Source organism: Neomonachus schauinslandi, chromosome 2, assembly GCF_002201575.2.
Source record: "Neomonachus schauinslandi chromosome 2, ASM220157v2, whole genome shotgun sequence".
In the NCBI taxonomy this organism is placed as follows: domain Eukaryota; kingdom Metazoa; phylum Chordata; class Mammalia; order Carnivora; family Phocidae; genus Neomonachus; species Neomonachus schauinslandi.
In genome coordinates, this window is record NC_058404.1 from 25,840,869 (window position 1) to 25,912,957 (window position 72,089).

General features: G+C 47.3%; 1 protein-coding gene across 1 annotated transcript; it reads right to left on the reverse strand.

Moving 5' to 3' along the window:
* Positions 1 to 6,193: 6,193 nt before the first annotated feature.
* PRAG1 (PEAK1 related, kinase-activating pseudokinase 1) lies at positions 6,194 to 55,318 on the reverse strand. Its single transcript, XM_021694197.2, is given in 7 exon segments — positions 6,194 to 7,557; positions 14,247 to 15,004; positions 26,629 to 26,786; positions 46,580 to 48,276; positions 48,278 to 48,412; positions 50,459 to 50,931; positions 55,132 to 55,318. Coding segments are annotated over 6 exon segments (4,251 nt in total). The 5' UTR covers positions 50,768 to 50,931; positions 55,132 to 55,318; the 3' UTR covers positions 6,194 to 6,363.
* Positions 55,319 to 72,089: the final 16,771 nt, after the last annotated feature.

Here is a 72,089-nt window from a genome sequence, read left to right on the forward strand (position 1 = left end):
CCAGCTGCAGGGTGCAGTCGGCACTGACCGAGGAAAGCCCTCTCTGCTCTGCACCCTTGTGTGCCTTCCGCACCCCCACGCCCCTCCCCCAACCCTTGACGTCCCAAGAAACCTTTCCACGGGACAAAACGCCCAGCAAGTTCCTTCATTCTACCCGTATTTAATCAGGTACTTGAAACAGCGCATGACTCATGTCGGCCTCTGCCAAGACCAACAGCATCAGGCTTCTTTTGTGTAAGAGTTAACTCCAAGTTCCAGAACCGATTTCTATGAGTGGAGTCCTTGTTGCTTACATTGTAGCGCTCTGAAGTCAGGGAAAGGGAGGACCACACTGGAGTCCCCGAAAAGCCAAGCCTCGGAGAGTCACATTATCTCTTTCTTTTTTAAACACTTTCTGGGAGATTACCCCGGAAGTATTTTCCTCAAAGACCTGGCCATCGTCTCTAGGTTGGGTTTGGCCTAAGGGATCAACGCAGAGTTATCAAAGAAGCGTTAGGTTCCCAGGGCAAGGACTAGCAGAGTCACTCCACAGAGGCATAAGCTGACTGCAGTTTGGGACAAGTCTCAGGGTTTCCATCTGGGAGGAAAAGTAGTCCGTATCTCCCAAGGAAAATAAAATGGGTTGTCCTAAGACAGCGGGCAATACCAGTAAGGGATCATTAAAAGGTTGGCGAATTAATGCTCTCCAAGCAGTGCAAATGACGCTTTTACCACCTCAGGGTGTGGTAAAACGGTGTTAATTCTCTGAGTCAAGCAAGAGATCGATCAAGTCACCTCCTTGCTTTAAGAAAATTTTTGTTGAGGGGTGCCTGGGTGGCTCAGTTGGTGAAGCCACCGGCTCTTGATTTCGGCTCAGGTCATGATCTCAGAGTCCTGGGATGGAGCCCTATGTTGGGCTCCATGCTCAGTGTGGAGTCTGCTTGAGGACTCGCCATCTCTCTCTCCAACTCCCTCTGCCCCTGCCCTCACCCTCTAAAATAAATTAATACATTTTTTTAAAAAGATGAAAGTTTTTGTTGACACACTGCTAAGAGAGAAAAGCTAAGTGCTCTTCTCTCTGGTATACCAACATTTGTGTAAGAAAGAAGAAATAGTCTTATATCTATTCATTTGTGCAAAAGAAACACAAGAAAGATAAAGAAGAAATTAGTGCGTTTGGTTACTACAGCTGATAGGCGGAGGCCAGGGAAAAGGATGGGAGAAGGGGACTGGGTTTGGGGGAGGGATATTTCTCTGGGTATATTTTTTTGCGTAGTTTGGATTTTAGTGCCTGTGATGTTTTAGGTACTCAAAAGAAATGAAACCAGTAAAAGGGAGGGGTAGGGGAGAGGAAACCTCTGTTACTTCTTTAGGAAAATAGAAAATTGTCTCCATCATCATGGTGATGGGAATGGTCAGTAAAGAAAGGACATAAATAAAAGGTACAGTTCTTAAAGTCTTTCTGACTTCTTAAGGAATCTGTTACAAACTGAAACTGAACTCTATACCACCTAGAGTTCTATAGAGCCTCCACATCCCTGGAGATCTTTAGGAATAGAATAGAATAGATCATGTCTGGATGATTCCAGGAGAGGGCTGCTAAGAGTGATACCCTAGACTGAAGGTTCATTCCCCCCAAATTCATACATTGAAATCTAATTCTCAAGGTGATGGATTAGGTGGTGGGGCCTTTGGGAGGTGCTTAGGTCATGAGGGTGAAAACCTCCCCATCAGTGGGATTGGTGCCCTTAAAAAAGAGACCCCTGTGAGCTCATTTGCCCTTTCCACCAAGCGAGGACACAGCAAGAATATGGCCATCTATGACTGGGAAGTGGATCCTCACCAGATCCAGATCTATTGGCACCTTGATCTTGATCTTCCCAGCTTCCAGAACTGTGACAAATAAATTTCTGTTGTTTATAAGCCACCAGTCTATGGTACTTTTTTGTAGCAGCTTGAGCAGGCTAAGGCTCATGAATCCCCTTCTGGGGTTGTGGGAAATTATCGGGGATCGTTCCAGGAAAGGAGTAAAGCAGGTGGTTTGTCTCTGAACCTTGCTTTCTCATTTCCTGTCTTCTCTTCCCTCCTTACATCTCCATGCTTCGTTCTGTCAATCTGTTTTCATGCCTAATTATCCCTGATAAGGCAGTAAGTCAGAAGTCTGAAGAATAACCTTTAAGAAGTCCTAATATGGAACATAAATGTTTTCATGGTCTAAGCACATCCAGTGTTCAGGACAGTGGTTTTTGTTGTTTTTTGTTTGTTTTTGAAATAGCTATACTCATTTCTGGTAAAGGATCTATAAAGATTTGAACCCAGCACTTTATAACGTATGATAAAACTGTATGTTCAAATTCCCACTGGTATAATTCAGTACCAAGCTAGTTTGTTGGCCTGCCGTAAGCTCCTGAGTAAGCTTGACTTTGCCTTCCCTACTCCAGAAAGCTGGAACAGGTGTCATCAAGCTCTGGGAGGAAAGATATGGATCAGAGAAGACTGAGCATCCAGGACTCAGGAAGGTTCCAAATGGATCATGGAAGTTCTGGCTGGACCCCAGTTCTCTCTAAATATATGACATCATTTTGGGGTTAATTTGGACTCCTTTCCTGAGGCTCTGGAACCCATCTGGCTACCTCCTAAATAACCTTCCAGAGTGCAGGTCCTTCCAGAACATCTTTAGTCTGGAGTAGGTCTCCTTGGCTGTCCCTTAACGCGCATTAATTAGCACTGGAAAAGAGAAGAGTAATTTGTTAAGATATTCACCCCATGGAACTTGCCCCAATCATTTTATTCTTGTCTTCTATTTTTAGCAATGACATCAGTCGGGTTAAATTTTGGTTTCTAATGAATCAATTCCATTCACATCGCCCTCTATTAAATATGCCAAGCAGATTTTACATGACAAATTTACTACTTTTAATGAGATTAATAAGCTTATCCTGAGATCTTCAAAGATTTATAGATAGTCAGCAGGGTGGGAAAGGCCTGCCTCATTTATTAGCTGTATATTTAAAGAATGGATTTCAGAGAAGTCATTAAAGTAACATGTGTCTTCCCTCTTCAAAATAGTTATAATTGTTTGTGTGCAAGTGTGTATCACAAAAGAATTTTCTCCAGCCCCGAGCTCTTGAAAACCAGGAAGTGTTACACAGACTGGTAACTACAGCTCCCCGGAGCCCTGTCTTTTTAGATCTGAGCCATGTGTTATGATAAATAAATAATCCCCTGAAGTGCATATCTTGCTGCTGGTAAGGATATAACAATTCAGAAGTACGGCTTCATAACGCCTACAGGAAAGAACTGAGGAGAAGAAAAAAGATTCCACATCTTGGCATGAAAACGGGAAAGGCCCCGTTAACAACAAAGATTACAAATGTGAAAAGGATATGGGGGCGACCTGACTCAGAGCTGGAGAGAAAAAAAAAATTTGGAGATTTAAATACCAGTAGTTGGGTCTCAAGCCAAGCAAAAAGGAGACGATGAGTCCACAGATGCCAGGAGTATTGAATAGCCAAGGGTTAGGAGCCCGGCATTATACCAAAGTCCCTGCTTGTTCTGAACCTCAGCCTGTGGAACAAAATAATGTTTCTGGATGTTATCTACTTAGTGCTTGAACTTTCTGGGAGATAAAGATGTACATTGCAGGTGTATTTTGAGGCAAAAAAAAAAAAAAAACCACAAAAAAAAAAAAAAACCACCAAATTATATTGAGCCCCTGAATTTAGAATGGCTAAAGCTATTTGCCCAACTGAAAATATGTATTCACCTGATTTACCATTTATGGAAAAGGCCAACAATCCATGGAGATGAATGCGTGGCAAGTATCCTGTATAATCACCTCGATGGAAATAGGCTTGAATGTTACCCACTTGGATTTAACCAATAGTGAATATAAGAAATTGCCCTATCTAGGAAAACGTCTTTAAAAAAAAAAACAACAACCAAAAAACAAACACTGCTATTGGGGACATTATCCAGTGTCTTTAAACAAGGAAATCCTTGACAAATTCCCTTCAGAAGCACACACTGGGAAAAGGCCTGTTCCTCACGACAAACTGAACTGTCCCCTGAAATTCCACAAAGAATTCTGCAAGCCCCTGTTTTCTGCTTTTTCTACGTTGGTGGACAACTCAGAAGTAAGTTTGGTGTTTGTTATCATTCTTCTCTTTTTGTTTTTTTTTTTTTTTTTTTAGATTTTTTTTTAATTTATTTATTTGAGAGAGAGAGAATGAGAGATAGAGAGCACGAGAGGGAAGAGGGTCAGAGGGAGAAGCAGACTCCCTGCTCAGCAGGGAGCCCGATGCGGGACTCGATCCTGGGACTCCAGGATCATGACCTGAGCCGAAGGCAGTCGCTTAACCAACTGAGCCACCCAGGCACCCAGTTATCATTCTTCTCAATTGGACTATTTTGCGATCATTTCTTCTCACCTTTACTTTTGGAATCATTTTGGTTTTAAAACCTTTTCTACAATCTCAATTATTTTTTTTCCCCCTGAAGTGGGTGGCATATATAAAAGGTGTCATTCATTCAGAGATTTTAAATGTGCCTCGAGACATGCGTTTCCAAGTGGCACTGCATTCCCTTGGCAGAATGTTTATTTCCTCCTTCCCCATTGTTTGCTTATTTACTTGAAGTGAGAAAAGACCAGAAAGCAAAGGACAGCAAATCGAGGGTAGAGGGTGTGCCCGGAAAATTCCCTGACAAAATATGGCCCCCGAAACAGACAGGTCCTATGAAGAATTATGATTTCCATGTTTGAAGGCTCTTTTCTCTGTCCAAATAGAGTTGGAAGCTGGCTTATTCAGTTCTTTCCTCAGTGCTCAAGCAGCAATTGACAAGGCAAGTGTGCTGCGCAGGCGCTCTCTTCACAGCTGTCGCAGGGAAATGGGGGCGTATTTACCTGTAGTCCGAAAGGAGTGAAATTAATATGCAGAAGGGGACCCGCGAGATTTCCCTGTCCTGGTTGCTACCCACATTCCCAGATTTCTAGGACATCCGTTAAGATCTTTGCATTTATTTTACAATTGTCCATAGTTATTAACAAGGTTTTAGAAATTAATTAGCTCACAAAGTGGAAGATTACCATTTAGGTAGAAATCCGAGGGTCTTGGGGCTGTCTCCCTTCAAATGAGTAATTAGTAACATTTTGTGTGTCTAGTTTGTAGAGAAAAGATCCGGTGCTTCCTAAGTCTCTCCACGTGCTTTAAAGGCATAGTGACAAATACTGACCGCGGTAGGTAGTAGGTGCCAGTAAGCGTGTTGAATACGTGTTTTACAAATGGAAACAGGAAGGAGCTTAGGACAGCAGGGAAACTACTGGTCTGGGAGCGGGAACACCTCTGTTTTATTCTGGTACTGCTGTTCTCTAGCACAGTCCGGGCAAGAGGTAGCATGCTGCCCGCCCCGCCCCAGCCCACCCCATCTTTCCCCATTCCCTGCCCCAAGGAGGAGGCCATTCCTGCGGACTCCATCCCCCGGCCCCTCTTGGGCTTGGCCTGGGGATGACAGGTGGGAGATGGAGGGTGAATATAGCTAGTTCTTCCACCTCAGCTCCATGCTTTTGCCTCATCATCTTTCCTATTTGCTCTTAACCCTGCCCACGCCTTTCTAAGTGGCCCGGTTAAATTTTCTTCATTTGAACCATCTGGTGTGGATTCCGCTTCGGCCAGGACTCTGACCCATACAAACGGCAACCAGCTTTAGCACACTGGAAACGGAACCTCTGCTGGGCTCACAGTTGGGTCCGGGTTCTTTCTAAGGGGCTGCTGGGTGGGAAGGGGAGCAGGGAAGGTTAAGTGGTGGCCACACGCCCGGGGCTGAGTGGCCTGCTGCTCTATCTCAGAAGTGTGAGATACAGACCCCTCAAGTGGTCTTGAAGCCACGGCTCAGAAGCTTAGATGCAATTTAACCCACCAAGATAGTAACACATCCGGGCACTTGGCAATAAAAGAGTTTTGCTAATGACTCAACCCCCCCCCATTTTTTTTAAATTCAGGTTTTTTGGTTTTTTTTTTTTTAAATAGCCATTTGACCAGATGGTGAAGTGATCCCATGAGAAGGCAGCGAAGCCAGAATGCAGGCTTCGCTCTGTTAGCAGAACTGTCCCCAGGCCCTGGCGCCGAGCCAGAAGTGGACATGATTGCAGGAGGAAACTGGGGGGACCTGGGGACGAGGGGAGGCCAGAGTGGGCAATGACAGCCGCAGTCTTTCATATTTAGATATTTTTTATATATATTACATCCAAATACGACAGTCGTTTGTACCATTTCCCAGGGGGAGGCGGGCGTGTCCAGGGCAAGGCTGGGCGCGGGGGGCGGGGGGGGGGGGGGCGGGGGTCAGGCAGGGAAGCGGGCCGCTCCAGGGCGGGGCCCGGGGCTGCGCTCACAGAAGCTGCAGGAGCTTCAGCGACTGTAAGAGGGCCCCCGGCTCCGCGGACGCCAGATACTGGCAGCACAGCCAGTCCTCCAGCTCCACCCCGCGCCTGCGGTCCACCGCCCTCTCGGCAAACTTCATCATCATCAGGGCGCGCTTCATGTCGATCCAGTTGTGCAGTGTGCCGCACAGCACCTCCTCCGACGTGCCCGGCGGCTCCACCAGCTCCCGCCGCGGCCCCCACAGCAGGCACTGCAGCACCCGCTTGGCCTCGCCGATGCGGATGCGCTTGATGGGGTCGGCCTCCAGCAGCAGGTGTGCGAGCTGCTGCAGGCCTGGCGAGTAGAGGGACAGGGCGGGCAGCGGGGGCAGGTCTTCCTGCCGGTAGTCCCGTTCCCGCAGCTGCGCGCGCACCTCGAAGGGGTTGGGCTGGTGGAGCAGCTCGTAAATGAGGATGCCCGTTTGGAATTCATCGAACTTGCGGTACTGGGAGGCAGACACGATCTCGGGTGCCAGCCGGGCCTGGCTCTTTTTCTGCTGCAGGTTGGCGGTGCCGCCTGGCTTCTGCTTGGCCTTCAGGAAGTTGCTGATGATGAGCCGGGGCAGGTACTTCTCCCTGGGCCCTTCCTGGCAGGCGGGGACAGCTGAGGGACCGGGAGTGACACTGGCGGGGGGAGCAGCAGCGGGGCAAGGCGAGGGAGCGGCAGCAGGGGAAGGGGATGCGGCAGGGGCGGGGGCACTGGAGGTGGCAGAGGAGACAGGGGGCGTGGGGGTGGCAGAGGCGGGGCCAGGGGAGGCCTGCGGGGAGCAATGCACCAGCAGCAGGTTCTCCAGGCACAGGTCCCGGTGGATGATGCCGTGCTCCTTCAGATGCTCTAGCCCGTTGCAGAGCTGCAGAAGCAGGAAGCACACGCGCCGCTCGTAAGCCTCCGGTTCGGACTGATGGCTGGTGGCTGAGTCCCGCACAAAGTCAGAGGCGGTCTGGTGGGGCACCTCCGGGGTGATGACCACCACGCAGTCCTGTTCCTGGGCAGGGGGGTGTGAGGGCAGTGCAGGCAGAGGGTCCTTGGGTGCGTCCGGAGAGGTGAGCATGCTGGAGGGCACCGAGGCAACAAAGTGGCCACAGTCCTGCTGGATGTTGAAATGCACGGGCACAGAAGGGCTGCAGTAGGAGGCTGTCTTGGGCTCAGGGGTTTTGCAGATCTGTGGGGAAAAGGCAAAGTCAGGTCAAGAGGGGACTCCATCATCCTGTTCAACAAACGGTGTTGGGACATTTGGGTATCCATTTGCAAAAAGGTGAACTGAAACCCTTACACCGTACACACAAATTACCTCAAAATGGATCACACTGACTTCAGTGTATGAGCCAAAAATGCACATTTTCCAAGAAAACACAGGAATCTTTGAGACTCTGGGTTGGGCAAAGAGTTGCCAGATACCATACCAGAAGCACGGTCCGCAGAAGAAAAAAGCAGATAATGGTCAAAATTCTGCTTTTGTGCTTCTAAAGATACCATTAAGAAAAGGAAAAGACAAGTCATAGGCTGGAGAAAACACAAAGTACATAGCTGATAAATGATTTTTTTAATAAAATTGAACAGAAAACTCTTACAACTCAATAATTAGGTGATAAGCTACCCAATCAAAAGTGAGCAAAAGATATTAATAGGCATTTTACCAAAGACATATATAAATGGCCATAGGCACCTGAAGAGATGCTCAATATCAGTAGCCATTAGGGAGATGCAAATCAAAACCACAGTGAGGTTCTAGTGGACGCCCACTAGGACATCTATAATAAGAATGACAGACAATAACAAGTGTCTGGAAGAATGTAGAGAAATGGGAACCCTCATACATTGCTGGTGGAGTGGAAAATGGTGCCATCACTTTGGAACACAGTTTGGCAATTTTTTTAAAAAGTTAAACATAGGGAGTGCCTGGGTGGCTCAATTGGTTAAGCGGCTGACTCTTGATTTCAGCTCAGGACGTGATCTCAGGGTCCTGGGATCGAGCCCCAAGTTGGGCTCCATGCTCAGCAGGGAGTCTGCTTGCAATTCTTTCTCTCCCTCTGCCCACCCTCCCCCTACCTCTCCCCGCCGCTTGCTCACTCTCTAAAATTATTAAATGAATCTTTTTTTAAAAAGTTAAACATAAAATTACTACATAACCCAGCAGGAGTGGGGTTCCTGTAGAACGACATGCAGGGTGGCACCTGGGTATCAGTAGGAAGACATCCGTCTGCCCACTGTGTGTACTGGACAAATTCTCAGGAAGCCAGACAGGAGTTTACACAGGCTGTCAGCCTGACTCCCCATCCCTTGCACTCGAAGGCAGCTACCTGACAGTGGAGATGGCTGACCACGGGGGTGCTCCCTTCTTAGGGAATCTGAGAGACAGAGGCAGGCCCCTCGAGGATGTGGCCAAGTTCCCTCAGGCTGCCCCAGTTTCTAGATGCCATGGCCTGCAGGGCCAGCCAATTTCATTGGCACTGCTAGAGGGAAGCCACATGCAATATCCTCCGAGGGTGAGTCACAGAGCCGAAAGACAACAGAAAGGTCTCCAGGGTTAGGGATGCCAAAGAGCCCAAGGCACCCTCGAAACTGAAGGTAGGAATAAACAAGCAGGGATCTCAAACTCCTCTGGGGAATCCCCACGACCACCTCCTTCCTGCCTCTCCAACATCGTCTTGTACTAATGATAGTGCCAGCCCCCCTCCCCCCCCCCGCCCCTGAGCATCTCGAGCAACGCTAACCCTCCTCTGGCTGCCACAACTGGAGAGTCTTGAGCCAGACATAATGGCCCTCGGTCAGGCCTCAATTTCCCTGTAATTACATGAAAGGGACAGAAGATGGTCTGTGGTCTCCTCTCTCCAAACGATACAGTGCAGCCTCGGCTGCGCTTTACAGAAAGGTAAGGGTCAGTGTGCAATCCTGCAGAGAAGGGCCCCTTGCCTCTATAACATATCATCCTGCAGACAACCCGGAATAAGCCTTCGGACTGCTGCGTTGCCACACACGACAGATTACAGCAGTGTTTGTGAGGCGCCACCTGCTAACAGGGGACATTTTCAGGAGTTCTGTCGCAAGCATCTTTTCACGGAGATTTATTTAGATTGCCACCATACAAGCCTTCTCAGCATAAGAGAGTCCAGCCTCTGAGGAAACTTTTAAAAACGATCATGGGGAGGGGGGGAAGGAAGGAGGTAACACATCAATGTAGTCATCTCTCTATTACAGAAGTAAAACAGAAATAAAATGGCAGCACATTTTCTCCCAGACACTGCTCCCTATTACACTAACAGAAATGACTCTGGAACACATATCTGAGGGGCATTGTTGCAGACTCCTTGTTCTAGTCCACCCAACTGTATTTGTTTAATTTTTTTAAAAGACTTTATTTATTCATTTGAGACACAGAGAGAACATGAGCAGGGAGAGAGGCAGAGGGAGAGGGAGAAGCAGGCTCCCCGCTGAGCCAGGAGCCCGATGCAGGGCTCGATCCCAGGACCCTGGGATCATGACCTGAGCTGAAGGCAGACACTTAACCAACTGAGCCACCCAGGCGCCCCTGTATTTGGCTTTTAAATGGCAGTCTTCTGAAACGCTATTAAAGGAAGGGAGGGGCACCTGCACCTTTTCTCTCTCTCAAGTTTTAAAAATCTTAAAAAAAAAAAATGAAAGGGACTTTGCAGTCCTCGAAAAGTGGTCTTGCATCTCGATCCCAGCCACTGTGTACAGACCTGTCTGCTGTGCCATCTGGGGCAATGTGGGCAAAGCGCTGCTGAGGTCGAGGTCACTCTCCTCCTGTGAGAGCTGCTTGGCCACCACAGACACCTGCCTAACTTGCATGTGAGGCACTGTGCTTACCAAGCATTTTTCACAGTGTCTCGGTACATCTCAGATAACCTGATGAGGAAGGAGCAAGTACAGGCTGCTACAGAAGAGGAAACAGAGGCTCCGAGGGGTTAAATTATTTGTCCAAGACTGTACCAGTGAGATGTGTTCCGGGGGCCAAACATATGCGCTTGGGAGTGAAAAAGACCTTGGCTTAACTCCGAACTCTGCAAACACTGGCAAGTTGCAATCGATTCTTGTGATTTGCAGTAGTTATGTTCTATTAAGCAGCCACGAACACGTTATGAGTGAATACTGACCCACTACTCCGAAGGGAAATAGAAGGCAGAGTTCTTACAAGCGTCTGGTCACAACATTTTTACCAACGGGGCCAGTACAGAACCTCGTTTTGTGGGTGTTTCTGTTTAAAGACGCCTTAGCAGCAGATATTGTTGATTCGCTAACCCAGAACTCACGGCCGACGGCACTGTAACTCAGGCCCGAATGAAGCTTACCTAACACCCGCCCAGAAGCACATTGCAACCTTCTGGCACTCAGGAATACCAGGGAGCGCTCAGCCTGGTCATTTTCAACGGTGAAATCATCAACACAAACACAAACGTGGGAAGAACGAGCAATCAAGAGACCACAACAAGGACACTTGTTCACAGATGAGTGCTGAGAAAGGAAGCCAGAGACTTGCCTTGTCGCACCTGGGCTGGGAATTCGTTCCTTGGGTGACTCAAATCTCCCCCTACTCTGTGCGGGCAGCGACCACAGAAAATGATTTGGGGTTACAAATAAATTTTAGTGAGGGAATTCCAAAATACAGAGTCCACAAAGAATGAGGATCGACCTGACGTGTCTCAGTGTGGTTTCTCCTCTGCAATCGGGGCAGTGATAGGTGCCTTCTCCCCCTGGGGCCACCGTGAGCAGTCCATGACACAAGGCAGGCATGGCTCTCAGCCCAGTGACCAGCCCACGGTGAGCACTCACTGGACAAGGTTGCTATGGTGATTGTTCTGCAGGTCTGGCTGGAGCCCTGTGGTGAGGCCATGCAGAGCCGGCTTGCAGGTTATTGTACCAGCCTGGACGGTACAGCTGGCCAGGGCCTGGGAAGTGTTTCCAAGGATCCCTTTTCTCAAGGCTATCAAAAACCTGGGCCCAGCAAACACCACTGACAGTTTGCACAGACATGTAAATGAAGGAGCAGAGTAAATGGCAACTGGGCTGGATGCATTTCAAAATCAGTGAGCTGGTCCTCTGCTAGCAGTCGCAGCTTCCTCGTGCCCTGCATCTGAGAGTCAGCAAAGCTGGGGGGGGCCTGGGCGGGCTCCCCCTGAGATCGTTTTTAGGGTGCTGCGTGGTGGGGGTGGGTAGAGGAAGGGGCGCAGGGGCGGGGAGGCTTCTTCTCCACCCTCACCCCCTCTACCTCATTTTCAGGGAGTTTGTGCTCGGGTTTTGGTGCAAGACCACACAAACCTTTGGTTCAGCTCAACTTTCAAACATTTTGCTGAGCCAAGTCTCACTTTAAACTTCGGAGCCACAGCCTCATTAGTGGTTAAAAATCTGGGCGAAGTCACGTTTGTTAAATAAAGAAGGCCCAGCTGGCTTAACACAGGTCCCTAATTACCCAACTGGGGTTGGAGGTGGCTGAGGAATAAAGCAGCTCTGAAAACGCACACACAGCTGATGATTTTTTTCTTTTTCCCCTACCACGTATGCCCGGAGCAGGGCTTCAAGAGCTGGCTTTAATCTCCTGGCGGCTGCAGGGCGCTGAGCCCATAAACAGGAGGGCCCGGTGTTTAGTGGGAGCAGGTGTGAGCCTGCTTTGGCTAACGGGGACTCGCCAGCAAGGCTCCTGCTTCCCAGGCACAGATGAAGCGAGGCCCGCAACAGGGCGGCGGCGCGGGAGGGGGGACCGCTCCGTCCCTTGGCTTCCAGATGACTGTATTCCGTCTAGACTGCAGCGCTAATGAAGTGGACCAGCAGCACGTGGGAAAGGATGCTCCGAAAGCCCCCGCCCCACAATTACCAGGCCAGGCGCGCTTGCAGATTGATACCCTTGTTCTCTAGACTCTGAATATTTGAAGCTCTTCTCCGAATTTCTTTTCCGTACATGACAGAGATAGTCCTTGAGCTGCCAAGTCTCCGGCAAAGTCAAATAGGACACCCGGGGACTGTCTTCCTTAGAGGGCCAGGGCCTATCTTCCTGTCTCCTTCTGGTTCACATTTCTAATGAAATGAGGAGGGATGCTGTTTTTTTACCTCCTCTGGGAAAGCTGGATGTTCTGCTTTGTTCTGCAGAGAACGTGGCTAACTCTGCATTATTATAGGAGGTCCTAGATCCGAGCTGCCCACGACAAGCACTTAGAAATATAAAAACCATGGGGCGCCTGGGTGGCTCAGTTGGTTAAGCATCTGCCTTCAGCTCAGGTCATGATCCCAGAGTCCTGGGATCGAGTCCCACGTCAGGCTCTCTGCTCAGCAGGAAGCCTGCTTCTCCCTCTCCCACTCCCCCTGCTTGTGTTCCCTCTCTCTCTGTCTGTCAAATAAATAAATAAATCTAAAAAAAAAAGAATGTAGCTGCTGGGTTTAGATAGAAAGAGATGATGAGATTCAAGAAATGCACAGACTCTCCCACAGGACGTTGGCGTTTGCCTCCATCTAGCCCCTGCCATCTTAGCCATTCCCGCCTCGTCTTTGGGGGCCTTGATTTCTGGACCATCGGCTGGACCCTCCTTGTAGCCGTACAGCCCCCACCACCCTGTTTTTTTCTAGGAAGGCAGCAAATAACTATATATAGCCCCTGAACGTATAAATCAGGGGTTACCCATCTATCTTTTATGGTTGTGTCACCAAGTTCTTCAGAGAAAAAGCTCAAAGTAAAAGTCACTGCCATTTTCCTTGGCCAATAATCGTAATATTAAAAAAAAAAAAAAACCTCCACTGGTAAGCAGGAAGCTACCCTTCCTCCCCAGACCATTTCATGTTAGTTCACTATTTGCATTTCTTTCTAACTGGAAATAAAAGAATATCTGGGGACAGGTGATAGAAGAAAAGAGCTCAGCATTTCCTTCTTTGCTCACCACAAAAGCTTGCATTTATAGAAGAGCTACAGAACCACCAGGTATTCAAGGGATGCCAAAGAAGATGAGAGAAGGGGCCGCCTGGAAGGACCAGAGTGTGTGTCGGAGACCAGAGTGGCCGGATGGGTGCAGACAGCTTGGCCAGCTTGCTGAGAGCCATGTCTTGAGAGAGCAATATGGGGGGGGGGGGGGCAGTGTGGGTAGCAACAGCCCTGATCTGGTGGCAAAGATTCAGGAGCTGTGTTACCTTGGGCTAGTCACTTAACTTCTCGGAACTTCCTTTTTCTTAACTGACAGGATGGCAGCAGAGGTGTTGCAGGCAAAACAAAGCAGCATTCGCAGCCATCTCAGCCACCAGCTAGCTGTGGGCAGATTACTTAATCATTTTGCGCTTCTGATTCCCCATCTGTAAAACCTATCTGCACTGTGACACCGTGAGGTCATGGAGTGAATACACCCGAGAGGCCTGTTGCATAGCAAATGCTTAATCGATGCAATTACTCTCATTGCTCAAGATGATGCTTAGGCCTAGCTCTTTCCAGCTCTAACATGTGCAGAACAGTATCTTCATTGGCTATCTCCCTTCCTAGATTATAAGCTCCATAGGAACCTTATGTTCACCTCTATCAACTCAGATCTTTACAAAATACCTGGCATGCAGTAGGCCCTCCATAAAAGTGTGATGAATAAATGAGTGAACTCTCTGCTGCCTTAAATTTAAGTCAACTTGTTTTCCAACTAGATGACACAGGTCCATTCCTGAATGCAGAGGACGAATGTCACATTCACACTACAAATCTCACCACACTGTGTCCCAGGCCGGGCTGAGGGAGAAATCGGTGAGCACTAAGTATTAGCAGGAAGCTCAGGCTTCAAACCTGTGCCTACAGCCCGGTCACAGCTGGGGCCAGCTGGCTGCAGTGCAGAATGGAAGCAGGGTGCGGGGGGAGGGCGGGGAGGTACCTACTTTCACAGCGTAGGTGCTGCCGGGGTCCTCGGAGCAGGTGGCGCAGTAATAGATGGCATCCCCCGAGTCACAACAGGGCTTGTTACAGGTCAGTTTGAAGAGTGACCAGTTATTCTCGTTGAAGTGCAGCTCCTTTTTCTGGCCACCCATGAAGAGGTCCTCGCACTTGGCCGTGAGGCGGACCAGGGACTGGGCATAGAGCCCCCCGAGCTTGGCATAGGTGCCCTCCTTGCTGCTGATGCTGCTCAGCAGGCTGTGGAGCTGGAGTTGGGTGCTGCTGGTGGATGCCTGGCTGGATACGCTCAGCTGGGAGGACGAGGCTGAGGGGACCCCTTTGCACTGGAGGCTGGGGCTCCCGCACCCGCTCTTGCTGCCCGCCAGCCCTGGCACTGGCACCCAGTGGCCGTTGCCTTTGAAAGTTTTCTCCAGGGGTTCAGAAGAGGAGAAGGTATGATGATGGCGGCTTCCGGGGCTTGAGGAGTAGCTGAAGTGGGGCTCTTCGTGGGCACAGACGTTGGTTTCTGAGTGGCTGAGGTTCAGCTTGGGACTTGCTGTTCTTGGCTTGGAGGAGCCCTGGGTCCAGAAGAAGCCGTCAGGTGAAGAGGCTGCCCGGCTCACTAACTTCTTCTGGGGGAGAGGCGGGGGCTGTAGGGAGCCGCTGGGGGACACATCCTCAGTGGTGCCCGAAGGGAACGGAACAGGAGCAAAGAGCTTCTTCCCACTGCTGGTGGGTGAGTGCGCTGGCTCAGATGGAGGGCCTGAAATTGAGAAATAGCAACAATCAGGCTAGCGGCCAATGCCAATCGGTTCCGGGGCCCCGAGGTCAAAGCACTTCATTTTATTTGTATCCATTTTCTAGAGACAACAGACGCACAATGAACAAAATCCACAATGCAAGAAAGGTATACGGTGCCAATGAAGTCTTCCTCCTCCCGTGTCCCTTAGCACCCTGTCCCCCTCATCGGAGGAAACTGCGGCTGGTAATTTCCAGGGATCCTTCTGGAGATTTACCAAACAACCCAAACAAAGGCACAGCACACATTTACACGAAGAAGATATCTCACATCAGACATACAGATCTATCCAATTCTCTTTAACAGCGATCCCATATCATCCATGCAAGTATAATGTATTTAACCGATCCTCTCGTGATGGGCACTTAGGTTGTTTCCAACATTTTGCAAGCAATGCCTGCAACAACAATGGCAAACCTGTGCTTTGAATGGACTTTTTGAAAGTCAGGTTAACAGAGGGTACAATTTACCTACAGCAAAATTCCCCCTTTTCAGTGTGTACTGCTATGAGTTTTGACAAGCACCCTGGTGCCTTGGGGGGCAGGGCAGACCCAGAAATATCTTAGAAGGTGGAGGTACGTGACTTTATAAACGAAGAAACAGATCTCTAGGGAAAGCGAGTGTTTCCTAGACCCCCAGTTCCCAGAGTGGGGCACATGGATGCTGACCTTGATGGGGGGCAGGCTGGGGGAGACTCCATCACGGCCTCAGCCCCCTTCCCCACCCCCAGAGCATGGGGATGTTCAGAAGCATCACAGACGGTGAGCTGGAGGGCCAGTCTAGACAGGATGAAGACTGGACTTCACGCTTTATATCAGCATAGAAAATGGAGGTTTCACAATGAAACAGGAGTTCAGGTAAAAATAGGCAGGAAAAAAGGCAGAGCCACTGGGCACGGGAAAGGGCAAACTGAAATAGTCCTCATTTCCTTCACTCTCAGAACTGACTGGAGGATGTCCCCACTCTTTTGATAGCAGCTTTGAGGGCAATAACTGAATTATTCATAGGTCGTAAAATGCCTCCCAGTATCCCGAAGGTTAAAAAGTGAGAGAAATATGGGTCTTACATTCAAGGACAGAGGCATGGGGACATGCGCCCCTCACGGAGTTCCCCAAGCTGTGTCATCCTAAGGGCGGGGCATGCGGTGTCTCTCTACACCTCTCCCCACCTCAGCAGAATGACCGGAAGGCAAGAACTACAGCAAACATGGGCCCCAGGCACGCAGCGAAAGACCCCCAAGGAAGCAAACTGTGAGTTCTGTGTCAATGCACAGGATCTTTCTAGGGCTGCTCCCACAGAGTTAACAACTTTCTCTGCCCACACTGAGGCCCCCTCTGCTTTCTTTAACCAAAGTGGGGACAGAAGGGGCCCCCGAGGAACAAGCATGGGTACCAGGCCCCTCGGATCAACGCTGGGTCTCCTTACCTGGGATACCCCATAGGGAGGAGGGTCCCTCTCGGGGAGCAAGGGGCATGCGCACGTCATCAGGGCTCCCCTTGCCCTGGGCAGAGTGGGCACGGACGTCTGTGCCTCAGCTTCACTGATGAGAGCAGAGTCAGGGAGCTGACAGCAGAGGCCTCCTGTCCAGGACAACCCCAAACGCAGAGCTCACAGCACGGTAAGGTAGATGCATGCAGCTTGATGAACGCACGAGCCGGGGGCCAACAGGCTCGTGCAGGGAGAAGCCTGCGCGGCACAGGGAGGCAGTCGGGCCCCACACCAACACCTTCCCTGGCTCTACTCTCTCTCTTCCCAGACCCCAGAGAAAGCACAGTGCTCCTCACGTTCCCAAATCTGCACTAGGCAAGCACTCTTGCTGCCCAGTGGCTTCACAAGATCACAGTTTTCCTTCCCACCTCACCCTGCGTTGCTAATGACAGGTGGGGCGCCTGCCAGCAAGGCTGAATGAGTGATTTATACCCTTCCAGGAGGCCAGCCAACTCTACACACCCCTGTATTCTCCCCTCCCAGTCAGAAGGGCAGCAAGCGAGAGCCAGGCAGCCAGAGGACGGGAGATCCTGATCGCAGCTGATCTCAGCAGGTTCTGGAACTCTGGGGTCCATGGGTCCCCCATCCCACACTCTCCAGGAGGAACCTTTTCTCCTCTCAAGTGTATAGTCAGCAATAGTCAGCAATGGGGGCAGCTGAAGTCTAGGGCTGTACATTCACTTCCTCTCTGTGCCTCCCTCTAGCAGAAGCTGAGAGAGCAGGGGGAGCATCCCTCACCAGCTCCTGGGCTGAAAAACGGAAGAGCAAGACCCCTTTTACCTGGGGCTCTCAAAGGACACTAAGCCTCAGCCACCAAGTACCCAGGTAATGAGCAAGAGGGCAGCCAGGGGGAAACAGGTCCATCTCCTGGCCTTTCTGCATTCGGCACGGCGGAATGTGTCAAAGGGTCTGATTCTCCATTTGTTATCAACAGACAGAAGGGGGGGTGGGGGGGGGACAGGGGAGTGTGATCAGAGTCTCTGGTCAATGCTTTAAGCAGTGTCTCCAGTGACAGGGACAGCCGGCCTACGGTGAGGATCCTTCTGGTCCCCAGGCCCGCTGGCTGGGGTGTGTCTGGCAAATCAGCTTCTGGGCTAGCCGCTGCTTTAAGCCTTGTGCTAGTTCCCCATCCTTAGGGGTTTGCCTTCCTTGCTCTCCGTCACGGTGACACCCCCATGACGGCCTTTTCTGCCTCGACGGTGGTCTGAGTGCGGACAGCAGGACCAGCCCCGAGCTCGCCGTTGCCCTCACCCGGCTGAGTTCCCTCCTTTAAAAACTGACCGGATGGCATCATGGTGAAGGTCCCTTCCAGCAGGAATAGTCTATAATTTTGACCACTCACTCCATTTTCAACCCCTCCCAACATGCATTTTGTCTCAAAGCTGCCCCCGAAATAAAATACCTCTAGACAGAAGGCTCTCTTCCTTCCACAGTTCCTCTACCTCTAGTTTCCTTAACTTTTCAATCTGTAAGGACAGCAGGAATCTTAAAAAAAAAAAAAAAAATCCTGTAACACTTCTTATTCCCTAGATTACCCCAGAGAATCAAAAGGTTCTGCTTTCACACCAAAAATAGCTTGTGTTCAGGCAGTTGGAAGGAAGTGATTTTCTCCCTTACCCTCCGGGTGTTCCCTTGCTCTCCTGTGGGAAGTGTGTTAGTCAGCGGCTTTGATCAGATCTATAGGTAAATCTGGCAAGGAGTACCGGGTATTCGGTGGAAAATGGTTCATTTTTCTTTGTTTCTGAGATGCTATGGGTCTGTCACCCAACAAAGCAGGTCCTAATCAGAGGACAGCACTGCCTCTGAGTGCTCCCCGACCACACTCGTCCCCAGCAGGGCAGGGCTGTAGCTCCCCAAACCTCATCCAGGGAATGAGGCTCACCCGAAATGTGCACCTTACCCACATAATTGGGTATTATGTACATAGATGGTGATTTTGAGGTAAAAAAAAAAAAATGCCTAATTCTGTAACAGGCACAACCACCTTCCAACCTGAGGCATCCTTCTTAAGGTTTCCTCCTTCCTTTCTTTTTCTTTCTTTCTCTTTCTTTCTTCCCTCCTTCCTTTTTCTCTTTCTTTCTCTTTCTCTTTCTTCCTTCCTTCCTTCCTTTCTCTTTCTTTCTCTCTCTCTTTCTTTCAATTTCTTAATTTCTTTACTAATTTCTTTCCTTACAGTTTCTTAAAGTTTTTCTCCAGATTTGGAACCACAGCTAGTGAGAAGACCATACTTCACCCTGAGAGCTCCTGGGCACCTCAGGACCACATAACAGCTCAGCTGGTAGCATTCCCGGGGCTACTCCGAAAGAGATGTCAATGTGTGGCCCTTCTCGATGAAACTGTGCTTCCTCCACCATGAAACAAGCAGTACCTATTTGCTTGGGACCAGAGTGCACCCCTGAAGACCCACTCTGATTCCGCCAGTTTCTTCACTCTTTCATGGGGGAACCTCCTCATGAATGTGGCTGTAGGCAACAGAGCAGCTAGATTCTTATTACAGTTGACCCTTGAACAACATGGGGTCAGAATGAATGGGTCCACTTACATGTATTTTTTTTAAAATAAATACAGTACAGTACTGTAAATGTATTTTCTCTTATGATTTTCCTTTCTCTAGCTTATTTTATTGTAAGAATGCAGTATATAATACCTACAACATACAAGGTATGTGTTAGTTGACTCTTAATGTTATCAGGCTTCTGGTCAACAGTACGCTATTAGTAGTTAACGTTTCTGGGGAGTCAAAAATTATATGTGGATTTTTGACTGTGCGGGGGGTTGGTGTTGCAACCCCTATGTTTTGCCAGGGTCAACTGTATTTGCAAGAACTACCACACTCTGCATTTAGAACAGCCAGAAAGGAGAGGGGACAAATATGCCTTGACACCTAAAATAGTTGCAGAAATCACAGGCAAACCACTGGTTCAGGAAAATATGCCTAAAAAAAAAAGTCCTGAAAAAACTCTGGCCAACAGCCCATCTTCTCGGGACTCAGATTCAACAGCAATGAGAAGAATTCAAATATATCCTGGTTTTATGTTGGTGTTAGATCACCCCATTTCCAAATTCTGGCTTACAGCTAAGAGTGTAAAAAAAAGGTGAGAATGGAAAATAGTTTTCTGGGAAGTTTGCCTCCATCATAGTTACATCATCAGTAGGTTTTTAAATGACTTCTCACACTAATTGGTCCAGAGAGCTCCAAACCCCTGTTCCTAAGTTTTTCTTCCAATTTCCAGTTTGGCATATAAAGCCAGTAGCCAACTACAGAGTAGAACACCTCTGCATCTCTTTAGTGTGTCCGTTTCAGGGAAGAGAAAGTGTTTCTGGTGGAAAAGCTACATATCACATATGGGGCACCGGGTGGGATCTTAAAAAGACCAAGGGGAAAGTATACTAGCTTGGTGCCATTATATTTATTTATTTTTTTAAAAATTTTCTTTGTTTTAAGATTTTATTCATTTGAGAGAGAGAGAATGAGAGAGAGAGCATGAAAGGGGGGAGGGCCAGAAGGAGAAGCAGACTCCCCGCCGACCAGGGAGCCCGATGCGGGACTCAATCCTGGGACTCCAGGATCATGACCTTAGCCGAAGGCAGTCGCTTACCCAACTGAGCCACCCAGGCGCCCTGGTGCCATTATATTTAGAAAGCAGAGAAGAAATCAGGATTTCAGTGGTTGGGATAAGCAGCTTAAAGCCAAGGCAAAAACGCAGGCCAGAAGTTCAGACGTAGTACTGTGATGTTTTCTTTATCATAGAGTCCTCTCTTCTTGCGGGGTTTTAATAGGTACCTTCATTGTTCTCTTCGGCCAAGACGAGAGAGGTAGGTTTGAGGAGGAAGTGGTCAGTCCAATTTTGAGCTCTGTGAATGAGCCCGTCTGGCTCCCTCGGCACACAGCTCTGCCTTCTGACAGCAGACGGCCAGAACAGATGTGGAGGCCAAAGGCAGAGTCGGGGCCAGGAGTACCCAACCTCCAAATTCGCAGCTTTTGGGTCTGGCTATTCTCCAGCTGCAGGTAAGGTAAAGCAAACTGCATTTTTTTGGTTTGAAAAACTTGGGAGTGTTCCATGGATCATTTTCTTTTTTTTAATGAGGATATAGACTGTAGAGCTGGAAATGGCTGTATAGATTTATCCATTCCTTCAGTTAATGTTTCCTGAGCACCTACTAAATGCAAGGCATAGGGAACAAAGCAGATGGATCAAACCTCTCCTACAGCCTGTGGCCTCATTCAAAGAAAGCCATCTATGTGGGCACCTTGCCAATGGCACTCTGGCAGGTTTCTGCCAAACCCCCTCTTCCCACCCCGTGAGACCCAGTGAAGTGGGTGGCGGAGGGGATGGTCTAGCCTCACATGTAGCTTTTTCCTCCAAGGAAAAACTGTGCAAACTCTTGTTTGGTCACACAATCAGAAAGGCTCAACTCGAAGTGTTTTTTTAAAAAAAAAGCAGGCAAGTATCCCTTCAAAAAGAACCCTTGCTTTCTCAAGAAGGTAAACGTGGTCTGAAAATGGAAGCATATTATTAACATTTTACAACTGGCAGGAAAATGTGGCATTTGTGAGGAGTCTCCCCGGAACACTTAATCATCCCAAGAAACAATAATCGAGATGTGAACGCAATTTACATGCAAAAGAGGAGAAGCCCTGTCTCAGTTTGGAAACTGGCTCATGGCAAACATTCCATGCCCACCACCTCAGTGTGGCTGCGGAATCCTGCACTCTCCATGTCCTGTAAGAACACAGGATCATTTAGGGGTTTTCTTCCAAATTAACAGTTAGTTCAAAGCACTTTCTCATGCCGTTGATGGAAGCGTAAATTGACATTTTACAGGATAATTTGGGAACGTCTATTTAAAATGTGTATGTTTTGACATATCAATTCCACTCCTAAGAATTTATCTTACAGATATGTTCACCAAATTATCTTCAAGTGTGTCACGGGATCTTACTGGAGACTGGTAATGAAAATCACCTAACCATGCATTGTTAAGAGAGGGGTTTAACCACTTCGCACAATGACAAAATACACAGCATTAACAAAAATGAGATCAATTCAGAGGTTCTGATTTGAAAGACTTCAAGATATATTAAGCATAAAAATGTGTCGTACTGAGGTTTATGACATTTTAAATATGGATAAAAGGGGCGCCTGGGTGGCCCAGTTGGTTAAGCATCTGCCCACAGATCAGGTCATGATCCCAGGGTCCTGGGATCCAGCCCCACGTCGGGCTCTCCACTCAGTGGGGAGCCTGCTTCTCCCTCTCCCTCTGCCTGCCACTGCCCCTGCTTGTGCTCACTCTCTCTCTCTCTCTCTGTGAAATAAATAAATAAAATCTTTAAAAAAATTAAAAAAAATAAATACGGATAAAAATTTCTGAGAAGATATAGAAAAATATGCTCAAAATGTGTCAAAGGCAGGAGCTTGTTTAGAGGGTATCTGATGACTTTGTCTTTTCATTTCATATCTTTCCCCATCATGTGAATTGTTACCAGAGACATGTACTGACTTTACTGAAGTAGTAATATATATTTTAAAATTCAGCTTAAAGGGAATAGTTTAAACTAAGGTAAACCTTCACTTTTGTGATATTGTAAGGGCTCAGGCCACAGACATTCTGAAAAATGAGTATCTTTTCCTTTGGGATAGCTCCTTCATCCTTCACTAATCCATCTCCCAGAACAGAACCCACGACTCAGTCTGTCTCCATCGGGGCAGGGGATGAGGCGGGCCTAACTGCAAAACACCAAATGGAATATATTAGGCCAGCCCTGCCAGTTTAGGATCAAGTGCTCTGACAGCCTGTTCGATAGTCAGAACACACTATTTTCAGCTAGGGAGTTTTAGATGCCTTTTTAAGGGCCACCTTTTCTTCTTACAGAGTCTCAGGTAACAGCCTGAGTAGGGGAGCAAATGCTCAGTGAAGGTTAGGCTGTCACTCCTGACTGACCTCTGATCTTTGTGGACTTACCGTCTCTCTTGACAGATCCACCCCCCCCCTCCCCGCCCACTTCCTGGCTTGATTTTTTCCCATAGCACTTACTGCCATCTGACGCACTGGCTACTTTAGCCCTTTGTATCTTTCTCCTTCTCCATCTCTCCCCACTGGAATGTGAAAGAAGGAACTGGGCATTTTTCTTGTCATTGCTGTATGTTCAACATCTAAAATTGTACCCAGCACAAGGTTTGGATTCAACAAATACCTATCAAGTCAGTGACTGAACTAATGTATATATTTTAAAAATCCTCTTGTGGGGAGGGCACCTGGGTGGCTCAGTGGGTTAAGCGGCTGCTTTCAGCTCAGGTCATGATCTCAGGGTCCTGGGATGGAGCCCCGCATCGCATGGCATCGGGCTCTCTGCTCAGCAGAGAGTCTGCTTCTCCCTCTCCCTCTGCCCCTCCCCCACTAGTGCTCTCTCCTGTGCACGTTCTCTCTCTCTCTCAAATAACTAAAATATTAAAAAAAAATCCTCTTGGCATAATTACTGAGGAAAAGAAGCTGACTACTATCAAGATATTTCATTAACTTGGCCATATTTCTGGTCTGCTAACCATAAAAATACGAACACTGACCTGGTACATACCTTCATGTGAATTCATACCTACATTCACTGTGTGGCCAGACCTCTTATCTATTGCTGGTGCCAACAGCTTCAGTTTGACAGAGCTCTTTCTAATCTCCTGTACTGTGGGAACCTGGCATCCAGGATTTATGTTGAACTGTGGCACTGAATTTTAACGTTATCCTAAATCAAAGAGGAAAATGATCTTCATGTGACATTAGGCTCACCTATTTAAAAGGAACCATTTAGGGGCGCCTGGGTGGCTCAGTCCTTAAGCGTCTGCCTTCGGCTCGGGTCATGATCCCAGGGCCCTGGGATCGAGCCCCGCATCGGGCTCCCTGCTTGGCGGGAAGCCTGCTTCTCCCTCTCCCGCTCCCCCTGCTTGTATTCCCTATCTCGCTGTCTCTCTGTCAAATATATAAATAAAATCTTAAAAAAAAAAAAAAGGAACCATTTAAAGCATGAGAGTCTTCTGCTGCCCATCTGTGGGGGTCATTTAGCTGACCACTGTGCCTCACAGCTATTCACTACAGATCACCTCTTGGCAGCATTCATGGATCTGTCCTGACACATGCAGTTTGTCCCTCCCAAACCAAGCATAAACCAAACAACTGCTTACATGGATTTTTCCTTCCACTGAGTTGACTCACTGTTCAACTGAATTGCCCACATGGACAAATGGGATAACAGATGTGCTTTGAGGGGTATGACATGCAATACAAGCATAAAGAAGTGAAGTTAATATTGATATAAAAATGATACTTTGTAAACATAAAGTTTAGACACACTGGTTTTTAAAATGCAACAAAGTTATACATTTCAATTATGTTTGTTTTTCTTATAAATTTTTTTTTTAAAGATTTATTTATTTATTTGAGAGAGAGAAAGAGAACGAGGGTGCACATGTCCATGGGGGAGAGGGGGAGAGGAAGAGGGAGAGAGAAACTTTAGCAGACTCTGCACTGAGCGCCGAGCCTGACGTGGGGCTCCCCCTCAGGACCCTGAGATCAGGACCGGAGCCGAAACCAAGAGCTGGACGCCTAATGGACTGCGCCACCCAGGCGCCCCTTTCCTTATAAAATGTGAAACTTTTTTTTTCTTTTGGCCACAGAACCCAAATAGTAGAAAACTAACTTTAACCACTAACCGTGATAAGCTTCCAAGAAATTTACACAAACTACTATTATGACACTGGAATGACTTTGTCCTCAACTCACTCAGGTCAGCCTTTACTGCAGATAGAAAAAGTCCACAAAAGGCATCTCTTTTCATTAGTGAATTCTTCCTGACCAAACAAATAGTCTAATGATATATTTACATTTAATATTAGAGAAGTAGACACTACATTCTGGTCTCCAGGAACTTTAGCTTGAACTGACTCTACCTCTCTTATTCAGATCCACTGTCTCAGCTTCAGTACTAGATACAAATAGTCACAAAAGGTGTGATGGATAAATACTTCACATTATTTTTATGACGTAAAAGTGAGCAAGAATTCATGGGATTGAAAGATAACTGTTTAGGAACAGATTGAAAGCAAGCCACCTTGGTTAATGAAGAGAAGCGGACTGAAGGGTTCCTCACATTTCATGACCAGTGTGGTTCTAGATAGTCTCCAGACTAATGTCTAATATTTGTGACAAAGGGAGGGTGGAGAAAGAAAGCATGGTCTGGGGTACAGAGCCATAAGCAGGAACAGCAGGTAGAAATTGTTCACTCTAAGGACCCAAAGTCTAGTAACAAGGTATACACTTTTTGTTGATCTAGGAATTCAAATTTTGAAGTGCATTCCCATTGAATAACTGGCTCATGATAAAGGCAGAACCATGAAAATATATTCATTTTAATTAGAAAATGTCTGAGTTAGGTGTCACCATCGTACTCCTAAATCCCTAGTGGCTCCATGATTTCCCACTTCTGCACATTGGTTTTGAGAGTTTTGTACAATCCAGCCTCTACCTTCCCACCAACCTCTGGTCCCATTTTCCCCTTGCCTGCTTCCACTGAAGTGTGTCAGGTGGTCCTGCCCTTTTCCCAGCATGCCCTGCTAACCCTGTGCCTTGGCGCCTCCTTTGTTGTTTCCGTAACCTGCAGAGCCCTTTCCTCCCTCTACCTCCTCAATTGTAACCACACTTGAGACATGAATTGAAGTGCCATCTTTTCCAAACGCCTTCCCTGAACCCTTCCTCAGCCCTCATTGATTCCTCTTTCTTCTGGAAGCCTTGATCAACATTCATGTTCTGGGAAGCCCAATCGCCTAGCTTAGACCAGCCACCTGTGTGTCACGTGTTTTAGGCTCGTCTTCCTAGCTAGACCTGAAGAGTCCTGAGAGCAAACATGATTTGCCGGTTCTGACTAGCCCAGTGCACAGACAGTTAGGTAGAGTTCTCATCAACATGAGCTGGCTGGTGGCCAGTGGGGCTCCACTGTACACTGCTCCCTCAGAATTGGTCACAATCCCCGAGAGAGCACATCAGGGCACAGGGTCCAACAGTCTACGAGCCCAGCCCACCTCTGTGGAATAACCCACCTCAGAGAATTTTTGCACAATTTGATGGGAAAAGGAAAAAAAATGGAAGCCCAGGAAAATCTGCAGAGAAAGCAAGCCCTCTTTTGCTACATCCCACCCCAATCAAGACTAAGAGATTTCCTGTTTTGAAGTCTGAGCTATCAGAAGTTTCCCATAAGAACACACCGCAGACTGACACAACATATACTCTAGACTTAGCAGTACTCATCTTTCCTATCGAAATATGTTGGTGATTGTGATTTTACAATGGAAGCCTCGACTCCAAAATTGCCTGCTGGGAAGAAATATTTCCACAGGAGTGAGAAAAGGTCGTCATGTTAGCACATGTCGAAAACTAACATGTTAAAACAAGTTTAAGAGAAATGCAGAAGACACACGCGCGCACAAAGAATGTTGAAACGGTGAGAGGTTTTAATACTACCTATCACAACTACAGAAACACAAGAGTTCCTTCTCAGGAATGTGCCCAATCAGGACATACCCACATAGTATACCTTAGAGCTTTCTCCAGGGAGTGGGACGGATGGTAGCCTCACGAAGCCTCCATGCTTTAATTCAACAAACATTTATATAAGCACCTGCTGTGTCCAGGTGTGTGTGTGCGTGTATGCACATGGGTGTGCACTCATACACATGAAGGGGCGAACAAGATGGCGGAGGGCGAGAGAGAGAGAGAAACATGGAGGGTGAAAACTTGTGGTTGGCAGTACCTAATCCCCTGAGAACCAATCCCGAGGACAGAAATGGAGAACAGACCTATACATAAATGGCTCATCACCCCAGGAATCAGTGGACGCACTGTGTGTCAGTGGAAAGGGCGCAGAATGAGGCGCCTCATCATGTATCCAACAGGGGATTAATGCCAACTGTTCCTGGGTGGAGTCTACCTCATGGGCAAAGCAGGACCAAGACGGTAGGTCCAGCTGAGCCATTCCCAATCGTGGCAGTGAGCCCAGGGCTGGCCTTCCAGACCCGGGAGAATCTAAGCCTCCCCGTCAAGGTGAAATCTGTTACCTCCATCGCTGCAGGTCCTGGAGTCCGAGGCCAGGCTGTCTGTGGAACCCGTGGTGAAGCTGACGGGGACACCCCTGCAGGGAGGGCTGAGGCTCTCTGCAGAGCCCTGGCTCACTTTCTCCAAATCAGAGCTGCTCTTGTTCATCTTTAAAAGGTGCCTGGAAAATGTGAGAACAAACAGTAAAGGCAATTAATTTGGTTTCTCTTAAAAAACCAGGTGATGGGTCATGAACCTACTATGCTCCCGGAGCCTGAACAGTACCAGCAAGTTTTGAAAAAATGATTTTGGGAAGAGAGAACGGGCACTCTTTTGAAACCTTATGCACATGAATGGTAGGAGATTTCTCAAGTGTGGTTCGGAGGAGTGAGTCTACAAAATTTAGACAAATGCCAAATCATGGTTTGGGAGGAAATATGCCTTCGTATGCTGACCCTGTTGGCCATAACATTTACATCACCTACTGTGTAACATCTCTATGAAGAAAAACACGAACATTATCATAAGAGTCAATGTATAGAGATATACAGAGATTGGGTAGCTTTTGCAAGATCACAGGGCAAGTGAATTGCAAATTAGGACTAAAAAGGTGGGATTTCTTTTTGCCTGGCATTCTCTTGACAGAGCTTTAAAGGTTCTAGGTTGTTCCTTGGAATTAAGGAAAACTTTATATCAATTTAACCAGACTTCTAGTGCAATGCTCAGAAACATGTTAACATAACCCTTCTTCCTGAAGTACAGAATCTGCCCTTAGGCTTTCTATGAAATCTTTCGTTGCATCTCTAAGACATCATTACCAATATATCCAGGACCGGAATACCAAGTTCAAGAGAAAAATAACTTGCCTTGGAGAAAACACTGCCATTATCAGGTAGAGCGGTTAGCTTATTGATTTCTCCTTCCCTTTCTCCAAGGACTACATGAATATTCACTCTGACCTGACATTTTCACCACGAAATGAGGCAGACCACAATCCATCTAGCTCTCTCCCTGTTGGTGGTAACCCAGATTTGTCTGAACTGATATTTCCTGATGACATTCCTGTTCCCACTAGAGCAGATCTATATCTCAATATCTGCTGTAGGAAATAGACAATGCAGTATTGATTTGGCATCAGAACCGCCTTATTTAATGCACATGACCTTACAGTCAAGAATTTATCGATTGTTCTTTGTGTACAACATTGCCAGGCCCTGCATTGGTCTTTGCAGTCCGGGGGATCCGGTGCTGATTACCAGAAAAGTTTAGAGAAAGTTTGTTAGCTACCATGAAATACTCTTTAGGAACACATCCTTCTCCTCACCCCCAATTCTTAGAACCACATTGAAAAATATTTTACAGCTGTCAAATATAAGTTGTGATGGTGATGGCAAGGTTCTAAGACCATTTCTTACATTTTAATGTCACTGTAGGGCTCTGGGAAATATCAGATCCTTAGGAAGTGCTGTGGCAGTCAGTTATCTTTATTTTACCCTCTGGCAAAATAAAATCAGAGAAAGTCTTGTAAAATATTTTTATTCTCATCAGATCCATCAATCATGGCTTTTGCAGATAAAGCCTAGATATGCAGTTGTGAGTAATGACAACTCCTCAGTCTAGGAGAGAAGCCAGCTCTGTGGCAGTGCAACGACCCAGCCCCCTCCAAAGTGGCCTCTGGAGTCTCTTGCTCCTCAGGTCCAGAAAACTGCCAAGGGACAAGTTCCAGCACCAGAGTTGCTGAGCGGACAAAGCTCCCCATTCCATAAACCTAGAGAAACACTGAATGAAATGTATATAAACAGATAAAGCTAAAAAACACGTAAATAAGCGTATGTGTGAATACACACACACACACACACACACACACACCTTGGATATATTCCTTGAGCAATGTTATTCAAATCACTAGTAGTGAATGAATGGCTAAGTCAATTTAGTGAGTCATGGCAGTTTACCAGCAGTTTATTTTAACAACATATGCTGCTATGGGGCCAGAAAACATGAAATATTATAGTAAGGATTTTTGAAACATTGTTTTGTGACACTTGCTTCAGGTGTGTGCTTGTCAGATCATGATAGTAAATATATTTCTTATTGTGGGTCATTGTTAAAAAAAGGCTAAAAATCATTGCTCTAGAATCGGTGGTCAACAAACATTTCCTTAAGGGGCCAGATGGGTGATATTTTAGGCTTATGGATCATATGGTCTCTGTTACGACTACTCAATTCTGCTGTTGGGAGCAGGAAAGCAGTCGTAGACTCTACGCAAATGAATGGACATGTTTTCCGATAAAACTTTATTTACAAACACAGATGACCACACTGTAGATGGTAGATTACTGATCCCTGATCTAGACCAGCCTTGTCCAACAAAATTATAGTGCAAGTCATATATATAATTTTAAACATTTTAGTAGCCAAATTATAGGTGAAATTATTTTAATAATATCTTTTATTTAATAAAATATATAAAAATATTGTCATCTTAATAGGCAATGAGTATAAAATCATTAATGAGATATTTTACTTGTTTTTTCATTCTAAGTCTTCAAAGTCTGGTGTGTATTTTGTACTGACAGCACAATGTAATTTAGACTAGCCACATTTTAAGCTACTGGCTACTGTACTATTCAGTGCAGATCTAAAGGAACTCTCATACATGGACAAGGCTCTTCATGGTGTTACTAACAGCAAAAACAGAATCATAAACAGTCCAGTGTCCATCAATAAAATAATGGATACATTGTGGTATAGTATTATAATGGAATATGATATAGAATTCAAAAATAAATGAACTTGATTTTAATATACTAATACTGAAATGACTCTTAAATGTTGATGTTAAAAGTAGCTTGCTGCAAATCAAAACCGCAATGAGATAATCACCTCACACCAGTCAGAATAGCTTATATCAAAAAGATATGAAATAACAAATGTTAGCGAGGATGTGGAGAAAAAGGAACCCTCATGCACTGTTGATGGGAATGCCAACTAGTGCAGCCACTGTGGAAAACAGTACGGAGGGTCCTCAAAAAATTAAAAATAGAAATACCATATGATCCAGTAATTTTACTTCTGGGTATTTACTTGGAAAAAAAAAAAAAAACCCACTAATTTGAAAAGATATATGCATCCCTATGTTTATTGCAGCATTATTTACAATGGCCAAGATATGGAAGCAACCAAAGTGTCCACTGATAGATGAACAGATAAAGAAGAGGTGGTACATATATACAATGAAATATTACTCTGTCATAAAAAAGAATGAGAACTTGCCATTTGTAACAACATGGATGCACCTAGAGGGCATCAGGCTAAGTGAAATTCGTCAGACAGAGAAAGACAAAAATACCCAATGATCCCACTTACATGTGGAATCTAAAAAACAAAATGAGCAAAGAAACAAAAAACAGAAAAAGAGACACATAAAAACAAGGAATAAACTAGTGGTTGCCAGAGGGCAAGAAAGTGGGGGGAGAGCTGAAATACGTGAAGAGGATTAAGAGGTACAAACTTCCAGTTATAAAATAAATTAAAAAATCATGGGGATGAAAAGTACAGCATAGGGAATACAGTCAATCATATTATAATAACTCTGTATGGTGACAGATGGTAACTACACATCATGGTGAGCATTTCATAATGTACATAATTGTCGAATCAGTATGTTGTGCACCTGAAACTAATATAATATTGTATGCCAACTATACTTCAATTTAAAAAAAAAAAAAAAGCAACTTGGAAAAGGTCTCAAGTACACTGTGATGCCGTTTAAATATCTTTTAAAAATACATAACGATGCTATAATTTTTTTATTTATCATATATATGTAGTAAAATGGCAATAATACTCATCACCTTCAAGATACTGAATACTCTGGGTAACAATGGGAAAAGGAAACCGAAACTAAATACGAAGTGATCTTCCACTGGACCTGTAATGTTTTATTTTTCAAAATCTAAAATGGCAAAAGGTTAATAATACTTGAAAAATCTTTGGAGGACACATGACAGTTAAATTATTCTTTGAACTTCACTGTAGGCTCGAAATATTTGATAAATCGAAAACGAACATTTCTAGAAGGACAGAAAGTCACTAGGGCCTGCAAGAGCCCAGGGATGGCCACTCTTCTTGACCTGCTACAGAGCCTCTGAAAGGCGAGGGACAGAAAGGATGACCCAGCAGGATATTTCCACCAGGCCGCACCGTGGGACAGGCAGATTCAATGAAGGTTAGTAATAACCACAGAAGAGCCTTATAGACGGAAAAAGTTATTTCTCAGACCTAACCACTCTTCTGAGACTTCAGAAATTAGTTCTTCCGAATCTAGTCACTATGAGGGAGAAGTCACAGTTTTGAACTCACCAAGTGAATGCAGACAAAATTAGCTTATTCTTGGGGTTGCAGCATAAATCTTCAGCAGCTTGCACATGTGTGTATGTGTAGGGAAGTAGGAAGCCTCCAAAAGTAGACCTTGGTAAATCTCAGTATTTAAGCACAGGGGGAATTTTCATGTTTTCATGGCTCTGGGAATATTACTCTTTCTCTACTAAAAGGGCTCAAGAAGCCCAGGCTCCCACCAGGTAGCAAAAGCCCAGTAAGCATTTGGAATTCTCTGGTGTAAATGGGGAAGAAAGGAGTAACCCTTGCTCATAATAGCGAAATCTTGGGAGTGATGACTCTTTTATATGAACTGCATCAAAAATCTTTCTTGGGGGGCACCTGGGTGGCTCAGTTGGTTGAGCGACTGCCTTCGGCTCAGGTCATGATCCTGGAGTCCCGCATTGGGCTCCCTGCTTGGCGGGGAGTCTGCTTCTCCCTCTGACCCTCCTCCCTCTCATGCGCTCTGTCTCTCATTGTCTCTCTCGCAAATAAATAATAAAAAAAAAAAAAATCTTTCTTGGAAGCCCGTGTAATCTGCACTCTTAGAGAATTGCCATTTTAAGTAGGGAATGAGCAAAACTACCTCAGATTTCATAATGAAAGGGGAAGCTTATCATCAGAGCAGAGACTGACAATCAAGTTGCTCTCGTGTGTTCCATCTATGCATGCAATGGATTTCTTAAGAATCCCCGGAAAAAGGTGACTTTTCTGAGCCCTACTGGATTGTTCTATCAGACCTAAGGCCAGATGACAATCCAAGGGCACCCAACGATGCACAGCAAGACTCTACTGATTGCTTCTAAAGGCGCTTTCCCCTCATTAATGATAGTTTGATCTGCTGTTCATAAAACTGGTGCCAACCACCTAGAAGATGCAATCTGATGTCACGTCATTTAAGGAAGTGGCTTCAACGGGCTGAAACCACATACTCCGGTCTTTCCTCTCTAGGTGGTGAATAACATTCTTATCAGCTGCACGGAGAGCATGGTCTGCACAGATGTCTTTGCTCACACAGCGTGATAAACGACTTGTTCTTACTCAGACTTCCTTCCCTGCCTCCCGTTGATTAGCCAGAGTCACAGGAGAGTAGGATGAAATACGCGGCCAGAGGCCCGGTGTCCTTAGAGACTGAGCCCTGCAGCTGCCGCCCGGTGATTTCAGAATGGCTTTTCCCCCCATTGTCCTTAGAGAAAGAAGCCCTGCCAGAGTTTTCTCCGTACTGTATTGGTAGAAAGCTGGGGAAAAAAAAAAAATCCAGGCGGAAGAGCCATCTGCCAGACTTCCTCATTCATAGGAACAAGCCTCATCTAAAAATACCCCCAAGCTTTTAGAATGTCCGAAATTCTTAACGGATGCCCTGCCCCAGCAGGACTGCATCTCAAGCTTCCCATGGCCGCCAGGATCCTCATCAGACGGCACAGTTTGTAAAGTGTGACGGAGGCCAGGGTTCTTTCTCACTGCCCTGACTTTTGTTTAGTTCACACGCATTCGGTTGAGAGCCATTTGCCTCCGGAGCAGAAGCTTATGAAAACCCAAAGAACACTAGTGCGGAAATTCAGTCTCGGGACTCTAGATCCCAGTACAGCTGCACACCAAGCCTTCGCATTGATCAAATTCACTGCTGAGTTTGGTGATGACTCGGAGAAGACCTCCGAGCTAGCTCGGAAAGCACACACAGGTTAGAAGATGCTACACCCATTTTTTAAGTTGCCAAGAAGAAGTGAAAACAGACCAGTTCCAGATGCAAATAAGTCAAGTCATGCCTAAATCAAAGAAGGAGAACCCCTTACCATCCTAGACGTGGCCCGTCACGCCATCCTCATTGGCAGGGCCCCCCAGAGCCTGGGGACGGGCTGGGCCAGTGACTGTGGGGTCCCATGGAGCAGCCCTGAGGAGGAGGGCCAGCTTCGGTGAAGGTGGCGGAGTGCCTTGTCAGCCAGCTGTGAATTCACTGCTCAGAGCTCTCCTTTCCCCTAAGTTCCTCTCTGACTTTTCTATAAAATGCACTTCCTCCCAAAGCACAGGAAAATAGGGACGGCTCTGCCTCTGACCTGCAGCTTTCAATCTCCGATTGTCTTGTTGGGCTCCAGTGTTAGCAGCAATTCAAATACACTCTGAAACACAGTCAGCCGCACCCCACTCATTCTCTACTAGGTAGCCACATCCTAAGGTCAAAATCATTAAATGATTCAAGTTGAAACACTGAGCTTGCTGGGTGAATAAAAGCACCTCACTTTTTACTTATCTTATGCCTCTATTACCTGCAGTGTGTCCCCCATCCTGTCTGTCCTGAAGAGCATTCCCAGGTTTTTTAAGAAATAAATTTTGACTGCCTGCTCTGTGGTGAGCACCGTGTTAGGTGTTGGGGATACAAGAGTGCATAGAGATGATGCCATCCTTGCTTCAACAAACCTAGGACCCAGAAGATAAGTACTTGTCAAGCTCCCCTAAAAAAGTATATGGAGGGTTCAATCTATACCTTCAGGATAGATTTGCAGCCTTGGGGGTTGAGCATCCTGACTCCAAATCTTTCTAAAACATTGCTCTCATAATGATGGTTGACCCTGATGAGCCCTGTGCAGAGCTCTTGTAAGTATTCTTAACCTCGGCCACCATACTGGATCTCGGGTTCTCCGTGGTGACTGAAATATTCTTCGCCAATCTCAATTTCAAACATTTTCCCCCACTGTTTATATATTACAACATATAGCTAGACTTCTCATTTGGGAAGAAAAATTATCACCATTTTGTTTTTATACTACTACTTCTCCTCATAAATCCTTTGCTCCAATTGGGCTAATCTCTCATTGTCCGCAAAGCACTCTGCATTACTGTCCCCTCCCCATCCTAGCTCTGAAGAAACAACTGTCTCTCCCTTTCAAACCTTTACACCCTCAAAACCCAGGGTCAATATCACTTACCTACAAATCCCTCCCAAACCATTGCAGTCTTTTCTGACTGATCCGTCTTCTCTGGAACGCACACTGAATTGAGTCTGATTCACATCACTGGGCATTAGGTTATAATCTTGGTTAGATTATTCTAATTGTTTCATGTGAAATAGGCTTGTTCCCACGCCCAAATTATAAACTGAGGAGCTGTGTCACACTCAGAATATACTGGAACACACGGTAATTACTAAATACTTCTTGACTAAGTTTATCTGCCTCTGTTTCAATAACTCGGTGGCATCTGGGAGCATAAATGTTTCCTTTTGGTAAAGAATTACACTTGTCCAGCAAAACTTGCAAAAGGCAGGAACACTGAGCAAACACCCCTCAAAAAAGCTGGATTCAATTGCTGAGCCTTTTTCATATTTACAAAATACAGCAGTTCCAAAATATCCTGAATTTCTACAAATCTTGTAGTTAAAAATTTTTTTTCAAGAGATGGGATGAGAAAGGCAGATAATTATGCTGAAAGGTTTTTATTGTTTTTATCTTTGATTCTCTTTGATGAAAATGCTAAGGGAGTTATTTTCCAAGTATCTTAGTGTCACCTGAAAGGGCTAATAAGTCCAGTCTACTCTGAGGGCGTATTTCCGCCTGATTTCTTAGCATGTATAAAGATAGGAAATCAGTTTCATTTTCGGTCAGATGACCTCAATGTTCCCCACAGTGCAGGCCTATTAATTTGCATTTGCAGTTAATGCGCTAGTAACTTCCATAGCTCTACAAGCTGAAAAACCCTTTGGTTCAACCTGACAATGAATGCACTTTGCATTCAGTGGAAACCACTTAAAAATAGGAATAAAGCCATACTTATTTTTAAAAACAGGGACGTGCACACGCAAACATTTAGGTCGGTCGTTAGTTTTAGGGAAGGATAAGTGCTTGAATTGGTCAAATGGAAATCTGAAGGCATTTGCCCTGACTATACACAGATCTACTTTGGCACTGAGAGATTATGAATGTTTTTTAAAGATCACCTTTCAGGTCTCAGAAAATTAAAGTTCCTTAATCTGTGGCCCCACGCAGCATGGTACTCTTTTGTGTACATTCCTAGAGAAGTTCTGGGCTGCCTGGTGCCGGAGGAAGGCAGGCAGAGGTTTGGAGGTACCTGGCCCGGGGAGCTTTGAGCTGAGGCTGACGACAGGCCAGAAGGGTCAGGGGGCAGGTAAGGGAGACCCCATCACCAATGAGCTACACTTTATCTCCAATAGAGGTAAAGAGGCCCCGAGTCCTGGCCTGGAAAGTCAAGGAGGAAGCTCTTACAGGTGTTCACATGCAGGTGGAAAGGAAGAGAAGATGGAAAGGAGATGAGGAACAAATGGACGACCAAGCAGCTGCAATCCACAGAGGGGTACCCTGACTGCCGGCCCGCCTCCAGCCCAGCACAGTGTGCAAGGACCTGCAGGAGCCTCTGGGAAGAACAGCCGTGCAAGCATTTCCAGAACTTCCCAGACGGATTTCCGAGTCCTCTAGGAAGGCTTCTTGATGGGGTGGTTAAGACCATGAACCCGGGAGCTCTGCTGCCTGGCTTGGGTCCTGGCTCCACTGGTCTCTGGCCGGGTGCCTGATAAAAGGCACTTCAGCGATCTGTGCTTCAGCTGCCCATCCAGCCCATTTCTCCTAATGCCGATAACAATCACACTCATCTCATGGGGCTGTGGGCAAGATGCAATGAGTTAATGTTTGCTACGTGCCGGAAACAGCACCAGGTGCACAGAAAAGTGTTACTTATACAGAAAGATGGATGGATGGACGGACGGACAGAGACAGAGGGAGGACTTCAGCAGCCTCCAGTAAACTAATTCTGCTACCTGGATAGAAGCAGAAAAGAGCACATGGGTTACAGATTTCACTCTGATATTTCTACTTTTCTTATGATACTGGATGGAGACTCAAAGGAGGCGCCTGGGTGGTTCAGCCGGTTGGGTGTTTGACTTCGGCTCAGGTCAGGATCTTGGGGTCCTGGCATGGAGCCCCGGACTTGGGCTCTGTGCTCAGCAGGGAGTCTGCTTCTCCCTCCGCCCTCCCTTTGCCCCTCCCCATTTGTGCTCTCTCACGTGCACGTGCACTTTCTCTCGCTCTAATAAATAAATACAATCTTTAATAAAAAAATAAAGAGATCAAAGAAGAACGTTCATCACGATGATGCTTTGAAGCTACGCATTATTCTAAAGTAACTAGGAAGCACTGATCTGTCCATCAACCAGACCTCAGTGTGATCTAGGATTCAAGACATTGCTAATTTGTAGTGTAGCCCCAGGCTCAGGGCTGCCGTACTCCACGGCTGACCAGATTGATTAGCTCCATTATGCACAAATTAAGAAACAGAAGAACCTCTTTTACGGTATTAGCTTGCCTCTCCTCTGCAAAAAAGAACCTCCCATGATTCCTACCCCCTTCACACCACCTCTCCACCCCCAACGGAGGGCTCTGGTGATTGAGTAAACCAAAGCAGTAGCAAATTCTTACTCACCAACTTGGGAATTACTGCTCTTCTACTCCTGACCTATCCCTCTTGGAACCCATCCACCAATACAATCTGTGCCTGACCAGAATCTTTCTGTTTCTAGACTACTGGTTTTGGCAACGACGCTTTCAGAATTATCCTTCCCTCTTTCTCTTGATTCAGCAAATGCTCCAAGTCCACTTTGTTGACCCAGTTTCTGAGCCCAACTATTGGCTTAAGAAATCTGTGTGTATTTATATTAGATGTTGTTCCTACCCTCCTGGCTTGGGAGAGTCAGGCTATTTATAACAAAGCCACTAGATGATCTTCTCTACTCCCCTCTCTGGCCCAGGCTGTTGCCCAGAAAGGATGAGGTTTCCTTCCCACTCCCAGGTCACTTCTTCAGCCCTCTGTTAGCTGTTCTCTCCCATCTCCTTTAGTCCTGGCTGAAACCTCCCCCAACCTGGATAAGGGTTCTGGTCACCCAATTCCAGCGTGGCGGTGGGCAGGGGGCGGGGGGGTTCCCTACACCACTAATTCTCACCAGCTGGGTATCCTACCATACAACTCAATTCTGACACTAAGGACCCGGAGACAGCATCAGATCGAAGGTTCCAATGACCTCTTCCTTGGGTCCGATTCATTTGCTAGAGCAGCTCACAGAACCCACAGAAACATTTCACTTACAGAATATAACCCAGGAGCAGCGAGATGGAAGAGACGCCACAGGGCAAGGTGTGGGGAAAGGGCACGGAACCTCCATGACCTTGGCAGGCGCACCACACCACTCCACACACGTCTCCACAGGTTCACCAACCTCTTAGCTCTCCAAACGCCATCCTTTGGGGGTTTTATGGACGCTTCATTACAGAGGCACAGCTGATTAAAGCTTGGCCACAGAAGACTGATTCAACCTCCAGCCCCTCACTCCTCCCCCAGAGGCTGGGGTGTGGGGCTGAAAGTTCCAACCTGCTAATCACAGGGCTGATTTCCTGGCAACCAGCCCCCATCCTTAGGTGGGTTCAAAAGTCACCTCATTAACATAATAAAACACGCCTTTATGGCTCCTAGGAAATTCATCACTTAGCAAACTCCCCGGGTTTTAGGAGCTCTGTGCCAGAAACAGGGATGGAGACCAAAGGTTTATTTATTACAAATCACAATATCATACTAGGTAAGTTCAAACATTTTCTATCTTCACTCCTGCACCAGGCAGCCTACTGCTTCTCTAGGAAAGTGCATAACCATGCAGCCTGGGGCCACAATTAATACATGATTCCGGCCTTCAGCTAGCCCTTGGGGCTCCCTGGCAATCCTTGCACTTGACCTCCCACTCTCCAAAGCAGCTATTTCAAACATTCACCATTTTTCTTGATATTCTTAGTTGCCATTCTTATTTCTTGCAAGTAAGTCCTCTTTCTCCATGATTCGGTCTTTCTTTATGTTCTTATTTACTTCAAGTGCAGAGAGGTGAAATCACCTTCTGCCTCGATTAATGATACACCTTCACACTGGTCTGCATTGTTTTAGCTTTTCCCTTCATCCCCATCTCTATACTAACTCTCCATTTCCCGATTTCCCACTTGCGGGTACGCACTGTATTTCCTTGGATATATATCCTTGGATTTATCTTTTAAAAAAGGCTGGCACTTTATGTGTTTTCAATTTACAGCATTACATTGTGTTACAGATCGTGTTCTGTTTCGTAGTTCACTCAAAGCTAGTTTAAGGTTCATCCATGTTTCTGTATATATATCCAGTCCATAATGTCTGACGGCTATTGAGTATTTCATTTCATACTCATGACATTTTACTTTTCTGTTTTCCTAGACACGAATACCCGTGATTGCACCAACTACCCTCTACTGTGAACAATGTTGTGATGATCTTCATCGTATGCATTCCCTTATTGACCCAAGTGTTTCTCCGAGGCAAACACTGAGGAACGGAGATTGCAGGGGCATAATGTATTCTTACACTGAATCCTCCTCAGTAGCTCATATTAGCTCCACCTACACCGAATCCTCAATATTTAGCGATTAAACGACCGTTAAGACCAAGAAAACTTCAGACTCTGAACTCTAAGAAGAAGAGTCTCTTTCATTATGTTTCTCTGCTTTCAGAAGAGGCACGGACAAGCATTGAAAGTAGGATAAGAAGTAGGATCAAGGGGCTGGATTTAGGATTCACTGGTAGAGACAATTTCTGTTTCAAGTTTTAGAGAGGACATGAAGATATAGAAGGCATTTTGAGAGATCTGAAGGGAGGTCACAAAGTAAATGTGACAGATCAGTGAGTATTCTTGTCCTGGCTTTCTTGTACTTGCTCCTCGGGAGACACGCTCTGTCCCCAAGTTGAACATCTCTGAAACAGACAACCTAGCTCATCACCAGTCCAGAAGATGCAGAAAAATTATATGTACTATGTATTCTGAAAACATATATTTATATTTATATTAAATTTATATGATAAATTTATATTATAATATTTATATATTTATAATATGGAATTTTCATTTTCAAACTATCCCTCTAAAAGATGAGACATACTTCCTGCCCCCACTCCCTGTCTCTGCCATCGGGAAGCATAGAAAGCCAGTGCTACAAACCGAAGAGGGTAAGGCTAAGTGAACATACATCATTTAATGGGTAACAGATGTAACGGTTAACTCTTACTTACTCAAATACAGATCTCCAAAAAGGTTACAATTCATGGGATAGTCACAATCACTCATTAAGAGAAAACAAAACCTTTGGCCTTACAATCTGAACTTTGAGGTTATAATCAAAGAGAGGACCACAGTCTGCCAAAGTTTGCTTAGGATGGCCTGGGCTGGACAGAACACAGATCCTCTCACAGGTATAAAACCCTTGAATTGGACGCCTGGGTGGCTCAGTCGACTGAGCTTTTGCCTTCAGCTCAGGTCATGATCCTGGAGTCCCGGGATCGAGTCCCGCATCGGGCTCCCTGCTCAGCGAAGAATCTGCTTCTCCCTCTCCTCCCCACTCATGCTCTCTCTCAAATAAATAAATAAAATCTTAAAAAAACAAACAAATAAATAAACAAAAAAAAAACAAAAATAAAACCCTTGGATTAGTATAGGGAATAGTTACTGACGATCAACGATTTTGCATTATAGATGGTAAATTTTAGATTCGAAACCTAGATTGATAAATATCTGGCCCACATGTCTACACTCTCCACTGGCATGACCTGCAGACAGTACTAATTGATCGTGGTGAACTTTCCTACAGGGAAGGCACATGGTCTCCCTGTTTTCCATGTGGAGCTTCAGGCTGCTACTCCCATTGATTGGAATTGGTGTGGAGAATGCAACCGAACTGCCCTCATGGTTCAAGAATATGTTGTCACAAAATCTTCCTTTGGAGCTACACATATCAATAAGCATTATTTTAAGTGACATCCCCACTATGACTAGTTTTAAAATTCCAAAGACTTCCTCCCTTTTTTCCTGACCTTCAAGGTCATATTACTTACTAATATATCAAGTTATCCCAACTATTCTTGTGTTTATCCAGTGTCGGTGTATTTTTGCATTCATTTTGACTGCTATATGGAGCTCTCTGAAGAGCAGGAGCCATTCTGAAGGGTGTTCTACAACCCAGGAACATACATGGTAACACTGCCCATTATTTGCCTAGGTTTTAGACTTCAGATAAGTTTTCATAGCACAAGCATGAATGAGCACGAAGTGGCCAAAAACCAAACTACCAGCAAGTCAGGGGATCATCTGACAGTGATAGGTCCTGGACAGTAAGATGAGTAAAAAGGGAAGGATTTCTTAAAGCTGTCTTCAATCTGGAAGTTCCCCTTCCCCCCCCCCCCCCCAAGTGAAGAACAGTTGCTTCCGTGAGTCAGCCCATTAGAGAAGCACAGAGAGTAAGCCATCCAAGGCATTAGACAAAAGCTCATCGAAGCTGGGAGTTCTACCAACTTGTACGGAAATAGCATAAACACCCTTTAACGACTGACAGTTTTAGGGATGTGCCCAAGAGTCGATATAAAGAAACTGAGCAATTCTAGTACAGGGGATGAAGACCCATCTTAAACTCTGAAGGTTATCAGCTGCAGAAAGGGCCGCCGGGTGTTCTCTGCAGTTGGTCTATCAACTTCCTTCCTGATAAAAGGAAGTCCTTTCGTGAGCACGTCGAGGGTCCTAACACAGTAACAAATGACTCACACCACACATAGATAATTTCTCACCAACTGGTGAGTTCTACACCCAAAAAGTAGGCTGGCCATTTTAGGAAAAAGTCCCTTTGATCGACAATGGGGGCTCGAGCATATGGCCCACACTTGTGTTTTCCAACCCACCTCAGAAAGCATGAAAAATCTCTTCCCAAGAGAAGTGAAACCACACCTAGAATTCCTTGAGACTCACTGGTGGGGAGAAAGGTCCTTAGGTGATGACTACCTGAAAGGAACATTCTTGTGGCAAGAGAGGGCTGGCTCCACACACCTGCTCAGCTTGGGGGGAAAAAAAAAGAGCAGAGTATGAGCCCCGTTGCAAAACTGAAATGTATAATCATTGGAGAGAAATTAATCCATGAAAGGATACATTGTGCCTATTGGGGTGTTTGCCCACCCTGAAACATTAATAATTATTAACTTCAGCTTCTTTTACTCAAGGTGATAATGTTCTTTTTTTTTTTTTTTTTTTTTTTAAGATTTTATTTATTTGAGAGCGAGAATGAGAGACAGCATGAGAGGGAGGAGGGTCAGAGGGAGAAGCAGACTCCCTGCCGAGCAGGGACCCCGATGCGGGACTTGATCCCGGGACTCCAGGATCATGACCTGAGCCGAAGGCAGTCGCTTAACCAACTGAGCCACCCAGGCGCCCCAAGGTGATAATGTTCTGTTGAGCAAGGCTAGGCACAGAATTATAATGGGATGTCCAGTGAAAAATCAGGCCAAGATCTGTAGTTCTCTCTGGCCTTTTGTCCCCCCCTAGTTCAATAATCCTTTACTGAATACCTACTGTGTCCCAGGTACTATGCTAAGATTTCCTATGGGAAAGTCAAAGAAAAATACACGAAACATGGTTCCTGTTCTCCTAGGAATTTACAATTTCTTGAGGAGATACAAATATGGATCCAATTTAACAGGGTGCAAGACATACTGTGTTAACTGCCAAAACAGAGCACTGGGGCAATCCAGAAACCTGGGTTTCAGAAAGATACTTGGATACAAGAATTTAAAGCTACTTGTTCCTTTCTCAACATTTCCTGATGTGCGAAGCATAGTGCTTTTGGAGAAAGTGAGGTAAGACGAGCATGGTCTCTGCCTACAATTCAACAAGTATTTCTTGAGCATCTATTATGTACCAGGCACCAAACAGGATACTGTGTTATTACAGATGGCTAAGCGTGCTCTTGACCTTCAAGGAGCATCTGCCTCCCCACCCCATCCTGCCTTTCTAAAAATAAATGGTTATCTATATACCTATACTAACCTTGGCCTTGAATCAGGTCACAAGACACTTCAAGGAAGGACTATTCTTGCATTCCTCCTGGACACTGAGCTGAACTTACCTCTGTGTTACCCAACAGAATGAGAATGTGCTGAGAATCCAGTTGCTATGATAACCAATCTAATCAAAGGGAATCAAAAAGAGGGCGAGAGCCCATGGTGGTCATACGACACATCTGCTGATTTAATTTATACCCACTCAACCCTCAGGGGCCTTAAGGGGCAGAATCCAGTCACTGACGTTTTAGCACCTTATACAGAGCATAATGGAAAGTAGGCACTTAGGAGACACCTGATGAATTACAGAAAGAAAATCGAATCCCTACCCTTAGCCGTGGATGTATGCTCCAAAACGGAGAGAAGTTCCAACATATTTGATATAGACTACTGTTCAACTCAGTGATTTTTCTTTTTTTAATTACAGACTGGAAATATAGAAATCAATTTTGATTCTGCCTGGTCCAGACAGCATCATTCGATGTCCAGTGTTTTCAGGTTCTATCCACAAACTCAGGGGAAGAGGCCAACTATTAATTTGCCCCTGGCAGGGAGCAGAATATAAACGTGCATTGCTGACGTGCTTTGTTCTGTTTGCCAAACTCTGTGTGTACTTGCGGGAGCAATCTCTCTCCCTGAAGTATCCCCAGGATTCAGTCTTCCCTGGATCGATCCGACCACCAGCCAACTTATTTCAGCTTTGTCAAAGAGGCTAAACATAGAGAAGATTCTCAAAGCACATAGAGTGCTTTCTAATACAAACTGTGATTTTCAAAATGCCACACAGAAAAGCCCCATTACACATCAAGACTATAGGATTTCCTAGTAAACTGTTACCATTCTACCAGAATCCACTGCAGCAGAAAATGCCTCAAGAATAAAGCATCCGGAGCTTAACTCAGATCGGATATGGAGTCTGGAGATAAATAGCAATCTCTATCATTCTACTCCCATCCTTGGGGCTCATGCTGAGAGACCATGTTACCAAGAGACCACACAATGAAGTCATTTTGATCTTGATTCCAATGGCCCAGTGGCCACTTCTGTGGACAGAACAGCTCCATCTGTGACCCTGTCAGCACCTGTCTGCTGAGAAGTGACGGGGGAGGGTGAGCGGGGAATCAAGAACGAGCAAGAGCCCAAAGATAGACTCGGTCTCTGCTCCCCAGAATCCCCGCAGAGGATCGGGAGAATGTAACTAAGTAGTGGGTTAAAATTACGATGAGCATGAGTGACGACTTCAAAAGTAAACCTCTCTCACTTTCTTGGGGAAACTCTTCTCTTGGTTAGCCTCACCGGGGGCCAGACCTTTGGCCTCTGAAACCATATAAACCGGTCTTAGTTCTTATTCACCTGCCATGCTCTCGCTCCTCCTCTGAGTTCAGGCCTCTCATCCTAATTTGGGGTTTTTCTGTGAAATTCCTGTCCGCACTAATCAGAGGAGTCTCCCTCAACTGACCTTGTCACTCAAAAGCCGAAGTCTTTTAAAAGCAGGTTTGCATCTGCGAAGAAATAAAAGGCAGAAATAAATTTGATTCTTCTGCATCTTAATTATCTCCCCAGGCGCTGCCGCTCTCAAGAAACTGCCTTTAAGTCTTGAATGTGACATTGAAACTAAGAAGTCCACGCTTGTTTCCCCGTAGGTTTTAGCCTCCTAGCCAGCAGGACTGGTCAACCCTCACCTCCGAACTCTGCCCTAAGTTGGGGCACTAAATTGACCCAGAGACTCGGTGAGGTTCGTCAGTCTAAGCTGGTGAGCCCGAACATGTAGGTGGATCCGTGGTGGCCCCAGACCGTGCCTCATCTGCTAGGAGGTACACTGAGTGCGCTTAAATACCTCTGAAGGGTATGACATGGGCATTGAGAGCCTCTGTCCTTCATGGCATTACAGCAAGAATCTTCTCCATACCCCTAATGGGAGCTTACAGAGGACAGTATCTCAGACAGAGAAGCTACTGCCAAACATCCAAAACAACACCATAGGAAAGTCACGTCATTCTCAACATCATTTTTTTTTTTTAAACTCCGAGCCACAGTCAGTTTTGTAAAGCAGGACCATTAGGCAAACCAGAAAATGATTCTTTGTTCTTCCGTAATAGCCCAAGAAAGCAGAAGGATCTAAGTGCATGTAAGTGAAAAGTAACACTGTCCTGCATGAAACAACCCCTTTTCTCCAGAGCGCTGAGTGTACTTAACACGTGTCACGAGAGTCGCTATTTTTGTTTGCGGGTGAGGCTGATTCTTCGAAATAGGACACACAGATGGGCCGTGCAAAGAAACTGAGTTAATCTTCAATGTCATTCAAAGACCTTCTAACATTTTCCATCTTGGAAAATTGACATCAGCCTGCCATAGTTACCAGTGTGGTACTGCTATTGGTCCTGGATCAACTGTGGGCTGTGTTCCCATGAACAGTCCAATTTGCCATCACCTTGACCTGCTAGATTCGAAGGCTGTGGGTTTCTGGCACCTTCCTCAGAGGGATTCAGTAAGTACTGAGTTCCAGAATTAAAAGTCAACTTATGGTCCCAAGCCCGCCCTCATCTCCTCACGAGGCAGATGTGATGATTCAAGAGATGTCAATAATGCTTAAAACATCTTCCCCAAATGAAAACATATATGAGTTTGTTTTATTTTAAATAGTGCCAGGTGCTCTTTGCTCTTTTCTGGGTTCCCTTAAGCTAATTTTATTTCCCAGATTTTTTCCCCCAAAAGTCCTGAAAATAAGAACTCTTTTGGTTTGCTTGGTTTTTGTTTGTTTGTTTTTAAGAGTTGGAACCCAGAACCTCTGAGATTGCCACCTGGTCTGAGCTACATATATAATCCAATGGTTTTATCTTAACAAACCGGGCCAAAAAACTCCGATCTCAACCCAGACGCTAATGCAAACCCTACCTGAGTCAGGTTGCTGTGGTGACTGGGGTTCCTCCAAGCCCTTAATTCTCGCATGAGAAAGGTTTAGTTTCTTCCCCGAGGAACTAGGTGGTGTTCAGGTGGTAGGCCTAGGAGTGGGCCAGGAGGTTCCCATAGGGTGCGAGTGTCCCTGTACAAACAATAGCTCCAGGGGGCCCTTGCCTGCATAATAATGAACCCCTCTACTGGAGTCTGTTCCTCTCACCTGAGTCTTTCAACAACAGGGTGTTATAAAAGCATTGTTATTCCCATGCGGTTTTAGGGAGGCTCGGTCACGGTAAGTGGCTTTGCTCAAGATCACTCAGCCCATAGATAAGACAGATGCAGTATGAACTTGATTTTCTGGTCAAGTTCAAAGCCCATACTTCCACTAACCTACCCAGGCCTGAGGCAGACAGAGCCAATGCCCATGTTTTACTCTCATGCCTTGTTCACTTCCTACGCCACCTGCTGAAGTGCCCTATGTGTTTAGGAGCAGAGCCGGCCAGATACAACGGTGTGTGACCTTGGCAGGTGACTTCAGCTCCTCCTATCTCTGTTTTGTCTTCTGTAAATTGGGGATGGTAATTCCTACCTCCTGGGGCTGTTCTGAGGATCAAAGGAGTTAACAGGTCTAATTCCCTTAGATCCACAACGGGCCCACAGTGAGCGCCATACAAATGGGAGCTATTCTTAGCTGCTGGATCCCTCATTCACTCGGGAAGTTAAAACTGTAGCCAAAAGGAGTCTGCAAAATCACCTGAGGATCTGGAGGATGTCTACGCCGCATGGCAGGTGGCCAGTGCAATACCAGAACAAAGCAGTGGTCACAGAAAAAGCCCACGTTAGAGAGCATCACAGCCTGAGACGCCTTGATGTTCAAAGTCAAGTGTCACAGCTGCATGTCTCTGTGGTCAGCTCCCTGCTTCCGGCAACAGCCCGGAGGCACGGGAGCTGAAACAGAATCACTGGAAACGACACAACTAGAAAAAGTCTGTTGGAAAGGCTGTCACTTAAAAAACAAAAACAAAAACAAAACACACAGCAGGTTTCTCCTTTCCCTGATAGGAATCCATCTTGCTGGAATGAGAGGGAAATTCCCACCCCCCCCCCCCATTTAAATTCCATGCACAACGCAATACCTTTAAAAACGCACTTATTTTTGGGGGGCCTTTGGAAGGTACTTTAAACTGGCAGGAGACAGCAGTGAAGCAGTGGAGAAAGCTGTTGATTTCAGCATATGCTAAAACGAACTCCTTCTTCCCCCCGCAACCCCGGTAAAAACCCACATCTGAAGGTTACTAACCACGTGCAGAGCCTCCTACTACCCTGCTCTTGGCTCCAAGGCCTAACTGTTTCTGGAGCACACATTTGGCAGTGCCCGTGGGCCTCCCCGTCTCCTTGCCTCTCCAAATGCCACAGGACAACCGTCCCCGGCCTTCTTTTGCGTGTCTAAATAAATGGTGAATCTCAGCGTTTCCCCGAAAAAGCCTGCTAGGGAGACTTCAGAGAGACGGGGAGGAAAAGAGCACCAGCTTCGACAACTCTGAGCACCAGGAGAGAGGAACAGCTTGGCAGTGCTTCTTGGAAAGAGTCATTTCAAAAAGCCAATCCCGGGCAGGGCACCGCCTGGGGGCTTGTTTGCTGAGCATGAACATGAACAACCCAGAACTTACATAAAGGCACAAGGGCCTTTGGGCAGACGCTGGTGCCCAGCGCGCAGGACTCAGGGCTTGGGCCTGAGGGCTTTCGGTAAAGGGCAACAGCAGAGGTTTCTGGAAGGGCCCCGAGTTACACACAGACCATGATACTCACCGCGACTTCGGAGGCGGCGGCGGAGGTGAGAATGCCTCAATCCCACTCCTGTCCTTGGGGAACTCAAAGGCAAAAGAGGCCGATTTGCTCATCCCGGTGCCCACTCTGCTGCTTTGCCCGGAGCAGCCGTCTGTGGGGCGGACACAGTGCCACGCGGAGGAGTTGGAGGGGTCTGCGGTGCCGTTTTCCATCTCTCTTCCCCAGCTTTGACTCAACAACTCCTGTTCCACCTCCTCCTCTTCCTCTATCCGGCACTGACGGCTCCAGGCCCCCGTCTGGTACCGGGGCCTCCTCTGGTCCAAGGCTGAGGCGGGGGCAGCTGGGGGGTGGCACCGGACAGAGTCACCGGCGGCGACGCCACTGGCCCGGCAGGAAGAAGCAGAGTCAGTGGGGCCCCTGGGGGAAGCCTGGGGCCCCGTACCACCAGCGGAGCCCCCCTCGCTGAGGTCAGACAGTGGGGAGGCAGAGGGGGACACCGGGGACCCTCCGGGGCTACTCCTGGACAGCTTGGGGGGAATGGCAGGCTTCCCCTTGGGCGTGTTCTCACTCGCGTCGGGACGGTGGCTTTCTCTGGAGCTCAGCCCCTGCCCAGCTGCAGCCTCCTCTTCACCTGCCTCAGAGTCCTGGCTCACAGGCCCGCGTGGCCACTGGACCCCCACGGCGGAGTCGGGGCTGCTCAGGTAGATTGTCCGGCGGTCCTCTTCTGGGTGGGCTGCCATGACTGTGATGGTGGCTGCCACCTGGGGAGCCATATCTGGGCCTTCCCTGTCCCGGCCCCAGCCAGATGCTGCTTTCTGAGCCCAGGCATTAGCTGTCCGTACCTGGCCCTGGCCCCGAGCAGCTGCTGCCTGTTCCGCTGCGGCCTGTGGCTTGGAAGGTGCTGGAACCGCCTTCTTCCTCTTGGTGCTCTCAGCATAGATGGGTTCAGGCTGTACCGCCTCCCTGGGGTGGGCTGGAGGCTGGGCCTCCCCCGTCAGTCCAAGGCACCTGGTAGAGGTCAGCACGTGGCAGCCTGAGTCCTGCTCCTTGCCTGGCACAGTCTCCTTCACGAGGGAGCAGTAATCGCTCTCCAGATGGGGGGTGAAGGGGCTGCTGGCCCCACTGCTGGCAGTCCCACAGGAGAGGCCATCCGAAGAACTGGCGGCCTCTGAGGTAAGGGACAGCTTCTTGGGACCCAGGCGGGGCGGGTTCTCAGCTGGGCCCTGGCTACAGCACTCCCTCGGGAAGCTCAGAACCTGCTTCTCCTCCTCAGGGGGGCCCCCACACACGCCCTGCTCCCAGCACAGTGGTGAGCGGTCCCCTCTGCCAGGTCTGCCCCGAGAACTCTCAGCCTGTGAGGTGGCCGTGGCAACGGGGCTCCCGGGGCAACAGTCCAGGATGGAGCAATACTCTCCCCCTTCGCTGTCCCCCGAAGGTGAGCACCTCTGATCGCTGTCGTCCTCCGAGGGCAGGGACTCCCGCAGGGGCTGTGGGGAGGGGCAGGGCCCGGGGCCCTTGTGACAGCCAGACGTCATGCCAGCAAAGGCAGCTACCTTCTGGCGGAAGCTCTCCTGAGCGGAGGTCAGCTCTTGGTAGGGAAACATGGGTTTATCTTCTCGCCCCACCTTCTCGCTGGAGAAACTCACTGGGTGGAAGGCAGTGGTCCGCTGCCCCCGGGCCTCTAGGCTGTGCAGGCCCACCACGGCATAGGCCGGGGGGGCAGCGAGCGAGGCCATCTGTGGAGGCAGAGGGCCCGGCCGGCTTCTGGGCACCACGGAAGCTGCCCAGGTAAACTAGCGGCACGTCGTCCTGCTTCGGGAGGGGGAGCTTGCCGGGGGCTCGTCTCCAGATGACCTACACAGCCCCAAGGTTAAAAGACTTACATTAGACCTTGTCAGAGAAAAAAGGAAGAGAGAAACCGTGAGAGGAGAGTGCCACGACATTGTCAACGGTCTTCCATGCTGCAGGGAGGGAGCCCTGCAGCACGCCTACCTTCTGATCTCCCCACAGACTCTCTTCATTGCTGGGGACCCCACCCCACCCCCCCCGGAGCCAGGGGTCTTCCCAGACACTGAGCTGCGTTTCCCACCCGGGGTCTGGCTGGCTTAAGTCTGTGAGGTGGGGGGCGGGGAGAGAAAACAACAAACCTCTCAAAAAGAACATTCTGCCTTCTCCCTCAAAATGGCCCGATGAGATAAATTCTCCTAAGAGCTTCGAAAACAGAGTGTTGAGTTTGGTTGCATTTTTGTTTTATGTTTGTTAGTGGTCTTGATAACCGTGTCACAGTACAATCCTGAAGAAACCAAAGTCATGGGGCTTTTTAAAACAGCTCGGGTGGGTGCTGGGGCAGGAGAGTGAGGGGTGGTTTCTGAGCTGGGTCCCCAGCTCCCTTGCTGCTCCCTGGGCCGTGCCAAAGAGCTGCTCCCTCTCCAAGTTACAGGCAGTGACTTCAGCCGGAGCCTGCAGCAGTGGCTGGACTAGTTGAGCCCCGAGGCAAAGATATGGGTTGGTCATGGGACGCCTGGGTGGCTCAGTTGGTTAAGCATCCAACTCTTGATTTCTTGAGATCAAGCCCCATATCGGGCTCTATGCTAAGTACAGAGTCTACTTGAGATTCTCTTTCTCCCTCTGCCCCTTCCCCCACTCGTGCACACACTCTCTCTCTCTCTCTAAAATAAGTAAAATCTTAAGATGTGGACTGGTCATTCCCATCACTGAAGTCATGGTCCCCTTGTCCTTCCCTTCTAAAGTCTCCCCCTACCCCAAAACTTTTAGAAGCAGCCTCAAAGTTGGGCCGGCATTCGCCTCCTTTCCAAGATGATTCTGAGCTGAGGGAGTCCCTAGCTTATGTCTGTAAAGACCGAAGGTACTGAGCACAGCCTGGTGCATGGGTGTAACCAGCTTATGACCAGTGGAGCGGTGCTGGAGGAACATGGAGCTAAGCGGAACCACAGGAAATGTCTCTCCTCAGTCAAGCCTCCTCTAATTTAAAACTGACCTCTGATTTCACAGAAGCTCAAACAGCCTTCCTGATCCACTCATCATGATGGTTTAGGAAAACTAGAATAGGCAAAAGGGTCAAACAAGTCCCAAGCAGTTCTTAGGTGTCCTAGACTTCCAGCTTCCTAGACCCTGTCTAGAGGCAGCAGGCTCTACGTGCCCTCTAAATAATTATACCTTTGTAAGGGGGACCTGTGGGAGATGAGCAGAACGGTCTAATCTCTAGGGGTATAACTGTCTCTGGTGATCCCAGTTCAAAGCTGCTAAAATCCAAGCTTCACAACTGGAAACATGAACCCCGGCTGGGAACTGGATATGAAGAAATTATTGCTAACACGTTAAGTGGGATCATGACATTGTGGTTCTCTTTTTTAGGAAGACTTTATTTTTTTTAAAGACATGGATGGAAATGACACGACGTCTGGGGTTTGCTTTAAAATCACAGGGAGGGGAGGGTGGGGCTGGGAGCAGAGAGGAAGCAAGACAGGGTCGTGCGTTGATCTGTGGACACTCATGGTAACGGGCCGTGGACACAGAGCATTTGTTATGCAATCATTGCTACTCGTGTATGCATTTTAAACGATCGATGAAAAAACTTTAAAAACCTTTTAAAAAAAAAAGAAGCTGCATTTTTGCGTGCCTCCAGATATATAATTAAGACAATCTCCGATGCCACTGGAGGGACTGGATTGATGGTTCTCAGCCTAAAGGGACAGATGGAAGGGAGGGCAGATAGGAAAGGAGGGCAGGAGTCAGGAAGGAGCAGTCGTGGGGCAGGCTGATGGGAGGCCGTCCCGCGGGAGCCGTGCTCTAACAGCCCTCCCTGGCTGCTGGCCAGCCACCCAGTGTTACAACAAGAGCAGCCCCTGTAAAAATACCACCGGGGTTAGTCAGCCTCACCTGCGAGACGTCGGCACTCAGGTTCGCCTCTGTCCACACATCGGAGGTGTCGGGGCTCATCATGGTGGGCTTCACGGCGATGGTGGGCTTGGAGTAGGGCGAGCCGTTCACGCCTTCATCTTCCAGGCGGCAGTTGTCGGGCCTGGGGGGCAGGCGAGGCGGAGGGGGCAGGTGGCCGGGCGCCAGCTGGTGGTCACTCCTCAAGCAGAAGCAGTTCTTGCAGGACCCGGGCTTCCAGATGTGTTCCACAAAGTCACCGCACGCAGACATCTTCGGGCTCTCAGGGCTCAGTCGGACGGTCCGGTGCATCTTGAGCCCACGGCGCGCTGGCTCATCTTGCGCTCGGCTCTCCGGCCTGGTCTCCTGGGAGGCAGATGCGGGTCGCAGGGCGGCTTCCCGGGACAGCAGAACACTGGGCCTGTCAGAGAGCTGCCCGACCTGAGGATGGCCGCACTCCCAGCGAGAGGCTGAGTCTTCCAAGGGGGAGTAGTAGGTGGGGGAAGGGGGAAAGAAGGAGAAGAAAAAGGTAGAGATTAGCATTCCATGTATTCGGAGGCCCTCACCTATTTGTCATAAGGCTCTTAGTCACTCTCCGGGGGTGCGGCCTTATCAGAAGCTGTGAAAACTAAACACAACTCTGTGACGGGAGTACCGAGCAGAGCGGGCATTTCAGTCCCCAGGGCTGAAGGGATCTAGAGCTTGGGACAAGAACTACAATGTAGTACAGCAGATAAAAATGGTGGTTTCCAGAGGACAAGCCACAGCTTTTCACCAAGGACTGTGTGAGGGGGCAGGTAGGCCTGGGCCCTGAGCCCAGTGCTGGAAGCCATACTTCTGGCCAGGGGGACACTCGATGGATGAGAAAGGGGAGAGGTGTGGGGCCAGCCTGCCCCTCAGGGGAACCGTGTCAGGAGGTCCAGCATCTTGAGAATCCGCCCTCCTCCCCTTACTTCATAGACGTTACTCAACCCGGTGCTCAGTGAGGTCAACAGAGCCAGGGCTGTAGGCCAAGGAGGGAAACAGAAAGAGAAATGCCTTATTACCACAGCCCTCTGGTCTAAGGGTGGCCGGGTAAAATATAACAGAAGGAAGAGATTATCACACAATTATTTTCCCCTACGATAGCCCTGGGGGTAAGGCAGTCTGCTTGTTGCAAGAGTTGTCTCTGACAGTCCAACAGGGAGCAGAGAGTTTGCCCAGAGAACCTAGTAAATTCACCTGTTGAAGATGAACTCAAAGGGTTGCAGATATGAACCAATTAGCCTGAATAACACCCTGGCAGGTAGCCGTTATCCCCATTTTAGAGATGGAGAAACAACGGCAATGACATAACTAAGACCTGTCCAGCAGACACAGGGAGTTGGGTGGTTGTAGAAGGCAAGGCCAACTGTGCTGGCAGCCCCTCAACTCATCACGTCATTCATTATACAGAGTGGCTGCCCATCACCTGTTTGCTGCTCGTCCTTCTTCTTTCCTCGTTTAAATGAACTGACCTCCTCATAAGGAAAATGTCCATGAGAAAATCATCTCTACAAACGTCAGGCGATCAGATTCTCATCAAAAAGGGAGCTTTGCCCTGGGGTTTGCTCCCCACTCTCCTCCAGTGAGAACTTGCTTTGGGGCAGATGCCCTCTCAACTATCATCAGGGCTAACCGGGTGGAGTGAGCCAGGAGCCCACTCCAGCATCTTTGTGGGGAGTGCTCTCTTTCCAGCGTCCCACACTCACGGACAGGCATGCTTATTCACAAGCACCGGAGCTAAATTTACCTCCTCTCCCTCCAAAGTTCACCGTGAAGCCACCGCATCCTGAAGCTAAATAAACACTCTGAGAAAAAGACAAGCGTTTGTCTTTCCGCAACTGTCGGTAGGGGCTTATGCATCCCTCTCTTTAAGATGATTGTGGGTTAGGTTCTTCTCCTCCCCTAAATGCACCCAAGTAGCAGGTTCATGCCTCACCAAGCTCCCCAGAAGAGGTCACTAAGCTTCAACAAGCAGAGGAGGATAGCAAGGATTTTTCTTCCTCCCACAGTCTTGAGCCCGGGAGAGCTTTAGGCTCTGCTGCTAAATTTTGGGGGGGAGGGGGAGTGGAAGAAGCACACTGGTATTCAGAGAGCAGGGGTCCATATCCCTGCCCCATAGTGGGGAGTTGGTCCTTTCATAGAGAGCTGTTGGCTTCCTGACCACAGGGAAAGAGAGGCTCCCCTTTACTGCAGGCAAAGGCTCCCGAGCCCCCTCGATGAGACGGGAAAAGAAAACTCAGAAACCTGTTCTGTGTGGGCCTTTCACGTTCCTGCAGCTCCTTATAAGGCTGAGCTCTCTGTGGAGGTGGGTGTCCAACCACTTCCTCACGGCTACCACAGACACACAAAGAGGCAGTCTGGGGTGGCCACCCACCCTTCATTGCCTCCCCCAACAGGCAACCGAGAGCACAAACTTGTCATGTCTGCTTGGTTCCAGGGCGCCCCATTCTTTGTCCCCGATGGCCCACAACAGCCCTGGGACTTTGGGTCGGCTCTGGATGACTGAGGTATGGGAAGCCTCCTTCAGAACCTTCCCCAGCTTACGCACGCTCTCTCTGCTCCCATGCCCAGCTCTGAAATTCTCTGACGCGGGCACAGCTCTCCACACGACGGCTCAGAGAGGCAAAGGTTTTTAGGGGAAGGCTTTGAATAAGAGAACAGAATGAAGCGCTAGCCTTCCACCATCATTGACTCACTGCATCCTGTTAAAACTGGTTTCTCAGTCACAGCAAACAGAAATTTACCACCACATCAAGCCAGAAAAGATGCTTTTCCAGTTCTGTCTAGAGAGCTCTATGCCTGGAATTATCTCCTATTTGTTTTCAGTGAGAGATGGTGAAAAACTCAAGTGGCACACACAAACAGCAACAGTACTTTGCCTACCAGTGCCAACTCTCCACAGCCTGGGAATGGTACCTTCCAGCCCACATCCCTTACCTCAGAGGGGAGGCAGCCCCCAGAATTATGCAAATTCCCCCATTTCAGTGGGAGGCAGCAGTGTAAGATTAGAAAAAGGTCCCAGCATTCTTTCTGATCCAAGTCATGAAAAATAGCTTTGCCTCTGCAAACTTCTGCACTAGATTTGTGGCTACAATTTGCAAGACTGAAGTTGTCAGACACACTCCCATCCCATTTAAAAAGAATCTGAAGAATGGTGGCCAGATCCATAAAACTAAACCTTTTGGCTCAAAATGCCCCTTACACTTGCATCAAAGGTGGTTAATGCCTTACCCTGAAGGGACGGAATTCCAGAAAAGACTCATCTAATAAATAAATATATATGTATGCATTGTTCTATATATATATATATATATATATGTATGTGTATATATATATATATATAGAACAATTAAATTAATGCAACACTGAAAAAGAAAAGTACATATGGAAAATGTCTGGATTTCAATACTCGACTGGTAGGGGTTGCCCAGGCAGAAAGAACAAAGTGACAACCTTAACACACCTCCCCAACACCCGCCCAACACACACACACCCAGAGGGTATCATGATATTCGCCCAACTTTTTATTTTATTTTTTCCTTCTCCAATGCAATGTAATCTAATCTCAGCAGTAGGAATGTGATTTTCATGGGTTAGACCTCCTACAGCCTAAACCAGCAAGGAGGATAGCCGAATTCCACAGGATCCCCTGATAACAAAGTAGCTGCAGAATTCCCCAGGGCCTTCCTGTCAAATTTCCCTCTGAAAAAGGGAAAAAGGCTGCTACCATTGTTTAGGCCAGTGATCAATAAGGTCCACGGAACCTGACTCTGCCCTGATCTCATTGCAAAACTCCTGGCCCGTAGACCTTTGGGCTTCCCTTTACAGCTCTGCAAAGCCATGCCCTCGCTGGCTGAGCTCTACCTGAGAAAAATAAACACATTTAGCCGGCCCTGCCTCCATTCCCATTTACAGGACCTGAAAGTGGAGAGGTGGAGAGGTTCTATTTTCTGAGTGCGTGTGTGTGTGTGTGTGTGTGTGTGTGTGTGTGTGTGTGTCCCCGGCTGAGGACACAAGCAGCACAAGCAAAGGTTAAGAAGGTGCCCAAAGTACGCCTTTCAGAGGGCTCAGCCGGGGCTCGGGAGAAAGGCATCATCTTGTTCCCTCTGGGGGCTCAGAGGCTGCCATCTAACTCGGGGCAACACAGGAGGCGGCTACCCTGGGGCCCCAAACCATCTCGCCTCCGGGATCCCGGTCCTCGCAGCCCCGGCGGCCTCTCCCTCTCTGCTCCTTTGACAGTACTCCTGCCGCAGAAACGAAGTCTTCCCCATGAGCAACTCGCAAAGCGCTTAAGTCTCTTGCCCCAAACAGAACAGCAAGCCCAGCAAGCCCAGCTGAACAGTCGGTTTTCCCTCCCCGAACTCGAAGGAAAGTTTCCCCCGTTTTAAAAAAGCGCGATTCTCAAATGAATCGAAAACACCCCTCCGGCTCCCGCGTGCTCCAGGCTCAGCGCCTCCAACCTGGAGCACAACCCCGGGCGCACGCGGTCCGGACGCTCCACCCTCCGCCAGCGGCCGCCTGTCACCCCGGGGGACGCCGACAGGGGGGTCGCCCTCTCGGCGACCGCGGCGCTCCCCCGGAGCTCCCCTCCGCGGCCACGTTCGCCAAGACAAAAAGAGACTGGGTTTGGAGAAAGCGTCGCGCTGGCTCACCTCGGGGCCGCGCTCCCCCGGCCTCGCCGTCGGTCGCCGAGCCGCCAGCCGCCCCGCCGGGCGCCTCGGAGCATTGTTTGGAGAGTGAGTGCGAGCGGTGCGTGCCCCGCGGCGGGCGGGTGTCCTCTGCCGGGGCCGGGAGGCCGGGTGGCAGCTGCTAGCGCGGCTCCGCCCCCTCCGCCTCCGGTTACGCCGCGCGCCCAGGCCCCCGCCGCACCTCCGCAGTCCCCGCCGCCGCCCCGCGCCCCCCGCGCCCCCCCCCGACCAGGCCCGCGTGCGTCCGGCTCCCTGCCGGCGGGCTGCTGCTCTCCCGCCCGGAGCGCTCCAAACTCGCCCCGCCCCGCCCCGCCCCGCCCCTCCCCTCCCTCGCCCACCCGCCCGGCCTCTCTCGGCGGGGAGGCCCCGCCCCTGGCCCGGGACTGGGCGCCTTCCGACCCGCGAGCCGAGCCCGCACCTGCGCCCGCCCCAGAGGCGGCGATCCGTGTTCGCAGCCTTCCTCTGATCACAATGTTTGTAGAGGTATCATAGGTGTCCTGCCTCCCTTCGTCCAGCCGGCTCTGCGAGACCCCGGGGCGGTTAAAGCCCGAGAGCTGGGGCGGGGGAACGAGAAAGCGAGAGGTCGGGAGTGGAATAGTGAGGTCGGGAGCCGAGCCGGGTCGCCAAAGCTGCGTGGGCACCGATATTGTCCATTACGGTGGCGGGGGAGGAGCGTGGGGCGCGAGGGAGCCGGACTGGGAATCCCGACGGCGGATTCCAGGTCCCGCTCAGTCCTGGGACGGAGCGTCAGGCAAATTGCTTCACCCCCAGGAACTTTAGTTTTCTGGATATAGAATGAAGGGTTGGACTGGAGAGAGCTGGTCCTCCACCTCGCTCGGACCGACATCCCGGTCCTCCGCGGACCAATTTACAGCTGTGTTTACAGTTTCCCCTATCTCACTCACAGAGATAGACTGAGTTCGAGATAGTCCCTGGGCTAAAAACTCTTGTCACGGAGAGTATGACAGCATACTACCTAGTCAGTCCCCTCCCTTCCTCCGGCTGCCTTATGACAGGCTCGCACCTTGACCTGGGTGTTTCATCAGAGAGTTAGCGAGCGCCAGAGTCACCACCTTGAGCCTCCCTGGGTGGGGGCAATGTAGTGAAAGGGAAAGGGAAGAAGACCCTGGAAAAACACCTGCTCTCTGCCCCTCCTGCTCCCCAGGGAGGTAACTCCAATTAGGTCCTCTGCCTTTCAGTCCACAGGGATGAGCCCCTGAGCGTCCGCCCAGCTGAGAGGAGGAAGATTGGTTCCCCTTGAGATTCCTGTGCTTTCCATGAGCTCTGGCAGTGACAGCGGGACTGAGGGAATGAGGAGGTAGGTGGAGGGGACACAGGGAGAAGACCTGTTTTTGAGGTTTGGCTTGGGTGTGAGAAAAGGGGAAAGGTAGAGGGATATAAGGAGTACTTCCTCATGCTCCAATGTCTGGATTTCTCCTTATTATGAATAGAATTTGGGGGAGGGGGCTAACACTGGTTAAGTGCCTACCCTCTGCCAAGCCACCCCATGAGAGGGACATCATGCCCATTTTATAGGGAAGAAAGCTGACATGCAGAGGACCACATAATTTGCCAGGGCCCATCAGCTGAACAGTGGCTGCACTGGGATCAGAAGCAACAACCGCACTGCTCCACTGGCGGACAATCCCAGTCTGCTGTGCGGCCCTCTCCGAGTCCTGGCCGTCCAGCCCTGGTTTTCTTTCTTCTCAAAGTGGGAGGAAACCACGTGAACAAACATGGAAGGAACACTCTTGCTAGCCTCCATCAGCATCCAACGAAACAGAAGGGGCCAGGCCTCTCTTTACTAAGACCCGGTGGGGAGGAGGGTGTTGATAAGCAGATAGGTACAAAGTGGTCTGCACTGGAGAAATACAAAAAAGGCATAAGGATGTGAGCATGGTTTAGTTACAGTGGGAGATGGCGCACGCCTGGGATTCGAGAAGTTCCTGGTTCCCATGATTCAGGCTAGACGCGACTGTTCTTCCTCTGTAAGGCCCGGATGGGGACACCACCTCACAGGATTGAGCATATAGAAGGCATTCTTGTTCCCACTTGATCTTCCTCTCTTCACTTAATGTATCCTTAAGACACAGACAGGCTGAAGAAGTAATGATCAGAAGCAAAGGCAACAGTGTGACAAGATCAGCAGTTCTGTGGCATGGGACGGCAATTGAAGGGTTAATGTAGTCTTTCTGCGAAATAAACCATGTTCCCACGTGTTTTGCTGTGCTCACACAAAATAAATGCGTATACTGTAGTTGCTGACATGTCATGTGCATCTTTTTATGCCAGTGACATGGCCTTAGAGATGGCTTCATCTTGCCTAATGAAAAGAATCAAAAAATACTTCAAAAGACCCACTTAGACCCACATAAAATACCCATTCTCTTATGCAGTGCTCCACCAGTGACTGTTAAGTATGTTATCTCCTCAGTAAAGCTGCAGTAAGCTTATGCATTTTAATAAACAATTCTTGCTCGAACTCCCAAACTGCATCCTGCAATGCAACGTCATTTGTGTATACACAGCGTTCTGCTTCTAGCTACTTATCAGTCCATTTCATGACACTTTTAACTGCGGGGCTCGGGTTCCCTGATACAGATCAGACCTTGTAGAAGAGCGAGTCGCTTCAGGGTTTTAGTCCATGAGCACCAGTCTGTTTAAGAGAGCAGTGAAATTGGGGGGAATTAGGACAAAGGCCGGGACAGGTAGTGCTTTGGGGGTAGATAAGCTAGAGTTGTTTGAAATTAGAAAGGCAAAAAGGCAGAATGAGGAAGTGTCCGACATTAAAATATGCTGAGAAGAGGCTAGATGGGGTATTGGAGGGGTTGGACGGTGGGAAGATTGGGCCAAAGTAATCCCATGCGTGATCTCTCTCCGGTCGGAGAATAGACCCCAAACAACAGAGAGGTGTCTCTCCCCTTAAAGGGAGAAAGGGGTTCAGTTTTAGTCAACAAACATTTATTGAGCGCCTTCTACTTATGAAGCACTGGATGAGGTCCTACGGGGAAAATAGAAGGTCTGTGAGCCGGAGATGATGCGGGGGCAGTGGGGGCTCAAGAAAGGAAAAGCCAGAAACCCAAAAAGTGGTTTCACGGAGCCAGGGGGCTTAGGAGGATGAGAAGGATTTCGATTTGTGGACAATGGGGACTTTCCAGCCTGAGAGAATGGTATCCACAAAGGAATGGTCGTGGGAGAGGCGGGAGACTTTGCAGAGATTTCCCATCTGGTCTGGCTGGAGCGCGGCTCTAGGAGACAAGGCTGAAACTGCAATGGGGGACTGGCAGGAAGGAGGGAACCTACCCTCGGGGGAGCATTGACTTTTCTGAGCAACTGAATGACGTCATCGAAGTTAGCTTTTCGTCAGCCCTACCTGGATCTTCTATCCCAGATAGATTAGGAAGTGGGAGAGGAGGTCGGAGACAAGGAGACTGGCGTGGAGTTTCTATCTATGGTCCAGATGGGAGGTAAGGGGGCTGTGATAAAGGAGGCGGCAGTGGGAATGGAAAACAGGGATGTGGGATGGATGGTTTGGAAAGACATGAAGAGGGGACTGATCTGGGGACTGGCTACTTAGGAATTCACTGAGGGCAATAGGATATTTACCAATAATAGCTTACATTGCGGAGCCCTCGCTCTGTATCAGGCCCCGTGTGCTAAAGGGTTTGCATGCCTTTTCTCATATGAGGCTCACAGAAATTCCCAGGTAGGTGCTGCTATGGGGGAGGGGAAGGAATCAAAGATAACCAGCAGAATTTCAGCCTCCAGAGACTTGTAAACTAATGGTTTCGCTAGTACAACTAAGGAAGTCAGCGCACTTCACTCTGTGGTCTCTTGAGTCTGCTGTGCATGGCAGCCAACCGGGGAAGGAAGGTACCCTGCCAGCCGTGGCATGTGGAGCCAGAGAAAAAATGAAGGACGTTGGAGAAGAGATGATATGAAGAGGTGAAGCATTGGCAAACACGGTCATCTAGAAGAGGCCATGGAGAAAAGGAGCGTGGCCCTCTCTGTGAGACTTTCTGAAACCCAGAGCCGTGTGACGAGGGAGAAGAGCTAGGGAGCAGGTGACGCGAAGGGAATTCAGGCTGCAGTGCGTTGTGTGAGGCGGAGAGTGTCTGAGACCAGCTTCAACTCTTAGTTACTCTGCGTACAACGGCAGGAAGTTCCAATGGACCCCATGGAAGAAGGAAATCAGGGGGGAGGAACATGGGACGGGAAAGGTGGGCTCCTCCGTAGGGCTGTCAGTCCAGAAAAGGGCATTTAACAGGGGGAGGAGGGCGGGCCGCAGATGAGATAGGATGGAATCTCTGGAAGCCACGGGCAGGTGCCCAAAACCACCCCAGAGGGGATTGGACAGGGAAGAGGGAAGGAAAAAGGTCTTCTGAAAATTTGCTGTGAGGAGCTCATCTGAGCTCTCTCTGTGCTGCTGGAGGCTGGTCTTCTCAGCGAGCCAGCCAAAGGTTGGTCTGGCAAGCATACACAGCCCCACTCCCCTCCTTCTTTCTCCCTAAGTGATAATCAGCTCTTTTGGTTGCCAACCCAACTTATCTCTTTCTTCTCTGAGCTGTGGAAATTCAAGTAATCTTATCGGTTAACCCCTGTCCTGTGATTATGGCATCACATCCTTGTGTCCAAGCTTCTTAAAAAACCTTTTCCAATGTCCCATCCTCCCCCCGACTTTAGTCCTAGGCAATTCTCCATGGATAAAACATTCTAAATAATTTACAGTATCATATTCCAAGCACTGAATAGATTTTTCCCCCAAACTGAAAGCTATTATTTAAATAACTGCTGGATGTCAGAATCTCAAACCACATGGGACTGAGAGCCAAGGGTTCAAGACTGTTATGATCTTCCTTTGTGCCCAACTGCCACAGAGCTCAGATGTCAAGCATTAAAGAAGGAAAACACTTTCTTCTTTTCCTTTTATAGCATAAACACAGTTAGATACGCATTTGGTGATAGATACCTTATTGCAAACCTCATTTTTTAAAAAAAATGTTACTGTTATAGGTTGAATTGTGTTCTCCCACTCCCCCCGAAAAATAGATGGACGTCCTAACCCCAGTGTCTCAGAATGTGACCTTATTTGGAAGTAGGGTCTACAAAGAGGTAATCAAGTTAAAATAAGGTCATTAGGGTGGTCCCTAACCCAATGTGACTGGTGTCCTTATAAAAAGGAGGAAAGAGACAGACACCCAAAAAAGGAAGGCTGTTTGAAAACACAATAGGAGAAGAGGCCATGTGACTAAATTGATGCTTCTAGAAGCCCAACAAGGCCAAGAATTGCCAGCATACACCAGAAGCTAGAAGAGACAAGAGAAGGTTTTACCCCAGAGCTGTCAGAGAGAGCCTGGCTCTTGCCTCCACCTTGATCTCAGACTTCTAGCTTCCAGAACCTTGAGACAATACATTTCTGTTGTCTTAAGCCACCCAGTTTTTGGTACTTTGTTACAGCAGCCCTAGGAAAATAATACGGTTACTAAAATGAAAATGTGCCAATGAGTGATATACACTATTGCTTCTAGATGGAAGATAAAGATTTTTCAGAAATCAGCTCCAAAGAGCATGACATACAGGAGACATGTTAATTAATGTCCGCTAAGAATATAAGGCCAGTTTTCTGTAATAAGGTCAGCATGTCCCTTTGTTCAACCTGCCCTAGGAAGACAATGGTCATTCTTTCATTGTTAGCTCCCTCTTTCTCTGGTTTCAGGCCTCACGGTTAGAATTCCTGGTTCCTTACCTGTGCTAGCATTTGCATAGCTGAGAAACTCCTTACCTCCGCACCCAGACAGTATGAATTAAGATGTACCTCAGAGCCCACCAAAGGATTGTTCTGGGCGCACATACATTTCAGAGATGTCGTTAATGGACAGGACAGATCATCCAGGTCTAATCCTTCAGGGACAAATGGAGACGCTGCGGTCCTCAATGACTGACATGACTTGCCCAGGGTCTTCTGAGCCATTTCATAACCTTGTTCTTCTGAGCTTTCAAGGTTGTTTCATTTTAATGTGGACTCACTGTGAGTTAAGGGTGTGAAAATAAGAACTATTTGAGGAATTAATTCATGACTCCCACTGCTTGGCTTTCTGACTGAGCTGGAGCCAGGGTTGGAAAGAAGCAGAATATTTGACTTTAGGAAGAGTCACAAAGAAAAAACAGACCCATTTGAAAGATCGGCTTCGTTACCCTAAAGAAAACCTCTTAATGGTACAGCCACTTCGGAAAACAGTTTAACAGTTTCCTAAAAAGTTAACCAGAACTTTGTCTTATGGCCCAGCAATTCCCCTCCTAGACATCTACCTAAGAGAAATGAAACCAGGTACACACAAAAACTGGCACACAAATGTTCACACAGCATTATTCGTAAGAGCTAAAGAGTACAAACAACCCAAATGCCCATCAACTGGTGAATGAATAAGCACATGGTCTGTCCATACAGTGAAATACTATTCAGTTATAAAACAATAAAACCCTGATACCCGTGACAACACGGATGAACCTCAAGAAGGTTATGCTAACCGAGAGAAGCCAGGCACAGAAGATTACCTAATGTGTGATTCCATTTATTTATTTGTTTATTTTATTTTTCAAGATTTTATTTATTTAATTGACAGAGAGAGGGAGACAGCGAGAGAGGGAACACAAGCAGGGGGAGTAGGAGAGAGAGAAGCAGCCTTCCCGCCGAACAGGGAGCCCGATGCGGGGCTCGATCCCAGGACCCTGGGATCATCACCTGAGCCGAAGGCAGTTGCTTAACCAACTGAGCCACCCAGGCGCCCACATGCGACTCCATTTATAGGAAATATCCAGGAGAAATAACTTGATAGAGACAGAAAGTTGATGTGCGGCTGCCTGGGGCAGGGAGTGGGAAGGGGGTCTGGGAGCGGAAACTAAGTGTCAGTGGCATGGGGGATCTTACTCCGATGATGAAAGTGTTCTACAACTGGATTGTGAATCATGATTGCACAACTTGAAAAATTGACTAAAATTGTTGAACTGTACACTTAAAAGGGTCGAACTTTATGGGATGTAAATTATACCTCAATGAAGTTGTTTATGAAAAGAGAAAGAATGGAATATGATTCAACCTTAAAAACGATGGGAACGGACACCTGCTACACCATGGATGAACCTTGAGGCCGTTACGCCAAGTGGGATAAGCCAGTCACAAAAGGAAAATTGCTGTATGATTCCATTTTATGTGAGGTCCCTAGAGTAGTCAAGTTCATGGAGAGAGCAAACAGAATGGTGGTTGCTGGGGGTGGGAGGAGCGTGAGTGGGGAATCACTGCTTAATGGGTGCAGTTTCTTTTGGGAAGACGAGAAAGTTCTGGAGACAGATGGTGATGATAGTTAGATAGCAATGTCAATGTGCTTAATGCCATAGAACTGTACATTTTAAAAAGTAAAAATGGCATATTTTATGTTGTGTATATTTCATATAATTGAGAGAGAGATTGAGAGAAACACCTCTATTTCTGTAAGTGAACTGCCTATGTCTGAAAGATGAAACAGGTCTGAGAAATCTCGTGTTTTCTTTTTCTTTCTTTTTTTTTTTTAAGTAGGCTCCGACACCCAGCATGGAGCCCAACACGGGGCTCGAATTCACAAGCCCGAGATCAAGACCTGAACTGAGATCAAGGGTCAGATACCCAACTGACTGAGTCACCCAGGTGCCCCAAATCTCATGTTATCTCCAAGTCAATGAGCCTTAGTCATTCAAAAGACCATCAGTTTTTAAACTCCTGTAGGAAACACATCGATCCATAACTCTATAAAGTCACAGAAGCTCCAGGCCTATTTGCCGCCTGATGAATCATGGATGAGAAAACATCACATGCTTTACCGTTCAACCATCCCACCGCTGAACGTCCTTCTCCCCTTGTCTCCCCCAAGGCAGCTTTGGTTTTGCATTTTGCTAGGTCAGTAGGCTTCTGACTGTCTTGACCCCTGCGTTGTTTTTGTTGACTTCTGCCGGAAGGCTTCTGTGTAACATTACCTCCGAGACCTAGTCATCATTTGCCAAAACCCAGCCATGTGAATGTCTTTACATGGACTGTATCTAAGGGGTTTTTACTTACAAAGGTAAGCCAATGTTCTGAATCAAGTTTTCCCGAGGAATGTTCAATGGTAGAAGAAAAGACACCTTCCTATTTTTTTTATCTAAAGAAGAACACATCTTTGGCCATCTGTCGTAAAGTTTTATAAGCCTGTTGAAAAGCAAACTGTTTGCTTATTCACCCTTAAAGTGAGGTGGTCTTTTCTCTTTCCCTTCTTTTTTCCTTATGGTTCCCATAGGAAATATACCACAAAAGGATTGAGGCAATCTTTTGGACACTTAGAGCATTTTACTAATAACCAGCTTTGGCCCTTTCTAGGAGTAAAATCCCATTTTGATACAGCACAAGTGACTCTGGGGACATCTTACTTCTCTCCATGGTGCACCACATGGTGAAACCAAAAATACTTTTACCCGCTTCCTCCTTTCATGTTTCTGAGAGCATGACCTGAGTGAAGGGACAGATGGTACCTGGTTTCTGTGCTGGGTGGGCTAGGGTGACGCGGGGGACGCAAATAAACCTTCCTTTCTAGGACCGTAGATTCATGCAAGCTTCCTTCAATTTCAGGCCCACACTATGTACTTGACGTAGATCGTCCAGAGCCTATCTGTCCACCTCCAGAGCCTTCGCCAAACATTGGCCCTTTCGAGCAAATCCCTTCTGCCCAAGTCAGAATGTCCTAGAATTAGCATTCTCATGTGGGGAGGACTCGCACGGTCAGACAGTCAATAATCAAGTATAGAAGACTGGAGGGGGGGGGAAAGTGGGTTATTTATTTGTTTAAACTCCCAGACAACACTGCCCACAATATTGCCCTTGCTGTACTTTCTGTGGAGTCAGGCTGATCTGCTTGTGGGTTTACATCCCTAACTGTTTCTGACCTATCGGGAGGGTGGCAGAGAGGCTCCGGGAGGGATGCTTGGTGGAAAGTCCAGTGGTCACAGAAGGTAGCAGAGCCACCAAGCTTTGTCAGTGACCAATGGATGGGGGGAGGGGACCACCATATCTAGAAAGGGGGAGGGGAGCAAAACCTTCAACTAATTTACTGGAAAGCCCCACGCTTTGTTAAGGAGGCTTTAGGATAATAGCTCTTTTGACTGACTGTTCAGTATTTTTTCCCCTTTTAGAAGTGGCAGTGGTGGCTGGCAGGGAGAGACATGTGGAGAGAGGGGCAGGAAAGGGGTCAAAAGACACGTGATGGGGCTGATTAACAAGTAGGCTTTTTAAGCAGTGGCCAGGGGACACCTGCAGCTCTTCCAGACTTGCTGGCCCAGTAGGAGTTGTTTGAATGAGAAAACAGCTTCCAAAAAGATGTAGCACGAGAGCATAAAAGGGAAAAAGAAAAATGTGCATTTGTGAGATGAGGGAATTGTAGAGTTTTTACCTCTGATTCTTCTCAAAAGAAACCTTTTATTATCTAATATTCTCATCCGTAGGTCAAGGCTCACAAGATGAGGACTCATCACCGGGGCACGTTTCTGGTGTTTTGCTCCAAAAGGAATTTGCTTTCAAACAGACATGCATTCACTAATCTCTTTTCTTGAAAGAAAAGAAAAGAAAAAGAAAACCACAAACACACAATCTCTTCCAACTCAGCTGACTGAGTCCTAAGTGGGGATGACCGCAGCATTCCCTTGCATGATCCCACAGAGCCAGTGTCCAGAAAGAAAATAAATGTGACTTTTCAAAACTGGCCATAGTGTTGCTTTGTTTGTAATTCAATGAAAGAACAGGCATTACAATGTTATTGTATGACAGAGGAGATAATACAGAGATCCACATCTTTTGGGCTGTAATACAGCCAGATCTCTGCTTGACTGATACTGATTGGCATCAGTATCTTGAGAAAGCCAGAAGGGGACAGTTCCTGATCTCCAAGGGGTTATCCTGAGTGTGGTGGCCGGTGGGGGTGGGGGAGCAAAAGGAAAAAACCCCCATACCTTCCATAGTTAACCAGCTTAGCCCAGATCTATACCAGATGGTTATGTCTCATATTAACTGGTATTTCCTACAGTTAATAGAGGCTTCCTTGATAAATATCAATTGTGTGATCATATACATGAGATACCTATCTATCTATCTATTGTCTATCTATCTATCTCTCCCTATTGAGATGCTAACTTGCCAGAGAAGGTCAGCCACTTAAATTTGGTCTCAGCCAGACTTGGAAGGAATTAAATTATCATAAGCATTATCGTTGCCACCTTTGGAAAGCCTTTGCTGACTCTGGAAGCAGGATTGGATGTTCCCTCTCGGTGCTTTCCCTGGCCTCAATTTCCTTGTCCGTAAACACAGTAAGTGGTACCTTCCTCGAGAGGTTGTTTGGAGAATTAAGCAAGCTGTGTCAAATGCCTAGCTCAGAACCTGGTGTCTGAGTACACTTGGTCTAGTATAACAAAGTGCCATAAACAACAAACATTTATTTCTCACAGTTCTGGAGGCTGGGAAGTCTAAGATCAAGACAGCTTCAATGTCTGGTGAGAGCCCCCTTCCTGATTCACAGAAGGCTGTCTTTTTGCTGTGTTCTCATATGGTGGAAGGAGTGAAGAAATCCTCTGGGGTCTACTTTATAAGGACAATAATCCCATTCAGGAGGGTTCCACTCTCATGACCTAATGACCTCCCAAAGACCCCACCGCCTAATACCATCCCCTTGAGGGTTAGGTTTCAATATATGAATTTGGGGGGGGAACTAAACAATTAATCTACAGGACCTGGAATGTACTACACTCCATAAGTGGTGGGTGTTGTTAGAGCATGCATCAGGAAGTTAAATCCATTCACTCACTCATTCAGAACATTCTTATTGAGGTCATCCCCTGTGCCAGGCTCTAAGCAAGGCCCTGATGACACAGTGATGAGCTAAACAGATAGGTTTCCGGACTTTCTGAATTGGACAGTATAGTGGGGAGTGGGGGGCGTAGGGGTATGGGCAATGACACGGCCAAACAGGACCATGCGTTCTTTTTAATTATATTCCCTTCTTTATAATTTTTCTTATTGCAGTATCATTACCATATAATAATTATATTAGTTTCAGGTGTAAAGAGCGTGCATTTTTAGTGGCCGATTGTGACAGGTGTTGGAAGGAGCAATACTCTGTAAGGTCACAGAGCAGGGGAACTCCACTGCCCAGGGAGTTAACGAGGTCTTCCCTATGATTGATATTGTGGCTGAGGTCGCAAGGGTGAAGCGGGACGCGGAAGCAGGATGTGGGTAAGGGTATCTGTTCTGTTGTGGTTTAATGTCATACTCTTGCAGGATCAGGATGTTTATCGGTATGGATTTGGAAGAACTAAGTTCCAGCCCTTTTTGTGGCATGTGAGCTGTTCCCTCCGGCATCACAGGGAATGCAGACAAAGCAAAGGATGGAGGTTAAGGGGTCTGCAGGAAAGACACCTGGAGGAGGATTACGGAGGCAAGTAGGAAAGCACCAGTAGGATCCTGGGGTAAACTCACAGAGCACTGGGCTGAGAGTCAGGAGAGCTGAATCCTGTTCCTGCCTAGGAGTTCTAGTTTACAGATGAGAAAACTGGGATTCAAAAAGACTGTGTAGTCACCCAGAATATACACCTAGTAGGTGGTGGAACACTTAGACTACAATCCAAGCCTTTTTATTCCAGGTCTTTCCTTAATAAAGCTCAATATTATGAGAGATCCCCATGGTATTTCCTTAACAGTATAACAAAAAAGAAGAAGAAGGAGGAGGAGGAAGGGTAGGGTAAGGTAAGCAAGGAGAGGCAAGAGGGAAAAAAAGAGAGGCAGAGAGAAAGAAAGGAAAAAAATCTTAAATTTTACTTATGACTTTTCCACTTTGGAATATGTCCAATTTAATCATTTATAGAACCATTAAAATCCACATGAGAGTGATCACCAATTGAGGGTTTTGTCTCCATCTCATCCTAAGGGCAATCACTAGGAAAGAAACGGACTCCTCCACCGTATTATCATAATGGTTATTCCAGCCAATGCTTGGGTATCTGTGCCAAATGCAGGGCAAGCCGTGGAGACATGAACCCCGCAGAGAGTTCAAAACCGTTCTGAGTCATTAGCTCCAATAAACTTGCAGCTCCCAAAGCAGCCAAGCTGGAGGTCTCTGCTGAACCTCATTCCCTTAACCTCTTCCCTGCTCTTATTCTGAGCCTAGAGGTTAAGAAATTGAAGACAGCACACATGGCAAAGAAACGGTTTCCTCTGCCCCCAGGGTAGACAGCAAGTTCAATCACCAAGTTGACATTAGCTTCTGGAGTCTAGGCAATTCCTCATCCTTCCATTGCTTGCAACAAACCTTCTTTTGGCTGCTCCAGGCGTAGGGCAAATACACTTCTCCCAAAGGCCTTTTTGGCATTTCCTTATTCCCTTAGCCACAGTGACTGAAGACGCTGTTCTTCGTGCCCGTGTCTGCTACAGCCGCCCTCCCCTGCCAGGCACACTGTTTTCCTGTTTACACTTTTGTGAAAAATGTAAATGTGTTGTCCTTTAAGCATAATATCAAAGCCTCCAAGGTGTTTATTTTGTTTTTTCTATTAGAAGAAAGGAAGCGTGATAAAAATTGTGCTTTGTGGTTCTCATGGCATTTAAATATTTCAAAAATAAGATATTAGTAAGAAACGCGTATCTCCTGCTCACAAAAAAAAACAAAACCAAAACACCTTAATTTGATAAAACGAATGTTTAAAAAAGAAGAATCTGGGGCGCTCGCTGGCCTGGTCGGTAGCGGATAGGACTCTTGATCTCAGAGTTGTGAGTTCGAGCCTCACATTGGGTGTAGAGATTAAATAAATAAATATATAAATAAATAAACTTTTAAAAAATTAAAAAGCAGAATTTGCTTTTTTTTGTGTGTGTGTGGAATAGGGACTCAGGAGTGACTTTGGAACTTGTTATTAGTATTATGTAGCAACAGCTCCTGGGCTCTCTGTGGTGTAGAAGGAGAAAGTAACTAAAATTGAGATACTCTAAGGTGACGCTCCATACAAAAATAAATCATCTATGAAAACAGCATATTAATAGTACACATTTTTTTTTTAAAGATTTTATTTATTTATTTGACAGAGAAAGACACAGCGAGAGAGGGAACACAAACGGGGAGTGGGAGAGGGAGAAGCAGACTCCCCGCCGAGCAGGGAGCTCGATGCGGGACTCGATCCCGGAACTCCAGGATCATGACCTGAGCCGAAGGCAGTCGCTTAACCAACTGAGCCACCCAGGCGCCCAATAGTACACTTATTTTTTTTTTTTTTTTTATTTGAGACAGAGAGAATGAGAGACAGAGAGCTTGAGAGGGAGGAGGGTCAGAGGGAGAAGCAGACTCCCTGCCGAGCAGGGAGCCCGATGCGGGACTCGATCCCGGGACTCCAGGATCATGACCTGAGCTGAAGGCAGTCGCTTAACCGACTGAGCCACCCAGGCGCCCCAGTACACTTATTTTTAACCAATGTTACAGTAAAGCAGAAAGATCTTCTCAACACTTATCCCAAATTCCACCATCCAAGACTTTTCAAGAGGAGTATCTAGAAGTGTACAGACCAGAAAGTGCAATGGCTTCCCAAGACCATGAAGAGAGAATATAAGGCCAGTTCTTGTTATTTCAAAGAAAACCAGACCCTTTGTAAGCAGCAAATGACCCTATCTGGGGGATGAGGCCGTTAGAAAACATTTGTATTCAGAAATGTCATCTGTGTGTCATGGGATTCCCCACTCTAAGATCTAAGTCAAGACTGGCTGCGTTGGGTTTTATCATTAGAGAGTAATCTCATGGACTTCAGAAAAGATATTGTTGCCCTTTGTGATGCTAACACCAGATCAGGATACTGACACATCCGTAGTTTCTCTTAACAACCTATCGACTGTGTATAAACTGCGAGGTCGTATTTACACGTTTGAAATATATATATATATATATATAATATATATATTTAGTCTGTACCTTTTAAATTTAACAAGTTCTATAAGGTTTCCAACTACTTTGCAAAGTAATACTTATTGTACTTCCTCCAAATGTTGTCAGTTTCTACCTCCAAAGGGTAATTCGACTCCCACTTTGGGCTCCAGAGAAGCAGTTCATACTCTCTCACCCCACTGATTCCCTCAAATCTCTCTGGGTCTTCCCCTCAGCTTCCATACCCTAGTTCACCGTCGACGTGCCTCCTTAAATCTGTCCTCAGTGATAGATGCAATCACCCTACTGATGAGTTTTTCCTTCTGTATTTTTTGTTTTAATCAGTTCTATCTATAAAGCTCTTTTCTCACCCTGCCGGCCCATCTAAATTCCATTCATCTTGCAAAGTTCATCTTGGGGTCATTGCCCCCCACACCTCCACCATGTCCTTTGGCTCTTAGCACAATCTACTGTGACCTCCAGTACCATTTACGTTGGTCCCCTTTCATCACTTCCAATGCCTCCTTCCATTGTTCTTAGCCATTTTACAAGTTTCTTTCTTGCCCTTGCCTTGGCAGTCACAGCCCAAAGGTCAGAAACCTTGATTTACACTCATTTCACATCCCTCTTCACCTGTAAGAGTGAGCTTGGCAAAGAAGAAGAAGAGCCATATATGTGTCTAAGAGTCTTTGATGGTTTCCTTGCCAATCTTTGTCAAGAAAATATTTAGTCCAAGTCTGTCCTCTTTCCAAGTTTGTTCTCCACCAGGATCGTTCTCTTGCTGTCTATGCAAACAGGATACCTGAGAGAAAGGCAGAAGCTCATTATTTCTATATAAAGAAGCAGAAAAGGAATTCAGTGGATTATCGTGCTGGTAGGTGAAGACCATGCAGTCTATAGAGCATCTACAGACTTCACGGAGGCATTTGACAAAGAATTCCATGATATCTTTGTGTGAAAGAGGGAAAAATAAATTGTGTTGAATCCAACTCATTTCTGGATCCGGAAGCAGTTATCACTCATTCTAAGTTAATCCACTGGTCTTCTGGATTTTATACAGTGTATCAGTTTCATAGGCTTGTCCTGCCACATACAGCAGGGCCGACATTCAGGGTGCTGAGAAGAGCCTGGTTCTCTGCCTTGGTCCAGTCCACGACACCTGGTTCTCATCACCACTTTTCTGAGCCAGGGGCCCCACCTTTTCCTTGTGCAGTCTCTCATATTACAGGCTCGGTGTTAAGCCAGCCACAAAGTGGTGGGCTGCCAAAAAGTCAAGACAATCTTAGCCCCATTGCCATGGTGGGCGATGGGATACTGGGCAGAGCTAAGGCCTAGCAGAGCCGAGAGTCTGGATGCTGTTGATAAGAAACAGTAAGAGTCTGGAAGCTGTAACCCCCAGAAAAGAGAATTTGATGCAAAGAGGGAGCAGCAGGATTACATTTCATCTGTACATGACAGAAGGTAATATGGAAGTGGGCCTTTGTTTATATGAAAGCTAGGACTAGTGAGGGTAAACCATAGGGAGGCTCAGTAAGTTTACAGACACCGACAGCAAGCTCCCCACATGGGTAGGATGTAAGGACTTGAGTTCAGATAATTAATCAAGATATTATGGAAGAGATTCCTGCATTGTATGGAACTAAAAAGTAGGTGTTCCCTAATGCTATATACAAATTACTCTAACTCCAAGCTTCTTTGAGTCTATTATGGTTTTCAGTTCACTTATGTCTTTCATGGGATATATATAGCACCTATAAACAAACAAGATTGCAACTTCAGATGTATAGATGAATCAAGATTTCATTCAAGGGCTGGATTTGGAAAGGGGGGTGTATGGGAAGGTTTGTCCAATATCAGTCGTGATATCTTCCTTGGAGTAGGTCTTTCTTGAGAACATGGTGGTTATGCAGAAGGCAATACTAATTCTGTTCCCTCCTTCACATCCAATATACCACTCAGTACATTCACCAGATTTTAGGCATCCTAAAACCTCTAAAAGTTTGAAAAACACAGATCAGTTGCTTTAAATGTGTCCCGCCTTCTTTCCATGTCAATTTGCCATGGGTAGGAGTAGCAAATAATTAAACTTTGGGGGGATTATTCTTTGGAGAAAAAGTATCATTTGTTGAGTTATTTTCATACATACTATCACATTCATTCTCTAAAATAATTCTATAAGATAAGCATCATCATTCCAATTTTACAGTTGACAGCGTTGGGGAAAGCAAGCAATTTACACAAGTTCACACAGCCATTAAGTTGTGGAGCTAGTATTTGAATCTCAGCCAGCCCCAGTCATATATCCTGCATATTTTTGAAAGATAGAAGGCAATGTTTAGAGATGCCCATTCCTTCTGAAAGGAATGGCTTGGCTTTACAAGGATACAGCAGCCTTTGCTTGGAGGTGGGGGGTGGATCTCTGGCTTTGGCACTGGTGTGGACTTGACTCTCAGCTCTACCCTCTAAATAGCTGAGTGCCCTTCCGCAAGTTCATTAATTTCTCTAGGTCTCTATATCCTTGTTTGAAAAATGGGAGTGCTCACAGGGCTGTTTTTAATAGTCAAGGAAATAATACACGGAAAGCACCGAGCACAGTGTGAATACAGAAAGTAAGTTCCAGACATTGTGAAGAATATATATTCTTTTCACCTTATATCTCTCTACTTGGAAGGGAGCTGGCAGGGGTCAAAAGATATCAGTGAAGAACTAGGTTATAGGGAAACACCAGAGGAGAGAGAGACAGGACAGGCAGATTGTTCCTTAGAAGTTAGACTTACTGATAACCGTAGCGCTCTTATTGGCTCTAATGGATTCCCTTTGTAAAAAGTAATCTTCTGTCGATGGTTCTGAGAGAGTCTTCCCAACTCTCCCTCAGTGCCGGCCACCGTGCTCTCACGTGCATCACCGCCTGACTTGCCCAGGTGAACGGTCTCATTTGGGGGAAGAAAAGAGCACACAGCTTAGAAAGGCAGC